Here is a 72,089-nt window from a genome sequence, read left to right on the forward strand (position 1 = left end):
AACACAGTACCCTGGGCCATTTCCATCTGTCACTCAAGTTTGTCTCTTCAAATATCTTTTCTATCAACCCAGGAAAACAATTTATTTTGAGGATGTAATAATCATAATTCAAAAGCCACTTTCAAAGAAGCAATGTCCTTTGCGAGAGAGCGCGGTGTCGGCCCACGTAAGCACCATTTGAAGTGAAATTCTAAGCCTTGGCAGCCGCCGAGTCCTCGTCGTGTTACAACTTGTCTTACTATTGATAACTTGTACTTGCTGCCAACAAAAAACTCCCCGCCCGAGAGGCCCAGCGTTGGGCCAGCCTTTGTATTTTCGACTGGAGCATATTTCACTTCTGAATCTTGTGGTTTTGCCTTCAATGAAGGAAAAACTGATCTTCACAGTTTTAAACTTGTTAATTCAAGCCATATGTCAGAAACCCAGTCTCCATATGGTGCTATCCCACCTTATATTTACAGGGGGCTGCTTTCAAAACATTATTCTCAAAGCTGTATTTGCCCCAAAGTTAATATGTGGCATCCTGTGCTCTGAGTCCTGTTTTTAAATATCGCAGGCTCGGAGATTGCAGGCTGATAGAGCAAAATAGACTGATTATTAAAGACTAATTATGGCCTGTTTTATTGGCAAAAATGTGCTAATCAAGGCCTTGACTAGGGAAAGTGCACCGAAAAGGAGAACACGTGGTCAATCTCCTCTCGCCAGACATGGTGAAAAGAAAAGAGGAAACAGAGAAAGAAAAGCCATAACCTCTTTGATTATAAATGAGCCTCAGTGCAAAGTGTCCATAACCAATGTAGAATTACAACTAACACACAAAGTCATTTTTGGATCTCAGCTTTGAGGGAGAGGTAGAAATGAAGCAAAGATTCAAAGGCCCTCAAAATCTCAGAGACTAGCAAGTACCTTAACTCACTGCCCAGTGCTTTGAAACTGGGATGTCCACCCAGCAATCCTAGTGACCTTTAGCATTAGGGGAGAAGCTCTTATTGAACAGTGAGTTCACTTTCCCGAACACCTACCAGGAGGCTGCAGATGGATTGAAGCATAATTATCTTCCAACAGCTTTGTTTGATCTGCAGAGTCCAAGCAAGCATGGTTTTGATTTGAGAGATGAGCTTTTGAACGCAGTTGGCACCATATAGACGGTCGGTGCGTGTTAAATATATCATTTCTTTCTTTTTCTGGATAAAAAAAAAAAGTGTGTTTCCTTGTGTCTGGTTTCTGGTGGGCATTTATATCTCCTTTCCTCCTTTGGAGACTCTTGCAAAGTTCGCTGACAAGATTCTTCCATGTGGAGGGCTGCCTGTGAGGCTGCAGGCTCTCACTGCAACTTCAATTCATCCTTCACTGAATCGATTCTGATCTTTTTTGTTTGTATCTCACCCATTTCTCTCCTGTCCACCCTATCCTTTCTCCTCTATAACTCCTTGCATTCTCTTTCTTCTCCTTATCCTTTATTTTTGCTAGACAAATAAAAAAATGGCACGAAGTTTTCTTTGCAATTTACGAAATGATTCCAAAGGGATTTTCCAAAACATAAGCAAAATATCGGTTGTAAGTACTGCCATGCATTTCAAACTATTTTTTTCCCCACAGTGATAAAAATGTTGCTATGTGCATAGTTTTCAAGTGAGGAGCAACCGAATCAAGAGAGACATAACGTGAATTCACATTTTTTCTTAAGCCTGAACAAATATGCAGACCTGTGTCTCTACTTTAAAAGCAGGACAGGTTGATGGTGGGAGGAGAAATGATGGAGGCATGGGAGAGAAAGACAAGTTTCGTGACTTAGTAACTATTCATAGTCTCTGTGACACCCTCGATTCTAAGAACAAAACGTAGCAGTTTTCTGAAATTAAAAACACGCACATGTGAATGAGCTGGCTCAAGGATTAAGTTGGAGTGGGGGCGGAAATCCATTCAGGATTTTCCCAGTGAGTTTACGCTTCCAACCAATCAAGCCACGAGAGTGCACAATCCCCTTTGCTACTGCAGTGTGGGGGAGACGGGCATGAAAAGGATGCTCCATGGCTCATCCTGCAGACCTGCCAGAGAGAAGGGGCTCAGCCCAGCCTTGCCTTTGGGGACTGGAGGGAAAGATGAATGCTTTCTTCAGACTCTTAGGTAAAACCCAGCCCAGATAACCTGCTGCATGATGTCCTGCTCTGTTATTTGCAACTTACATTGAGTTAAGGCTGAAGAATAATAACAAACTGTGATTTCTGACGGCTGATTAGCCTGATCTTATCTGAGTCTAGCCACGATGTCCTTTCTGCTCACGGCTTTCTCAGACTTCTGGTGCTATCGAATGAAAGTAATGTGTTTCTAAATTAGACCAGCTTCCTTAGTAGTAACACCGCTTAATGGCTAACTCATTACCAAGGTCGAAAACTAATTATCTTACCAGTGTGCTTTTTTTTTTTTTAAGGATCTCAAACTCTAAATTGTTTATTTTGGCTTTGGTTTTAGTTTTTCCCTCCTCTTTAAGTCTCTCCCTGATAGCCATCATGACTCAGAGGCTACTGGCAAAATGTGGAGACTACTCCCCCCTGCCTTTTAATTGAGGATTATGATAAAATTCTGGTTCTGATAGACATGCAGTTTCTAAATCGAAAGAGACACTTTCTGATTGATGCCCTCAATAAATACCACATGAAATTCTATGAAGCTGAGGGCTCTCAAGTTATAAAAACAAGTTGGCTTTGGTCTTGGGAGAATGAGATGTTTTTGCATAGTTTAAGAATAAAAGCATGTTACTCTGACAGGCCCTGTAATTGTGCCTTCTCGATATGCTGCTGTCAGAAAACATCTGGTCCTGCCACTGGACATGTATGAAAAGCTACCTGGGTACCATCTAGTGCTTAATCTGAGCCCCACTTCTTCTAGCACGACCGTCTGGGAACTTTAAGTGGACAATGGCAGATGATGGAATTTCTAGAGGAGCCGACTGCTGGACGGTTACTAAATTATCTTCTAACAAGCTGAGTCATTCAGGACATATTAGGTTAACTGACCATCAGCAGTGATTCCATAAGATAAATTATACCTATTGAGCTGCCGCACAGGCTCAATGTCTGATAAATTATTAATGTCACAGAATTGGAATGATTAAGTTGTAAATAGCAGAATTTTTTTTTAACTCAGGCTATTTGAAATATTCCTGTTCCTCTTTCTTAAAATGTATCCTCTGATGTTACCATGTGTGTTGTTTATAACAAGGATAATAAAACATTCATCAAATCTTTGAAGCATTAAATGAGTCATGGCGTCTTACTGAAGTATACAACAAATAAATGTGATCTAACAGTGCTGTTTCTATTTATAGTTGTCTTTTAGGAACTTAATGTTTCACTATATATACTAAGTACGTTTACACATTGGGATTGCTGTCTAAGGCTCTGTTTTCAAAAATGTATTGTGATAGTTCACGGTCTTTTGAAATAATGGTGCAACCATGATGACATTGAAGAAAACTGATGTATTACTAGAAATAGGAAGCTAGCAACATGTGTAGCAGTATATTAGACATTCCCTTTTCTTTGTATAAGGGGCACTTTGCATACTTTCAAGCTGCAGAGTAAAATATGTTGGTCTGAAACAGGCATCATTTCATTCTAAAGGAGCTAGAATCACAAGACTGTGGGATCTTAGATCCCTGAGCAGGGATTGACGTGCACCCTGAAGAAGAAACGCAGCATCTTAACCACCAGACCACCAAGGAAGTTCCTAAATTACATTTTTATCTCAATTACCTTCAATATGTGTGGTTCCAGCCTGCGTTTTATTTGTAAAGGTAAATATGGGTGTTTTAATATGAATTTTTATTGGATTTGCTTTGGAAAAAGACAGTTGCACTAATTTCAATCAAACTAGCGTGTGCCTGCCTGTGTGCTAAATTGCTTCAGTTGTGTCTGACTTTTTGAAACCCACCAGGCTCCTCTGTCCCTGGGATTCTCCAGGCAAAAATACCGGAGTGGGTTGCTATATCCGTACCCTCCTTCAGAGGATCTTCCCAACCCAGGGATTGAACCCATGCCTCTTACATCTCTTCCATTGGCAGGCAAGTTCTTTACTACTAGCGCCGCCTGGGAAGCGCTATCAAACATCTACACCTTGTGAAATGAAAATTCTGCAGTCGATATACTGAAGCTGAGTGACTTTTTGGGGGCTTCCTTGGTAGCTCAGCTGGTGAAGAATCCACCTGTAATGCAAGAGATCCTGGTTCAATTCCTGGGTTGGGATGATCCCCTGGAGAAAGGATAGGCTACACACTCCAGTATTCATGGGGTTCGCTGGTGGCTCAGCTGGTAAAGAATCCACCTGCAGTGCAGAAGGCCTGGGTTCAATCCCTAGGTTGGGAGTATCCTCTGGAGGAGGGCATGGCAACTCACTCCAGTATTCTTGCCTGGAGAATTCCATGCACAGAGGAGTCTGGTGGGTGGTGGGCTACAGTCCATGAGGTCACAAAGAGTAGACATGACTGAGCGACTAAGCGCAGCACAGTGACTCTTCAGCAGACATCTGCCTCATTCTGACCGCAGGCTTTCCTGCTTGCGGAGCTCTGCACTGCCAGGCTTCTGGCTGAGGGCACCTGAAGTTAGGATGAACAGACCTTCCAGACTGGTGCAGAGATGAACACCGATGAGTGCCAATCAGTTCCCCAGTCCACCTCCCACTGGCCAACCACTGATCAGAGAGGGAGCATGTGTGCATGTGTGCTCTGCACGGTCAGTGAGACCTGGAGGGGAAGTCTACTGGGAGATGGGGAGCTGAGAGGGTGAGACAGGAGCCACCTAGGAGGAGACGAAGAATGAAAAGACAAAATCGCCCAAGGCAAAATCCTCTCAACTCACTGCAGGCCTCCTCCTTTGACCTTGAACTTCCGTGTGATGCTGCAGATGCAGCGCCCCCTCCCCTCTGCTTTTGGCCCCCAAATGGCATCATGAAGTAAAGAAGCCTGTGCCTTTTCTTCCCTCCACTGACCTCTTGTCCTGGAGAGAAATAAGCTCCTGTATGTTTAGCTCTTTCTACTGGGGTTTCTTGTCACTTGCAGCCAAATACAGTCTCACTGATACAACTAGTGGGGGGCGGGGGGTCATGATGCACAGAAAGGAAACCAAATGGTGCCCCGATGTTCACAGTTAACTCATGCAGTGACATCATCATTGTTTTCCAGTAAAATGATTACTTTCAGAGATGCTATTTTTTTTTACATTTTCTCTGCTATATGAAAAAAAAAAGCATTATCCTTAAATTGGCCTGATACTTCTTGAATTAATACTCAGTTAAACTTATTAGTGGAGCTTCCCTAGTGGCTCAGTGGTAAAGAATCTGCTAGCCAATGCAGGAGACGTGGGTTAGATTCCTGGGTCAGGAAATTCCCCTGGAGAAGGAAATGGCAATCTACTCCAGTATTCTGGCCTGGGAAATCCCATGGACAGAGAAGCCTGGCAGGCTACATACAGCCCATGAGGTTGAAAAAGAGTCAGACATGACTTAGCGACTAAACAACAACAACAAAGCTTATTAGTAGGCGATGCATTATATGTCAGAGAAAACAGAACCACGATTATTACAATGCCTTTGAGGGACAGAGGTTCCTGTGTCAAACTTTCATCAGCTTTTTAAAAATCTTTTTAAAACCCAGATGTTTCCTGAGTCTTCATGCCTGCTGGGGTGATCTTTCCCTTTAAGTATTAGGTGCGAATGTTCTCACACGTGTCCCATGTTTGGTAGGAATGATGTTCTCCTGTGGGTGGTGATAGTGTTATGTTTATCCTGGTGACCTTGGCTCTGACCTTTGGCTTCTGCTTTTGTTGCTGTTTCCCTCTGTCCTCCCAGCATTGAAGGCAGTCACTTTTCATGCCTATATTTATTCTTTCAACATATACTTAACTTCCACCCACGTGGAGAAAGATTAATGTGGAGATTAAATGAGAGACGATATGTAAAGTGTTAGCACAAGTGCTCCCAGGAACATCTTTCTTTCTTTGTGGAATCAAGATTCAGTGCATAAACTCCGGCTTAATGGACCTGGATTTCAGTTCCTGGTCCATCCAGTTGACCCCATTTCTATAAACCTGAAAAAAGGGGGTGCATCATAATACCTAACACTTGAGATAGTTGGAAGGACCAAGTGTAATGTTGTAAATCACCTAGAAAACACATCCTGTATTATTTTTTGGTTTTGACTTTTTATCTCCAGGTTCCCTTTTGCAGATGGGTACCGGGCCATCCTTTCTTCTTCTCCATTAGCGTATGGATATCAAAATTGCAGTTAAATGCAAATTTTAAATGCACTTACCCCAGAATTTGTGTAATTCACAATGGTGTATATGATCTACTTCATTAAAACAGAAACTCACTGGGTATGGACGATTTTATTTGATTTTTGTTTTGTTTTGATGTGTCGACCAGACGTTGCTTTTGATGTTCTTAGTGCAGTTAGGGCTGATTTGATGGGGGCTTTGTATTTGATCTGGGGCTTTTACTTTCCTGAATCTCAAATGTATTTGCACAGAGAGAGGCATTTATGCTCTTTATGAATCCTGTCTCATAACAACAGAATTCAGTGGGATGCACCAAAATGGTCTCTGTTTTGAGTTCAAAATTAGCTTATTTTCTCTGTCCCTTTAGAAATGGGAAGATTCAGTGGCCTTCAATAAACTCCAGCTTTTGTCCCTTAGCTAAAAAGGGAGATTTCTAAATATAATGAGGTCCTTCTAGGAGGGTTTTATTCATGCTGCCAGACTCAAGTCAAAAACAACCACCCCAAATGTTTTGAGGGTCCAGCATATTCCTGCTCATTTGGGTAAGGCCAATGAGCCCACTTGAAGATCAATTAGTTTCTAGCCATGTGTAACAGAGATTCCTAGGCATCTTCACAGAGAATATTTTAATACAAATGCTTTATTTTTGTTTCTTTTTTTTTTTAGAAAACAAAATGCCATTCTCTACATAGGAAAGGTGACATTTTTGAAAATCATTGACATTTTTCTATATCCTGGGATATTTCAAGCAGTGACATTATTAAATTAATTCAACAGAAATAGAAAAATTGCCAACAGAGTAGGTGGCCAAATAGGAAGTCCAAATGTGCAAATATGATCAACTGCTAGAGAATTCACATATTCAGAATTACCCTTAATTATGTGAACTTGAGTGTCCTCTATCAAGTTGACAAGACTAAGCAATGAAAACTGGATTTGAATTTATACATCAGGTTTTAGTTCCCTTATTTCTGTTTATATGAACAAAAGTTTTGCACATTAAGAGTATCTGTAGATACTCTTAGAACAGTTATATTTCTAAAAAATTGTAAAATGGAATTTTATATGTGAAACACTATAAATGTAGTTTTGGATTCAAAGAGTCTCCTTTGTGGATTATAAAATCACAGAAAAATGTCCTTTTTTGTAGTTTCAAAGAAGCCTTAGAAAGTACTAAGTCCAGAGATCTTAAAGTGGGCTTCGGGCAGAGAACATGATCATTAATTCCTGTCTATTTATTTTGCTTGAACAAATAAAAAAGAAATAGAGCTTAAGTAATATTTCAGATATAAACTGTCTTTCCCACTGTCACCCAGCTGGAATGTCAGAGGTCCAGGGATGTATCCCCCAAAAGTGCGTTGGCCAGTCAGATCAATCTGGATGCACGCTAGCCACAGAGTGGCAGATTTTAATCCTTTAGTTGCTGTATCTTGGGGAGATATGATGGCCTAGGGAGGGTACTTTTAGAGGCTCAGGACAGTGGCTCTTAACATCCAAATGAAAGTGAATCAGTTCTGTTGTTCATTGTTCAGTTGCTAAGTTGCGTCTGACTCTTCCCAACCCCATGGACTGCACCACGCCAGGCTTCCCTTTCCTTTACTGGAGTTTGCTCAAAATCATGACCAATGAGTCAGTAATGCCATCCAACCGTCTCATCCTCTATCATCCCCTTCTAGATCCTAACAAACCAGTATGGCGGCACCATGAGTCCCAGATGGCACCCAAGGTGAGCTGAGGGGGAGAAAGGAGCTCCCCGTTGCGGAGTTTTGGACAGGGTGGTTCCATTTGCCCAGCTGGCTACACTACGTACTGCCAGAATCTAGACTCAAGGCAGAAGCTTTGCTTTCTCTTTTAGAGTCTGGACATTGTGGTAAATACGTGGTAGATATGTTTATCTGCTCCTGCGAGATATTGATAATGCCCCAAATTGCAAAATCTTACCTAGTAACTTCCTCTCAAAGAGAGAAAAGGAAACTGTAAGTAGCTTCAAGGGAAAAGGTTGTCCAGGGGCTATCGAGATAGCCTCTGGCATGTCTTCATTACAGAGTCAGTCTCCCAGCCATAGGAGAAGGCTGAACAGCTGCTGGCCCTTCAGAGATGCCGTGAGAGGTGATGGAAACACTCAGGGGACAGAGGGTTGCTAAGTAACGAACGGGTCTTGACACCAAGCTTTTGGAAGCTCAGACCTGCAGACTAGTCACCTATATGCTCCAAGACAATTTTGTCAACCAAGCAAGATTTTCTGGTTTCACTCAATCACATTGAACACTTACCATGTGCCATTGACTCTGCTAACTGCTGAGGATAAAATGATAAATAAAACAGACATGGTTCCTGTTCTTACATTTCATTATTTTGAAGTGTGGACTATGTCCTATGGTACACACACACACACACACACACGCACTGAAACTATTGAGCTTAATCTCTACTGTCACCTTGCCCAAAGGTCAGCCACACAGTTGGGGCTGATACACCCACACTAGAAAAATAAATCAGCAAACAAATAATATATGGAACGATTGCGTTATTTTTTGCTCATTTGTCTTTCCAACCAGAACATTAATGTCTGGCACAGGGTATGAATATACATCAAATAAATGACTGGAATAAGAGAGGAGAGTGTAAATTCCATGCAAGCATTTTTAGACATGTTTTGTTGTTGTTGTTCAGTTGCTAAGTTGTGTTCCCACTCTGTGACCCCATGGACTGCAGCATGCCAGGCTCCTCTGTCTTCCTCTGTCTCCCAGAGTTTGATCATGTTCATGTCCACTGAGTCAGGGATACTTCTAACCATCTCATCCTCTGCTGTTTCCTTCTCCTTTTGCCTTCACTTTTTCCCAGCATCAGAGTCTTTTCCAATGAGTAAGCTCTTTGCATCAGGTGGCCAAAGTATTAGAAATTCAGTTTTAGCATCAGTCCTTGCAGTGAATATTCAGGGTTGATTTCCTTTAGGATTGACTGCTTTTATCTCATCGCTGTCCAAGGTACTCTCAAGAGTCTTCTCCAACACCACAATTTGAAAGCATCAATTCTTTGACTCACAGCCCTCTTTATGGTTCAACTCTCACATCCATACACGACTACTGGAAAATCCACAGCTTTGACTATATCGACCTTTGTCAGCCCAGGATTGTCTCTGCTTTTTAATATGCTGTCTAGATTTGTCATATAAAAATTGAAATTATTCTTGAGGTACAATACATGCCCAGTAACGAGGCTGCCTCCTCAGCATGAAGGTAATTTTTGATGTTTTGAACAAGGAGTTAGCTGACTTCCAGGGATGCCTTCAGAATGTTCTCTGATGACTCTCAGGCCCAATCTGGGAACATAATTCTCTAAACTCAGTAAGTCTGTGTAAAATTTCACTGACTTTTATCAATATGGAAATTCCTATTCAGAAAAATCAGCCGTGGCTTTTGGCATCACCACGACCATTCCTGAATTTAATTTTTCTTCGCCATCCAGTGGAGTAATTTTTGCAGAGTAAACAAGCATGAAACGACTCTTCCATAGTAATTTAGTCATGTAGAGAAGACTCAAGGTCTGGGTGCACTTTAAGTGGTTCCAAGTCCTTTATTTCCTCTTCTCCAATGGTGATACTATTTTTAGTTGGATAAAAGTACTAATTTGTCACTGAAAACAAATATAATGGGGTTCTTCCTTGGTGACACTAGATGATAGATTTTCTCAGCTCACTGAAGGATGCTGGCTCATCTTCCAAGCCAGACATGGCTTCATTAGTAGCCTTGGCCCAATGTTTTTCTAATATAGAAAATTAGAACTTGGAAATGATACAAGAATTATTTATACCAAATCATTTGTGAAAAACTGGAGGATGAGACATATTAACCAAGGCTGAAATTCAGATGCTATCTAAAAGCAGCAATCTTCGATTATTTGTATCTGGCACTAATCTGACCCCAGGAATTTCCTAGAATTAACATCTGGGCCATTGGCTTCCCAGGTGGTGCTAGTGGTAAAGAACCCACCTGAAAATGCAGGAGACATAAGAGACGCATGTTCAATTCCTGGGTCGGGAAGATCCCCTGGAGGAGGGCATGGCAACCCACTCCAGTATTCTTGCCTGGAAAATCCCATGGACAAAGGTTCTTCACAAAGAGTCGGACACAACTGAAGCGACTCAGCATGCACACAACATCTGGGCCATGCTTCTTTTATGTTTTCATCATGAAACAGTGACATATAGTGCTACTCCTTTCCTCAAGTCCCTTAAATGTATTGCCATGCTATTTTCATAGCAAAATAGAATAATGGTCCAGCATTCACTGTCTTCAAGTGCTTTAACTCTACGAGAAAGTTAAAAGATGAGAGAGATTCTGATGAACAGAAAACATTTCCTTTAAAAAAAGAAAGAAGTAGACAAGTCAAAACGTGAATAGTATTAATAAATTATTTGAAAATGTATGTATCAGAAGAGAGATAATTAATTATATAAATATATAAAGGGACAAGTGTAGCCAGCAGGTTAGTAATGAATATTTCAGAAGCTGAGGCTTAAAAAATATGCTTCTTAATTATGTTCATTTACAGATTTCTAAAAGAAAGGGTGTTAATGGGATAAAAGAATTTCAATACATAAAATGAAGATGAATCAAAATGAATTGTGAACAAAAAAATTAGAGTAGATGACATATAAATAAATTGTAAATATTAAAGTATCTTTTTGTCCTACATGTTATTAACAAGAAGTATTTTCTCTGTTGCTTAGATTTTAAAGGTAGGAGTTTAATTTAGTCTTAGACTAAGAAAGCTGAAATATAGTGGCTTCCAATTTTTTGTATATTCATCTCTGAAACCTAGATTTCAGAAAAATAAGGTCTTTTTTTTTTAAGCCAAAAATAAGGTTGGACTTTAAAAAAAAAAGGTGGGGAGGGAGGATTTTCCTGGTGGTCAAATGGTTAAGATTATGCCTTCCAATGCAGGGGCCTGAGGGGAGTTTGATCCTGGTCAGGGAACTAAGATCCCACATGCCTCACAACTAAAAATACCCAAAACATAAAAAGGAAACAATATTATAATAAATTCAGTAAAAACTTTAAAAGTGGTCCATACGAAAAAAAAATTTTTTTTCAAAAAAGGTCAGACTTGGTTTACCTGGTGGCTCAGCTGTTAAAGAATCCGCCTGCAAGGCAAGAGACCTGGGTTCAATCCCTGGGTTGGGAAGATCCCCTGGAGAAGGGAAAGGCTACCCACTCCAGTATTCTGGCCTGGAGAATTTCATGGACTGTATAGTCCATGGGGTCTCAAAGAGTGGACATGACTGAGTAACTTTCACTTTCACTTAGTATATAACAAACTTTTTTTTTTTTAACATTGGAGACAAGTAGAGTCTGAGAAATCCATTTCTGATTGGAATCTGTTCATTGTGAAGTGTAGTTTTCAGAAACTTTGACTTCTGTTCCCATATTTGCACAGAAGCTATAGTCAAAAGTATTACTTAATGATTACCTATGGCTTTGAACTTTGGCTGGCCACCGTGATTTGCTTCCATTTGTTATTTGGGAACATTTAATTTTAACTCAAATGAGAATTATGGAACCACAGACCTGAATTTGAGTTGGAAAATAACCGAGTAGGGTTCTCACCCACTGCTGTCTTGGAAATAAGGGCTCTGAGCCCTGCTTAGTGTAGGTTATTGAAGTTTACACAGTGAGTCAGAGAATGAACTTGTACAGATCAGGGATTCCAAAGCCTGGGCCCATCACTTGTCTCAGTGAGACAGGCCAGTTCAAACTTTCTGCAAATGTTATAAAAAAAAAAAATAGTTCAGAATTCTACCTGAGGAGTCACCTTGTGGGCTCAGTAATCCAGTGGCCGAGGAGTTAGTGTCCTAAGCACCAGGGGAGGTCTGGGGCCTGACCTGAGCGCCTGACGGATGCTTTCATCTCATTTTACCATCTCCAGTGTTTCACAGAAGACATTCAAAAAGCATCACATTGTATAAATAGAAAAAGAATTGCAGATTAGAGATCAGTGATTTGAGAGCACCCTCAAAGCCATCTAGCAAATAAGAAGAAAATGGATTCTACATACCTTTTTGTTTTCATTAAAATATTCTTTAAGAAATAGATATTGTAACCCTGGAAATGTCAATTTCAACAAACTCCCATGGATGAACTGCCTCAGGTTTCAATGAACTGTTTTCTTGATGATCTGTGGGGCTGATTCCATTCATTTACCCCGTGTGAAAGAACGTACCCAGCAGATTTTTGTGGAGGTGGTCTGACCAAGTTAATTTTCTTAAGCTAAAGAAATACAGTGAAGTGAAGTGATAGTCACTCAGTTGTGTCCAATTCTTTGCAACCCCCATGGACTGCAGCCCACCAGGCTCCTCTGTCCATGGAATTCTCCAGGCAAGAATACTGGAATGGGTTGCCATTCCCTTCTCCAGGGGATCTTCCCAACAAGGGATCGAACCCTTGTCCCTTGCACTGGCAGGCAGGTTCTTTATCACTGAGCCACCTGGTAAGTGCTCAGCCAGCTGGAGAATGCAGCTGTAATGCTAGGAAGATCCAGTGCAAAGACAAGAAGAGCACTGGTTCCTGGTGACATCACTGAGCCTCAGGCTAACCAACCCTTTCCCTGTGATGCCAGGGACTTCTTGTGTAAGGTGATTCCACCCTACTCATTGTTTAAAACAGCTAATTGAGGATATTCTGTTGTTTTCTGCAGGGAGTCCTAAGGGACACACAAAGAACATAGAAGTAGCCCGTTGTCTGATATTTTTTTAAACGCAGTGACCCCCATCAAGGACTTCTCCTTCATCCAGCCACTTCCATCACTAAAGATGCTGCTAAGAATATATAGTTGGCTAGATTACTATCGCCAGTGATGGAATATTCAAAATCTAATCAGTTTTCAGTTCAAGGAAATAACCGCTAATAAAAAAAATGCTTTTGGATCATTTCATGAGGCAGAGTACTTTATTCCATATGGCATCCTGCAAGTCCATATGGCTTCAGGAATTAGAGAGGTATATTTGTCAAAATATTCAATCAATTGCAGCCCTTAAAGTTGATAATGTTATGTGTTTGGAGCATACACCATCTCGTGAAAATGGGGGAAAGTCAAAGGAGCAAAATGCCAGCCAAAGGAAAATCACAGTGATTTTATATTCAGGAGAGAGAAAAGAAAGAAAAGAGACCCATGCGCTGCTGTAATTTAATCTAAATCATATGAATGATATCGACTCTGCTGCAGTAACCTAGTCACGGGTAAAAAACAGTGTGTAATAAGGTTTATTCAAATAAGAATGGGGCAGGAAGTTCTGATTATTTTACATTTCAATTGGCATCATTTCAGAATTTCAACCCTATGTAAAGCAGTTACCTTGAAGAAAAAGACATGTAATAAGCAAACTTAAACACCTTGAAAATATTTCTTTTTTTTTTTTTAAGTATTTTTCTGTATCCAACCCTACTTCAAAGATTGTTCTTAACCCCTCCTGGCTTTGGCTGCCTGTAAACTGTTTAAGTGGTAACTGATCTGAGAATTCTTCTGCAAATTAGGCTTTCCAGATAAAGGACTTAAGTGGGCTAGCTGCCTGTGTGCAATAGCCCACACCATGGGCACTTTCCATCTTTACACATCCTGGAGTTGGTCTGGCAGCTCTCAGAGTGAGTGGGGAAGACGGCTCAGGGCGGTTGCGCACAATTTCTCAGGCAACAAGTTTTTTTGCAGGAAAAGAAAGAAAAGGAAAATGGGGATAAGCAAAGCTGTATTTCACTGAACTTCTCCCAAGGGAGTGAAGGCAGAAGAAGCAGAGTTTCTATGCTCTGTAAAAATGAGAGTCAACAACCAGATAAACAAAGGCAATTCCCCTGGATTTATATATAGCCATGAATACATCAGCCAAGAGGTAGGCATCAAAGTTTGCAAGGGCCATGAAGCACGATGAGACTCGTTTTCTGAAATGCATTTCACTGTAAAGGGACTAGTCTCAGATCAGAAGGCAGAATACACCCAGCACAAGTTAGGTGAGTAAAATGCAGTGTTCATGTGTCTGGATGTTTATACAAAGGAGCTTATAAGTGAATACATTCAAAGTGTATTTCACTTCATCAAAAAGTGATCCTCCAGAAATTATAGTGAAACTGGAATGGCATAAATGCTAACTAAGGCAGCTTTAATAGAGTAGAATCAGCTAGAATTAGAAACAAAAAATCTGGGTTTGAAGCTTGACTCTGTTATTTACTAGCTTGTAACACTGGACATGAGTACATCATGAGAAATGCTGGGCTGGAAGAAGCACAAGCTGGAATCAATATTGCCAGGAGAAATATCAATAACCTCAGATATGCAGATGACACCACCCTTATGGCAGAAAGTGAAGAGGACTTAAAAAGCCTCTTGATGAAGGTGAAAGAGGAGAGTGAAAAAGTTGGCTTAAAACTCAACATTCAGAAAACAAAGATCATGGCATCTGGTCCCATCACTTTATGGGAAATAGATGGGGAAACAGTAGAAACTTTTTTGGGGGGGGGCTCCAAACTCACTGCAGATGGTGACTGCAGCCATGAAATTAAAAGACGCTTACTCCTTGGAAGAAAAGTTATGACCAACCTAGAAAGCATATTGAAAAGCATAGACATTACTTTGCCAACAAAGGTCTGTCTAGACAAAGCTATGGTTCTTCCAGTGGTCATGTATGGATGTGAGAGTTGGACTGTGAAGAAGGCTGAGCGCCGAAGAATTGATGCTTTTGAACTGTGGTGTTGGAGAAGACTCTTGAGAGTCCCTTGGACTGCAAGGAGATCCAACCAGTCCATTCTAAAGGAGATCAGCCCTGGGATTTCTTTGGAAGGAATGATGCTAAAGCTGAAACTCCAGTACTTTGGCCACCTCATGGGAAGAGTTGACTCATTGGAAAAGATTCTGATGCTGGGAGGAATTGGGGGCAGGAGGAGAAGGGGATGACAGAGGATGAGATGGCTGGATGGTATCACTGACTCGATGGACGTGAGTCTGAGTGAACTCCGGGAGTTGGTGTTGGACAGAGAGGGCTGGCGTGCTGTGATTCATGGGGTTGCAAAGAGTTGGACACGACTGAGCGACTGAACTGAACTGAACATTGGACAAATAATGTCTCTGTTTCTTTATTAATAAAATTGGAATTATGTAACTTCTTTGAATAGTTTCAGGAATGTTAAATGAGATCATTCACTGGATAAGACCTAGTAGGAGGGGCAGATTCCTTTTCTGTGCTAGTCACCATTTTGACTGCTAGACCAAGCCTTATTTTTGGATTTTTGAAGTCCAGTTATCTGTTATTTGGGGAGGGTCACCAATAGTTTTGGTGTCATGTCTAAGAATCTATGGTCATTGAAATTTTGGGTGTTATTGTTTGGTCACTCAGTTGTGTTGACTCTTTGTGACCCCATGGACTGTAACCCACCAGGGTCCTCTGTCCATGAGATTCCCCAGGCAAGAATACTGGAGGAGACATAAAGTGTTAGTTGTTCAGCTTGTCTGACTCTTTGCAATTAAATGGATTATAGTCCACCAAGGTCCTCTGTCCGTGGAATTCTCCAGGCAGGAATACTGGGGTGGGTTGCTATTTTTTTCCTCCAGGGGATCCTCCCAATCCAGGGATCAAACCTGCATTACCTGCATTACAGGTGGATTCTACACCACTGAGTCCCTGGGGAAGCACATTAAATTTTAGTAGAAATTGCATCTAATCTGTAGATATCTTACTATCTTGACTATTAAAATTTCCAATCCATGAATGCAAGGTGTTTTCTCTTTATTTAGATCTTTCTTAGTTTCTTTCAGCATTTTTTTTTTAAGTTTTCTGTATATAAGTCTTCTACCTCCTTGGCTAAGTTTATCTTTTAGCATTTTAGTCTTCTGGATACTAATGTAAACGGAATTTAATTTTTTTATGATCTCCTTTTTAGATTGTTTATTGCAAGTATATATGAACAAGATAGAATTTTTAAAAATTTTGTCAACTGCAATTTTGCTGACTTTGTTAGCTCTAGCTAGTTCTTTTTTTTTGTTTAATTCTTTGGTACTTTTAATATATAGAATCATGTCATCTGAAAATAGAAATAGTTAAATTCTTTTTTCAGATTTGGATGCCTATAATTTCTTTTCATTTTCTAATTTCTCTGGGTAGAACTTCCAGTACAGTGTTGACTCTGTGGTGTGAGAGTGGGCATCCTTATCTTGTTCCTGATATTAGGAAGGAACTTTCAGCCCTTTACCTTTGAATAGGGTATTATCTAAGGCCTTTCTGTTGTTGTCCAGTCACTAAATTGTGTCCAGCTCTTTGCTACCCCATGGACTGTAGCACACCAGGCTCCTCTGTCCTCCACTATGACCTGGAGTTTGCTCAAATTCATGGCCATTGAGTCAGTGATGCTATCTAACTATCTCATTGTCCGTAGCCTCCTTTCCCTCCTGCCCTCAATCTTTCCCAGCATCAAGGTCTTTTCCAGTGAGTTCACTCTTCATATCGGATGGTCAGAGTATTGGAGCTTCAGCTTCAGCATCGGTCCTTCCAATGAATATTCAGGGTTGATTTCCTTTAGGATTCCTAAAGAGCTTTGTATAAGTATATTTTATCATATACAGTATCCCTCTATCCCTAGTTTACTGATGGGTTATTTTTTTAATCATGAAAATGTGGTGAATTCTGTCAAATGCTCTTTCCACATCAATTTAGATAATCATTTGTTTTTTTCCCTTTGTATTACTGTGGCACATTAATTGATTTTCTTATGTTGAACAACTCTTGCATTAGGATAAATCCCACTTGGTCATGGTGTGTAACCCTTTTTACATGTTGATGTATTCAGTTTACTAGTGTTCCGTTGAGGAAATTTCCATCTAAAAAGTGAACAAAAGAGATGTTCACTTTTCTTCTCTTGTGGTGTCTTTGCTGGGCTCTTAGAATGAAAGGAAATATTTAGTTTTGGAAGATTTTGAGAATGAGTGGTGATAATCTTTATTTAAATATTTGGTAGATGTCATCACTAAAGCCATTTTTATTTGAAGCTTTTTGATTACTAATTCAATTTCTTTATTTTTTGTAAGTATATTCAGCTTTTCTACTTCTTCTCGAGTCAGTTTTGGCAACCTTTGCAAATTTTTCCATTTTGTGTAGGTTATCTATTTTTAGTGTATTTATTTTTATTTCTGTAAGATAATAGTAATGTCATGTTTTTAACTGCTAATTTTAGTCATTTGCATCTTCTCTACTTTTTTCCTCCAGTCAATCTAGCAAGAAACTTGCCAATATTTATAAATCTTTTAGAAAGCTAACTTTTAGTTTTAGTGGTTCTCTATATTTTTTCTATACTCTAATTTATATCTTCTGTAATCTTTGGTATTTCTTTCTTTCCTCTGCTGCTGCTGCTAAGTCGCTTCAGTCGTGTCCGGCTCTGTGGGACCCCATAGACAGCAGCCCACCAGGCTCCCTCATCCCTGGGATTCTCCAGGCAAGAACATGGAGTGGGTTGCCATTTCCTTCTCCAATGCGTGAAAGTGAAAAGTGAAAGTGAAGTCGCTCAGTCATGTCCAACTCTTAGCGACCCCATGGACTATAGCCTACCAGGCTCCTCCATCCATGGGATTCTCCAGGCAAAAGTACTGGAAGGGGTTGCCATTGGTTTCTTTCCTCTAGCTTTGGTTTAAATTTGCTTTCATATTTCTGTTTGTAAGATAGGTTACTGATTTGAAATTTTTCTTCTTCTTCTTCTTCTTTTTTTTTTTAAATGTAGGCCTTGACATTAAATTCCAGTTTCCCTTGGAACACTGCTATTGTTACATCCCATTAATTTTCATTTGTCTCAAAATATTTTCCAATTTCCTTTGTAATTACTCTTTTGACCTGTTGGTTGTTTGAATTAGCCATCTAACTGTCATGTTTGTGAATTTACCAGTTTTCTTTGTGTTATTGATTTCTAACTTACTTTATTGTAGTCAAAGAAGATACTTCCTATGATTTCATTTTCTTCAATTTACTGAGGTTTCTTTTATAGCTTAACATATGGAGAAAGTTCCATTTGCACATAAGAAATACATGTATTCTGCTGTTTCTATATGGACTGTGTATGTAGGTCTCATGGGGCTTCCCTCATGGCTCAGTGAGTAAAGAATCAACCTGCAAGGCAGGAGACATAGGAGAGTAGGATATTCTGAGTTGTTCAAGTCCTCTGTGTCCTAATTTTTTTTTTTTTGGTCTGGATCTTCTATTGATTATTAGAGTGGGGTATTGAAGTTCCCCACCAGTATTGTGAAACTAATTCAATTCTGAATTTATTTCTCATAGTTCTAGGAATTGGAAGTCCAAGATCAGGTGTCAGCCTGGTTGGGCTATGAAAACCCTCTTCTGGGATGTAGACTTCCCACTTCTTGCTGTGCCCTAACCTGGTAAGAGGGGCTAGGGAGCCCTGGGGGATCTCTTCTGTGAGATCACTAATCTCACTCACGAAGGTCCCACCCTCATGACACATGCATGTCCGAAAGGCCCTGAGTCTTAATACCACCATCTTTGGGGGTTAGGATTGGTTGGGCTCTAACAATACTATGTAGTTCCCTTTGTGAGAAATTCTAGAAAAGGCAAAACTGTGGGGACACAAGGGCTTCCCAGGTGGCTCAGTGGTAAAAATTTTGCCTGCCAATGCAGGGGACACAAGTTTGATCCCTGGGTCAGAAAGACGCCTTAGAGAAGGAAATGGCAACGCACTCCAGTATTCTCGCCTGGGAAATCCCGAGGACCGAGGAGCCTGGTGGGCTACAGTCCACGGGGTTACAAAGGGTCAGACATGAGTGAGCAACTAAACCACAACAACACGTGACAGAAAGCAGATCGGTGGTGGTCTGAGGTCTGTGGTCAGGGGAGAGGATTGATTAAAAAATTAAAAACAAACAAAAAACATGCGGAACTCTTCAGTGGCCATAGAGTGACTTTATGTCCTGATTGCAGTGGTGGTTATCTGACTGTAAGCAACTGGCAAAATTCACCAAATGTGGATGGGCTTATTATGTGCAGTTAGTTTATATCTCAATCGAGCTGAAACTAAAAAGTGATCTCATTTATAGAATGAAGTGAATATAAATGCATTTAACGAATATCTTTATAAATAAACACTTGTTAAAAACAATAATTTGTCATAATACTGATATTTTCGCTCTGCAATCTCATTTTGGCCTAATTTAGCCTTTTAGTAGAATATGTCTGGGCTTCCCAGGTGGCACTAGTGGTAAAGAATCCACCTGCCAATGCAGGAAACCTAAGAGACATCAGTTTGGTCTCTGGGTCAGGAAGCTCCCCTGAAGGAGGAAATGACAACCCACTCCAGTATTCTTGCCTGGAGAATCCATGGACAGAGGAGCCTGGCAGGCTATTTACCAATAAAAGTTGTACTGTCCTAAAAATGTGAAGCAACCCCACAAAAACCTTATTTTTATTTAATTTTTGTGAGATAGTATTCTCAGGAGCGCTCATTTGCACTCATTCAGTGATGGCTGTGGGTCACAGAAACCCTCCGTGGCATGGTGTTATTTTGTTCACGCCACTTTAAAATAGCAGGCCGGACAGCACTAATGTCCCTTTCTAACACCCACAGATAGTTAGTGCCACATCCTGAAAAGAACTGTCCCATTTTGGGCTTTAATTGTAACTGTAGCTTTTTTCTACAGTGGCTCAAACACCTCATTTGAAATGTGGTGGAGCTAAGGGGTTATGCTGTGGCTACTTTACCCCTGTGATGCATTCAAAGGTGTTATCCAACTGAAATGGAAATCACCATTCTTGAAAACAAATTACAAATGGAGATCACAGGGCTCCACAGTAGCTTTAAGCTTCAGAGGGTCCATCCGAGACCTATTTCTTTCAGGTCCAAATTGCAGCCACACTGTTATCAAGGATAATAGGAGGTTGCTGAGGCCTGCTGATTACAAGGTGATGGTAAACAATGCTTTTAAACGCAGTGCCCAGAGAGAAGAATACACAACATTAATCGCTCAGATTCAAAAAGACTCACAAGAGGAAAGAGTGGTTTGCCTATGTGCTGTAGCTTTGGGATCGCTTGTAAGAACACTGTTTCTTTCTCTTTTTTAATTGAAACTTTTTATTTTGCATTGGTGTATAACCAATTAACAATGTTGTGATAGTTTCAGGTGGACAGCAAAGGGACTTTGCCATACATATACATGTATCCATTCTCCTCCAAAACCCCCACCCAGGCTGCCACATAATATTGAGCAGAGTTCCCTATGCTATACAGTAGGCCCTTGTTGGTTATCCATTTTAAATATAGCAGTGTGAACATGTTCATCCCAAACTCTGTAATGATCTCTTCCCCCATCCTTCCCCTCAGCCACCATAAGTTAGCTCTCTGAGTCACTTTCTGTTTTATAAATATGATCATTCACATCATTACTTTTTAGATTGCACATATAAGGGATGTCATATAATATTTCTTCTCTGTCTGACTTTCTTCACTCAATCTTCACTTCACTCAAAGACAATCTCTGGGTTCATCATTCGTTTTCATGGCTGAGTAATATTCCACTGTGCTTATGTATGACATTTTCTTTATCCAGTCCTCTGTCAATGAGTGTTTAGGTTGCTTCCATGTCTTGGCTATTATAAACAGTGCTGCAATGAACATTGGGATGAGAACACTATTTCTTATTCCTTAATAGTAACTGTCAACTTATGGCAAATCCTAATTGCTAGTCTGTTGGGAAAATAATGAATTTTGTTTTGTTCATGACCATGATGAGTTATAATTATTACTATGATTATCTTTGACTTTGACTTCTCCTTTTACTTCGTGGAAGATAATGAGGACTGACTGGTGCCTAAGATCAAAGGTCCATTCCCTGGGATGAAAAGGTGCTTGAAAGTCTTCCAAATTTGGACTGCCATGCTTATGAACTGCATGAATAGGCCTAAAGTGGTGAAGTTTGAAACTCTGAATTCAGGCCTGAGCTTACCACAGCTGGTGTTTAGGTCTGATGGGCATGCAGATGACTGATTGAGACAAGAATCTTCCGGTTGGTTGGCCTGAGACAAGAATATTCTGGTTGGTTGGTCTGAATTCACTTCTCATGTAGTAGTTTATTTACCGTTTACACCTCTAGAGAATATCATTTATAGTTTACTTCTCCCATATTTAAATAAACCTGGAGACAGAGACGACTATTCTATACCACTTTACAGGATCAACTACCTCAGAAATATGTAAATAAAGTCTCTTCCCTCCCCTTATTAAGAATTTTAAATAGGTTGCTCTGTTTCATTAAAAATATTTCCTTAGTTCTGTATCCAAAGTCCTCAGTGATATGTCCTTCTCAACATCACTTGCCCTACAAAAGCTCACCCCAACTGATGCAAGTTTTCAGTAATCCTTTGAGTTTTTCCATCTTCCTTTAAGTATATTTTCCCTAAAACACTCTTCATCAAATTGCCTATCTTAGTTCCATTGAATGTTCTGCCCATCCATCCATCCAACCATCAATCCAGCCTTCCATCCACTAATCACTTATTAAAAGTTGACTACCTGGTACTGCAGATGAGAAGTGACATGAAAGAAAAAAATGTTGATCCAGTTCTCAACGTGCTCAAGGTCTAGTTGGAGAGGACAGGGTGGGGAATAAACACAATCTTAGCCCATTGCAGCAACTGTGGTGGTTAAAATTTGTATTCAGAACAAGGATGGCACATGGAATCATCCAAGCCTAGTATCTGATATTTAATTGCAGTTACTTAACTAGGTCACTGCTCACTCTACTGAGCAGTTGTCCTCAGAGTACCCTGTGAATGATTCCTGAGGGCTCATGCAATGTGGCTGTTAGGAATGTGGATGAATCATGATGTAATGTCAAGACCTCCACCTCCAGCAGACACTTAATCAACTATGAAGGTATCTTGAAGCTTCTAAATTCACCAAACACAGAGTGAGGAACCTTGATGTGAACTAGATCAGGTCGCATGGGCAAATGGCCTCTCTGTTCATGAACATGAGGCACATCTGTGCCCTTGAATTCTCTGAGGGCAGAAGCAAGAGCTATGGTGCCAGGCCACCTAAGAAAGATACTAAAAATAAGGAAGGGAAGGAGGGAGGGAAGGAGGGAGGGAAGGAAGAGAGACCAGAACTGCTTTAAGACTCTCTTCCTCCATATCCTTGAGTAAATTAATCTATCATCCTGAGTCTAAGTTTCTAAGATTTATTGGAAGAGACTGAGCTAGATTATTTCTCAAATTCTATCTGTTCCAACACACTAATAGCTAAGAAGTTTCTGGAAGCTTTAAGCAATTTCAGCAATAATAATTCTCTTTTATGAGAAGAATTAAAATGTATCTCTATCTTACATGTAGATATATGTCTGTATCTTATCCATCTATCTATCTAGATATAGATACAATAAGATTGGAAATCTGCTACTGCCCCCAGATGACCACCACTTTCTCCAGGTTCATGACCATCTTCTCAATGGCTTATGTTTCTAAAAATGTAAATGTATGAGCATTTTCTTTCTTTGCGATATAAACTTTGTTGATTCCACGCTTCATGCTAGAATGATTAGAGTAGCTTTGATTCTGTAGTTTGTCTCCTACTGTTGACAACCTGTAGGCGAGACACGGTATGAGAGATAAGGTATAATTAGATTTCCTCCCAGTGTATTTTAGTCTTTGTTGCTGAGTAAGATACGGCGTGGTGCTGTATGTGGGGGTTGATGATAATTAAATGGCAATTCTATGTGACTATTTTTAAAGGACTAAACCAGTTGAACATTAACACATAAGAATCATATCACAATTGGCATCTCTGAAGCCACAGTCTACACAGCTGAGGATGCTCTGGCTGTCTTATAGAAAAAGGAAATCACTTCTACCTAAAAGCAACTTATTTGAATGAGTGCCTTAAATTAAGATTTTATAAACCTTGATGTTATTTTTCCTAAGAGGTAATTAACTTTAACAGTTCTGTCTTGTTAGACTTACAGTTTGGGTATCTGTATGATTAGTTGTTCAAACCTTCTTGTGAGGATAAAGGGGTGTATTTAAAAATATTTATGAGCAATAAGCATTAACTGTGGACCATCCCAGGCAAAGTGGCATGTGTGACCATCTGACTTATGTGTGCTTAGTCGCTGGACTGTAGCCCGCCAGGCTCCTCTGTCTGGATTCTCCAGGCAAGAACATTGGAATGGGTTGCTATTCCCTGCTCCAGGGGATCTCCCCAACCAAGGATCCAACCCAGGTCTCCCATACTGCAGGCGGATTCTTTACCATCTGAGCCACCGGGGAAGCTTAAATATTTGTGGTAAAGAATTGCAAATGATTTAGTAGGCAAAAATCTCTCGTCTCTGATGTATTCTATTTTTGAGATTTAGGACACATAGGAATAGAGATAAAAATGTTTATTTATTCCTTTGGCTGTGCTGGGTCTTAGTTGCAGCACTTGAGATCTTTTGGTTTTAGCATGTACGGTCTAGTTCCCTGACCAGGGATCAAACCTCAGCCCACAGCATTGGGAGAGCAGATTCTTAGCCACTGGATCACCAGGGAAGTCCCCTCTGGCAAGCTATTGTGAATTCTATTAAGCTGTAGTTTTAGATATTCTAGAATATCTATTTATTTCATAAATACAATTTGTGACTTCAGACATATATCATAGAAGAGAAATATTCACCTTTCATTATGCAGTCTAGCTCATGCTGTCCCAAAATTAGAACAAAAGGGAAAGGCATGTTTAAAAAGTTCAACTCAACACTTTAATTACGTTCAGACTTAATAAGAAAACTATACCTGCACCTTCATCATTTCTACATACTGCTGCTGCTGCTGCTAAGTTGCTTCAGTCATGTCCGACTCTGTGTGACCCCATAGACGGTAGCCCACCAAGCTCCCCCGTCCTTGAGATTCTCCAAGCAAGGATACTGGAATGGGTTGCCATTTCCTTCTCCAATTTTGTACATACTTCATACTACTTAATACTGCTACTTACTACATAATATACATGATCATAAAGCAACTTAATATGATGCTTTATGATCATAAGATCTGCCCAAGTATCCATGACTTATCAATTTTTTCCACAGAGTTTTAGTAGAACATATGCTGGGAGGGATTGGGGGCAGGAGGAAAAGGGGACGATAGAGGATGAGATGGCTGGATGGCATCACCGACTCAATGGACATGAGTTTGAGTGAATTCCGGGAGATGATGATGGACAGGGAGGCCTGGCGTGCTGCGATTCATGGGGTTGCGAAGAGTCGGACATGACTGAGCAACTGAGCTGAACTGAACTGATGTGAAAATGTTCTGGCATGTTTTATCTGTTTGTTACTTTTATCCAGAAGTAACCATTTTTCCTCCTTCTCCATGACCTAAGAACTTTGAAGAGTATCAGATTTGTCTTGTCATGATCAAAGTACTCAATAATGTACACAAATGAAAGGCAGCTTCAGTTTCATGACAAATTCAATTCCATCACAAAGGTAGCTGACACTACAAATTTGTAACAAATTGGGCAATTCAAGAAGCTATATTAATGAATGCTATGAAGCACAGGGATCGTTTGTGTAAATGGAGTTGAAAAATACACCTGTTGTTTCCCGTGAGAGATAATAATCATATAGCCAGGTCATAGGATAAGACCTGCTTTCTCGATTCATGTGCATTAGAAAACAGCCCTTCATTGTTACCTTGCATGTGGAGAGGGCTTGCAGATGGTACGGCTACAGGAAACGGAGCTGTGGGAATCATTTCGTGCAACCCTATACTCAGACAGGTGCCACTTTGAGACATTTTAATTGATCTCATTTGTTAGTTATACCTGTAAATTACACTGTTATCAGTCAAGGAATGGAAACCAGCAATTGTTGCAGACCAAAGATAGTAGACCAAATCCGCAAATGGACCAGCCATATAGATTTCCTGGCTTTAGTTTCACAACAGTGCATTAGATGGAAATAGGATACCTGGAAAAATCCAAATTACATGAGGCCTCTTGTTTCTTTATATCACATTGACTAAAAACATGGTTTTATATTCTACAGCAGCCAAGGCTGCATAGCATATATTAAGATGAGTAAGTGTGTCATAAGTGTGTGTGTAAGAGAAAGGAACTTTAGAAGTCGTAAAGGGTCTTCTGTTTTAGTGCGTGGTGAACAGCACTGTGGTACAGTAAATATACTGCTTACCCAAGTTCTTGTTAGAAAGTGCCACTTTGCATCCAATTACAGTATGCTCCAATATCTGTGATGACGGGAAGATACAGGCCAAGAATAAAGAGGCATTCAAAAGTTGTAGATTTCAAGAGTATCCCAGCCGGGGTGGTGGTGGGGTGGTGAAGGTCTGCTCTTCTCTGTTTCTTTAAGGTCTTTCTCATAAGGTGTGTGGATGAGGATACTGTTTAGGGATTACGTATAATTTCAGCAGAAAACCCATTACAAAAACAAACAAAACCCCCAAATCTCACCTTCACTCAGCATAAAAGACATCTAGGCTATCTTATCAAGCCCAGAGACTTTTCTAGGTCCTTATCAGAGACAGTGTTGCCTGGACTCTAGAGCAGTCAGTGGACTTGTACTTCCTTAACATGACCCCAAAGCATTTGGTGTCAGCAACTCTGTGGGCTGGGACTCTGATCACAGGTGCCTGCTCCGTCACTCGCTGGTCGTGTCCAACTCTTTGTGACCCCATAGCCTGTGGCCTGTCAGGCACCTCTGTCCATGGGATTTCCCAGGCAAGAATACTGGAGTGGGTTGGCATTCCCTTCTCCAGTGGATCTTCCCAACCCAGGAATTGAACCTGCATTTCCTGCATTGGCAAGTGAATTCTTTACCACTGTGCCATCTAGGAAGCCCTTGGTTAGTGGAAGACCAAACCAAATCCCAGTTCAGTCAATAACTATATGAAACATAGTTCATTTTCATCTGCATTCATTAAGAATTACAGTGAACATCATGAAATCAATGTTATTAAATGTTCTAAACCATTCTGTTGTGATCACATTTAACAATGACTTTTACCTAGAAAAATATCATGTAACTGGCATATTAGACATGGCTAAATGTGTCCTCAGAAAAAAACAAAATATGTTCTTTTGATCAAAACTGAACTTGCAGTTATCACTTCATCATGTTATCATTTGTCTCTCTAATCCCTAATTTAAGTAGTTAAAGTGCTCTATTTGACTTTTGAGGTTTTCCCTTTTAAAAAACAAGTTCATGGTATTTATAAGTGATGGCTTCCCTGGTGGCTTGGTTGGTTAAGAATCCGACTTCAGTGCTGGAGACCTGGGTTCGATCCCTTGGTTGGGAAGATCCCCTGGAGGAGGGCATGGCAACCCACTCCAGTACTGATGCCTGGAGAATCCACATGGACAGAGGAGCCTGGTGGGCTACAGTCCATGGGGTCACAAAGACTCAGACACAACTGAGTGACTAAGCACATAAGTGAGATAAGAACACCATATAAACATTTGGAGAATATAATTAAAAATAATCATAAACTGAGGTGAGAAGCTGTGGCAGATGCTGTTGCTTAAAACATGTGAAAAATCTACTAACAAATATTCTTCAGGTCAATGATTTTTAACCTTTGGGGTTATGGGGTTCTTGAACAATCTTAGTAAACACTCTTTCCCAAAGTGAAATCACACACGTTATCATACAAGATTTTATGTCTGGAAATTGATTCCCTATACATTCAGAATCTTAGAATAATCTTTATTCTTGTCTTTCCTGAGAAGTTTGTTGGTCTTTTCTGAAAGAATCTGAAATTAGCCCACAGTAGGCAAATGAGCCAACATTAACTTTTTATTCTGTTCAAATGTACATTTCAATAGGAGGCTGCTATAATTTAGTGGGAAGCCATATTTGAAAATTGGGGAGTGGTGTCTGATATGGAAGTGATCTTTAGCATGATGTCAATTCAAATATTTTGTTCTGACAGCAACAAGTACTGAAAACTTCATGTGGGAAGGTTTTGTAGTAGCAAACTGAATGAAATCTCCCCTAGCTTAAGTTATCAGATAAGAATAGGTCTGAACTGTTCGAAAAAGGTGTTACTTGTGAAGTTGTGACCCAATGGACTGTAGCCAGCCAGGCTCCTCTGTCCCTGGAATTCTCCAGGCAAGAATACTGGAGTGGGTAGCCATTCCCTTCTCCAAGGGATCTTCCCAACTCAGGAATAGAGCCTGGGTCTCCTGCACTGTAGGCAGACTCTTTATTGTCTGAGCCACCAGGGAAGCACCTGAACTTACTAAGCCTTTTCGGGCTGAATGTACGCGATGTAGTTTCTTCTGTCTGCAAATTCACCAGATTATAAAGTGTGCGTCTGGATGCTGAGTGGAGACTTTGCTAAGTCATGATGGTAGAGTCACAGTGAACATCCCCAGGTGCTGAGTTATTGGACATGACTTAGCAACTGAGCATACCTATATAAAACCTGGGTGTGTTGGCAGAAGTTACATTATTACATTTTGTCCAAATACTACAGAATTCCAAGATGTGATTCCAACTCAGTAAGATGAAGGCTGTGTGTTTAGAGTTAGATATGATAACTGGTTACATTCTGTCCCCCCACTTCTAAAAGGGACAGTTGTACACTGTTGAGTGAGTACCCTTTTATTTGTGAGTCTTATTAAGGGAAGAAGAAGGTGGGTATGAGGCCATAAAAGAAGTATTTTATGCACGTATTTTTGTCATTGTAGCCACTCGGCACACAAATCCCAATTATAGGCAGTTATGATGGGATCCAGTGCCTTTTTCACTGCAGGATAAACCAGAGAGAGGCTCACGCTTGCAGCCCCTGAAGCCCAGGCAGGGCACAGGCATGTGACCCGAGGTTACCCATACCTCCTTTCGCACGTGTGAAAGCGCAAATACTGACTCGAGAATATGGACACAGTTTAAAATCTATTCATAGTACTGCTGTGTTTTTTTAGCCATGACTGTCAGGCCCCTGACAGCATTCTAACCAGATTGCTACTGTGGCTGTGGTTTCTGCAGTCTAGCCTAACTTTTGTCTACTTTATTTTTTAAAAATCTATTTCACAGTGTTTATAGGGATCTTCCCACCCTACCTATAGAGAAATGACTAGGTTTAGTCACCTTCATGCAGGAAAAGGCACTTCCATGATGATTACATCACTTTTATACTCTTTCAATCTCTCTCTTTCTCTCCTCCCTCACTCCCCTTTTCCCTCCCTCTCCCCTCCTCTTTCTCTATTATATTGGGTTGGCCATAAAATTAATTTAGGTTTGTCTATAAGATGTTTTGAATCTAAAGCATATCTTGGCTAGCATATGATTGAATCATGACTTTTATTCTTAAATCCATTCTGCCAATATCTGCTTTTTTAATTGGAATATTTAATTCATTTACATTTACTATAGTATTATGATTTATTATAGTACTATGTTAATTATAATTAATATATTAGTAGGATTTGTGCCTGCTATTTTGCTGTTTTTTTGTTTGTTTCTTATGGATTGCTGCAAGTTCTAAAAAAGTTGGAACTGACAATTTTGGCCAGTGTTTTTATGGCTTTTATGGAAGACAGGAAAGGTTCTCCCTCTGCTATTTTTGTTGATGTCAGTATTACATTTCTTTGTGCTTCTTTTTTGCAGCTTTATTGTTGTTGTTCAGTCACTCAGTCATGAACAACTCTTTGTGACTCCCATGGGCTGCAGCATGGCAGTCTCCCCTCTCCTTCAACGTCTCCTGGAGTTTACCCAAACTCATGTCCATTGAGTCAGTGGTCCTGAGGCAATAGAACTCTAGTGTTAGACTGTATCTTAAACCAGCTATAAAATGGGTATGTTTAATGTTTAATGTAACTATAGATACAGTGTGTTCAAATCCTTCTAGTGGATGTGCTTTATCTTCCCTTCCTGGCTGTGTGGTTTGCCTTTATACTACTTCTCAGAGAGAATCTCAGTCTCACAGTTCTTTCAGCTGTAATCTACTGCTGTTACTAGATGTGTGCCAGTGTGGCTGGGGTGTGCAGGGAGGGAGAAATTCTCTGATAGTCTAATTAAGTCTCAGTTTCTTAGTGTACTAGAGTTTTGGGTGGTTGACTTTCAAAACTATTCCTATCCCTACTCCAGTATTAGGGATAAAGTCTCCTAGGCAGTTCCTCTCTCTTATATTTTAATGATTCAGTATTTTTCATTTTAACAACTGTGGTGGATCTCTAGTGTGTCTTATTATGTTTTAATTTGCATATTCTGACTTCTAATATCTGACTTCTAATATCAACGCTTTCTCCTTGGAAGAAAAGTTATGACCAACCTAGAAAGCATATTAAAAAGCAGAGACCTTACTTTACCAACAAAGGTCCATCTAGTCAAAGCTATGGTTTTTCCAGTAGTCATGTATGGATGTGGGAGTTGGACTATAAAGAAAGCTGAGTGCCGAAGAATTGATGCTTTTGAACTGTGGTGTTGGCGAAGACTCTTGACAGTCCCTTGAATTGCATGGAGATTCAACCAGTCAATCCTAAAGGAAATCAGTCCTGAATATTCATTGGAAGGACTGATGCTGAAGCTGAAACTCCAATACTTTTGCCACCTGATGGGAAGAACTGACCCATTGGAAAAGACCTTGATGCTGGGAAAGATTGAAGGCAGGAAGAGAAGGGGACTACAGAGGATGAAATTGTTGGATGGCATCACCAACTCAATAGACATGAGTTTGAGCAAACTTAGGGAGTTGCTGCTGGACAAGGAAACCTGGCGTGCTGCAGTCCATGGGGTCACAAAGAGTCGGACATGACTGAGCGACTGAACTGAACCGAATATTGACTGGCTACTGAAAAGTCATTATTCTGTGGATATTTTCTTCCTCTTATAGTCTCTTACCTATTTTCTACTGGATCCTCATTTGTTTTGTATTATAGAAGGTCTTCAAAAGACACTTTCTTTGGAAGGAAAGCTATGACAAATTAGACAGCATATTAAGAAGCAAAGACATCACTTTACCAACAAAAGTCTGTATAGCCAAAGCTATGGCTTTTCTAGTAGTCATGTAGAAATGTGAGAACTGGACCATAAAGAAGCCTGAGTGCTGTAGAATTGATGCTTTCGAATTGTGGTACTGCAGAAGACTCTTGAGAGTCCCTTGGACAGCAAGGAGATCAAACCATTCAATCCTAAAATAAGTCAATCCAGAATATTCATTGAAAGGACTGATGCTGAAGCTGACACTCCAATACTTTGGCCACCTAATGTGAAGAACCAGCTCATTGGAAAAGACCCTGATGCTGGTAAAGATTGAAGGCAGGAGTAGAAGGGAGGGTGGGACATAGGATGAAATGGTTGGATGGCATTACTGACTCAATGGACATGAGTCTGAGCAAACTCCAGGAGATGGTGAAGGACAAGGAAGCCCGACATGCTGCAGTTCATGGGGTCACAAAGAGTCAGACATGACTTAGTGACTGAACAAAAATAGTCATAATAATAGTCAAAACACAGATAGATCTATACCAGATTTTTTCATATTAGTGTAACTTTATTAATACAATAGTACTATTGACATCTCCGTCTCTTAGTTCTTTCCTCTGTCATCACCCAAACTTCACTGTTCCAGGCACTCCCTTTCCCAGTTCCAGTGGAAAGGTGCTTTTCAAGACTTCATGTTTTCTGATGGCCCATTGTTACGTGCTCAATCCCAGATTTAAGTGATGGAGAAATAGACTCCACTATTTTACAGGACAAATGGGGAGATCCAGTTGCAAAAGGAGTTTGGAGCCATTTGGAGAGTGACTTATATTCAATTTACAGGCACAGCACTTTTATTGTTTACAGCATTTGATCCATGGAAGACACTAAAATATTTGCCGCCTGACCGACTCACTAATGAATTCTGTGAAGGTAGGTTTTCATATTTCAAACTGAAGAATAACTTTATATGCAATTACTTTTCTTCTTCTCTTAAGACCAGCTGCTTTGAAATGGTTGCCTGCTTAACTGTTACTTTAAGTTATGGCCACTCATTCTTATTTTAGTTTAAGAAATTCAATAAAATGTATCCACATTTCATCATGGCAATGTGTTAAAAATAGACTACTTGACTGACTTTTGCAGGTTAGAGGCTTTAAACAGGTTAAAGGCTTTAAACATCCAAATGATGAAGAAGAAACAGCTTTAACATTTTGTTAGTTGAGCTAAGAATGGAATATGTCGTATTGACTGGGAGATTTCTCTCCTCTGCAAAGACAAACAGATAGGATGGCATATGCTATTCTAAATGTGCTGCTGCTCAGGGCCGAGCACAACCAGCACAGTAGTGCGATTCCATGACTCAGCTTCAAAAGTGCTCCTGACTACACTGTGCAGTTAAGTGATCTAGAATGAAATACATTGAAAGCTGTAGTTAGTATATTAGATATATTTGAGACTTTTCCCCCCTGTGTTTCAAGGCTAGTTTGATTTACTACAGTTTTTTGCTTGAAAAGTCATGATAAAAAAATTTTTTTTTTCACCTCTTCTTGATGCGGTCTGAAAGTTAACAAGGACTGGACATTCTCATCTCTGATGGATGCAACAGTTGGTTTAACAAACAATTCTCAAAGTTGATCCACCAAAAAGTGTTTTTTTTTTTTTTTTTTAATTAAGGTACGAATTCACATTTTCTTTCTGGAACTAGTCTTGTCAGAGTTGTGCAGCTGTAATCCTCACATGTAACAGATTAATGTCTTTAGACATACTTATGAAAGCTGCCATGAGCATCATATTTCTTGGTTCTATGATTAGGTTTCACAGGTTTGGGTACAATTAGCTAGTTTCCTACTGCATCCTACTGTTTTAACTGCTCCACTCTTTTCTGCCACTCATCAGCTCATCTGCCTGGAGGTCAAATGGGACCCGTTCCTAATCAAGGCCAATGGCAACCATGACTGCTTTGGGCCACCATGTTTCATCTGTCAAGGGGCATCTATCACTTCTCTCCTTGTCAAAAAGAAAATTAAATTAGACTAACACAAATCTCTATTTTTTCCCTGATTAAAGGCCCATGTCCTCCCTAGGCATGGCCTGACACGATTTTGACTTGTGAGAGACTCAACGTTCTTACGACATTATTTGGTGAAAGTGTGCCTGTCTCCCTGGGTCATTATTCTTCAGATTCACTTGCTTTTCATGGACTATAGGCTAGATAATCTAGATCTCCTTTGGGGTGTTAATTATAAAGAGTATCCAAAATTAATCAACGGGCTCACCAGGGCGAAGGGGAGCTGTCTGAAGACCTTGGAATATAACACGCTTCTGGTACAGAGAAATGAGCCCTTGGCTATTGACAAAAAGCAAATAAGTGTACAGACTGCAATGTGACATAAAAATTCATATATATATACCAGTACACACTCATTTTTCTTGTCAGCTTGTCAACTTTAATTATAAAGGTTGATTTGCTATTTGGCAGATCTCAACATTGTAGATGTTGGCCATTTGAAAAGCATCGTGCGGTCAAGATCTTAGAACAATGGCACAGGAAGGCAATGGATGAATGATGTATTTAAAGTCCACACTGAGTGCAAAAATACCCGAATCGTTGCTGAATTATAAAAATTTTGTCATTTCTTTAAGAAAGAATGTATTTTATCTACAGCAGGAAAGTGATAATAGATAAAAATCTTGAATTAGGAGGTGTAATTTTCATATTTTGCATTATTCTTTATAAAGTTTCTTTAGTCTAGTATATTTCTATCGGCCATTGAGGATTTTCTTAGAATTTTAGGCTAAAAGTAAACTTTTTTGTTTTTAATCAAAACCTGGGTTTTGAACACACTGGAAATCAAGTAATTTTCAGTGCTTTAACTTCAACAAGTATTGTTTCTTCACTTCTAACTTATAGAATCAAAAACAATTTTTTTTGGTTATTCTTATTTAGTTAATTAAATACTAGCGTCTCTCCACCTGTCCGTTGGTAGCTCCCACTTGAACAGTAACATTCACTTAGCTTTCACCAAAGCAAAGGTGATGAGTTCTCATCCTACAGTGCAGAATTTCAACATTTTTTTCAAAGTTGAGACAGCAGGGGAACCTACTTTTACTTTTTAAAACATTTTATTTATTTTTTAATTGGGGGATAATTGCTTTACAATACATTGTGTTGATTTCTGCCATACAGAAACAGAAATTAGCCATAGGGATATTCATGTCCCCTCCTTCTTGAACCTCCCATGCACTCCCACCCCATCCCACTCCTTTAGGTTGTCACAGAGCACTGGATTTGAGCCTCCTGTGTCATACTGCAAATTCCCACTGGCTGTCTATTTCACATATGGTAAAGTATATGTCTCAATGCCACTCTCCCAATTCATCCCACTCTCTCTTTCCCCGACTGTACTCACAAGTCTGTTCTCTACACCTGCATCTCTATTGCTGCCCTGCAGATAGGTTCATCAGTATCATCCTTCTAGATTCCGTATATATGCATTAATATATGGTATTTGTTTTTCTCTTTCTGACTTACCTTACTTCAGTCTGTATAATAGGCTCTAGGTTCAAAATGCTGTTTGTCACATGGTGGACTCAGAGAGCTTATAATCTCTAAGGACAGGTGCCCCTTCAAAGCCTAGTCTTTGCTACAGTGGACAGAAGTAAAAAGGCTGTACATGGGTTCCAGAAGTAATGTTTGGATCCTGAGTTTTCCTGGGGTTTGGACTGAACGTGGTATTGTTGGAACTTGCAAGGCAGTATTAGTCTAACTTGCAAATTAGTGACATTACTTTATTGCAAAAAGTGAGTAGTTTCTTACCCCAAACCAACACTCTGATTTAGGTCTGTCAAAAAAGAAAAAGAAAGAAAGAAAGAAAGAAAAGAAAAGTAAGTAAGGCAAGTCATTCTTTGTTCTTTCTCAGGGCAATTGGATATGTATTCCAAGAACTGAATTGCATATCTTAATAATCTAATTTCTCAAAAGATTTTTCTTTTGATGTGGGCCATTTTTAAAGTCTTTATTGAATTTGTTACAATATTGTTTCCTTTTTATGTTTTGGTTTTCTGAATGTGTGGTGTGTGGGATCTTAGCTCTCTGACCAGGGATTGAACACACACGCCTGCATCGGAAGACAAAGTCCCAATTATTGGACCACCAGGGAAATCCCCTAATAATCTCATTAATATTACCTGCTTACCAGCATGATTACATGTGGTTTATTTGTAGTGGACAATATCTACTTGAAGGCCATAAAATACTTCTACTTGACTGTGTATATCAAAGACATTTTACAAAATTATATTTCTTGACTCATTTTTAATATTATTCATATTCAGGAAAACAGTTTTATGTGTCATTGGTTTAGTGTCAGTAAACTGGATTATTGGCAAGAGAGAAATGTAGGCACAAGACAAAAACACATTTCCACAATCAGTTTGAAGGACACAGTACAATTTTATTTGTTTGGCTTTGATTTTTTTTTTCATAGGCGTATAGATAAAACTTAAAATGCATAAGTAGTGTCCAAACATTTATAAAACATTCTTTTCTTAAATTCTATATTCTGAATGTTGGCAACAAGGATAATTTATTAATGTTATTCATACTTGCTTCAACTATTTTGGTATAATTGATAGTTCAATGGTCTCTTAAGTATTTTCCCCAAAGATGGTGCTCAAATTTCTGGTTCTTTTTACCTTCAATATGAAAAAGAGTTTAGTCTGACTAAATACATTATCTCCTGGAATAGTAGCTCCTACCTGTCATTTCAAAGCATAATATTACAACCAGGCCAAATTTTCCCAGAATTCTTTTATCTCACATTTGCTCTCATTCAACAAAGATTTACTGACTTCTAATGTACATGCTATCAGAGAAATTATGTTCTGACAGGGGCATAATTTTCCCGTAACAATACACATTATTATTTCTTAAATATTGCTTAATAACAAATGGATAGTCATAAGGGAAATGGGCATGTTTTTAAGCCATTCAGTGAGCGGATACTGGAATCCAAGTAAATAACCAAAACCGTTGTTCCTCAGGTCATTCTTGTCATTCCTGCAGTGTCTTGTTCTTTCCGTCTCCATCTGAGGCCATTCTTCAGGTAGTAGAAGAGAGCAGAGAATGACATCTGTGTTCAAAGGTAATATCCACCACTTTGAATATCCATTTAATAACCTCTGGGTTGAGAAAGTTAACTCTTTTTGAAACCATAAAACTGTGACCAGGAAAAAGAAAGTACCAGGACCTACTGAGTGGATAAAGAACATGTAGATTGGAGTCCAAAACATAAGAAACAATGAAAATGTAGCACCACAGAAGATATAATAGGACAGAGAAAATCATGTTTACAAGAAATTCTCTTACGTATATAGTACTCATGGGATTGCCAGGGTTGGAAAGAATAAATCTCTTGGGGTGGAAAATGGTGAGAGGTCACAGAACCTATGATCTGGTCCAATAAATGGCCACCAACTGTCATCGAAGGAGAGCTGATTCTGTTCACAGTACAACTTTCCTTTGCTAAGTGGCATGCTATGCTGCGATGAGAAGTCTCCTGGGCTTTCTCCATACAGTCTCAAGTACCTCCTCTAAATAAATACTCAAGAATTATTCAGAGTCACTGTTAGATTTCCATACTACCCATGTGTCTCTGGACTGCTATCTCATTCAAGACTACAAGTTTTCAAATCTGTGCCAACCCAATATTTCTAAACCATGACTATTGAATAATGAATAAGTTTTCAGTTCTATAAAATAAGTTGTCAAATTGTCAATAAACTAATAAAATAGTTCAGCATAGAAGTAGTTAATAATCAGTATGTAAAATTAATATTAATATAAGTTTATCAATATAAGCACATTTGTCTTCACTATCATTTTATTTTCTTAGATGACATCTTTATAAAACAATATTCTGTAAGCTATCTTTAAAGTAATACTCTTTATGTACAAAGGCTGTGTAAAATTGTACAAATCAGGGAGCAGATTCACTAGAATATGACAGAAACTAGTAAATTTGTGTAAAATTTAAGAAATATGTAATCCATGCTTAATTAAAACTAAATTATAAACATTTACATTCAGTTCAGTTCAGTTCAGTCGCTCAGTCGTGTCTGACTCTTTGCGATCCCGTGAATCGCAGAAAGCCAGGCCTCCCTGTCCATCACCAAGTCCCAAAGTTCACTCAAACTGACGTCCATTGAGTTGGTGATGCCATCCAGCCATCTCATCCTCTGTCGTCTCCTTCTCCTCCTGCCCCCAATCCCTCCCAGCGTCAGAGTCTTTTCCAATGAGTCATCTCTAACCATGAGGTGGCCAAAGTACTGGAGTTTCAGCTTTAGCATCATTCCTTCCAAAGAAATCCCAGGGCTGATCTCCTTCAGAATGGACTGGTTGGATCTCCTTGCAGTCCAAGGGACTCTCGAGTCTTCTCCAACACCACAGTTCAAAAGCATCAATTCTTTGGTGCTCAGCCTTCTTCACAGTCCAACTCTCACATCCATACATGACCACTGGAAAAACCATAGCCTTGACTAGATGGACCTTTGTTGGCAAAGTAATGTCTCTGCTTTTGAATATGCTATCTAGGTTGGTCATAACTTTCCTCCCAAGGAGTAAGCGTCTTTTAATTTCATGGCTGCAATCACCATCTGCAGTGATTTTGGAGCCCCCAAAAATAAAGTCTGACACTGTTTCCACTGTTTCCCCATCTATTTCCCATGAAGTGATGGGACCAGATGCCATGATTTTCATTTTCTGAATGTTGAGTTTTAAGCCAACTTTTTCACTCTCCTCTTTCACCTTCATCAAGAGGCTTTTTAGGTCCTCTTCACTTTCTGCCATAAGGGTGGTGTCATCTGCATATCTGAGGTTATTGATATTTCTCCCGGCAAACTTGATTCCAGCTTGTGCTTCTTCCAGCCCAGAGTTTCTCATGATGTACTCTGCATAGAAGTTAAATAAGCAGGGTGACAATATACAGCCTTGACATACTCCTTTTCCTATTTGGAACCAGTCTGTTGTTCCATGTCCAGTTCTAACTGTTGTTTCCTGACCCGCATACAAATTTCTCAAGAGGCAGGTCAGGTGGTCTGGTATTCCCATCTCTTTCAGAATTTTCCACAGTTTATATTAGCTAGTGAAAAATAACCGTGGTGTTCTAGAATTAAGATTTTACATTTTATGTATTTTTAAAATTGATAAAATTAGATGCTGCTGCTGCTGCTACTGCTGCTAAGTCACTTCAGTTGTGTCCAACTCTGTGCGACCCCATAGACAGCAGCCCACCAGGCTCCCCCGTCCCTGGGATTCTCCAGGCAAGAACACTAGAGTGGGTTGCCATTTCCTTCTCCAAAGCATGAAAGTGAAAAGTGAAAGGGAAGTCGCTCAGTCGTGTCTGACTCTTAGCGACCCCATGGACTATAGCCCATCAGGCTCCTCCATCCATGGGATTTTCCAGGCAAGAGTACTGGAGTGGGGTGCCATTGCCTTCTCCAAAATTAGATGCTATAGATACTTAAATCTGTTCTTTCAAATTATGTGTCCTATATTATTCTTCAGCTAAGCTTCTATGGAGCTTATAATATACATTTTTACCTGGCTAGACTTGAATATTCTCCTTTTATTTTGGAGCACAAGTGCTTTTATATAATTGAATAAGTATAAAATATATATTTATTATGGACAACACTTATATTATCTATAAAAGTAACATGCTGTCATTGCTATTCAGTTGCAAAGTCATGCCTCATTCTTTGTGACCCCATGGGCTCCAGCACACCAGGCTCCTCTGTCCTTCACCATCTCCTGGAGTTTGCTCAGATTCATGTCCATTGAGTCCATGATGCTATCTTACCATCTCATCCTCTGCCGCCTTCTTCTCCTTTAGCCTTCAAGCTTTCCCAGCATCAGCATCTTTTTCCAGTGAGTTGACTCTTGGCGTTGGGTGCTTTTTATGATATATAGCATACAATGTGATCTTTTGTTATTCTATGGAATAACAAAAATTGTGGTAGCAAATATCCCCAAATATAAACTCATAAACCAAAGATATTGGTAAAACTTGATAAAAATAAAAAGAGGAAAATAAACTCATCAAAACGTCTTAAGAGAACTTCTAAACTATCTTTCAGTTACTTATTTTAAATAAACTAAATGTATAAGGAAGTCCTTCTAGCATGAACCAAATTATCAATCCTTCAGTAATCTAACTGGGTTTAAATTCTCCACATAAAATCTGTGAACATGTGGCTTGACAGGGGTCTGACATAGAAACAGAATTTTGAAATCCAAATAGTTGTGAAGATAGTCCAGATTGCCATGTGTGAAGCATTGGGGTTGATGAAGATGGAGCAGAAACTTCTGAGAGAGTTAATGTTTTGATAATGGCAAAGTAGAATTAAACTACTTTTTAAAAATGACTCAGAGAATTCCCTAGTGGTCTAGGAGTTAAGACTTCCCCTTCCAATACAGGAAGCACGGTTTCAATTCCTGGTTGGGGAACTAAGATCCCACATACTTTCAGGCCAAAATACCAATACATAAAACAAGCAAAATTGCAACAAATTCAGTAAAAACATTAAAAATGGTCCACATCAAAAAAATCTTTAAAAATAAAAATGACTCAGAAGTTCTTTAACTGCCTTTCTTATTAATTTGATTAATAAAAAAGAATAGCATAAAATGAAGTAAGAAATGCATGACCATAATTGCCAGATTATTTAGAAAACACATCAGGTGGGCATTAAGATTGGGTTATGTGATTCAGCACATGGAGAATTCTTCCACAAATGTACTTATGGACATATATTTAAAAATTATGTTCTCGTGCCAGCTTGCAACCTTAATCATAAATGGTTTAAATTCTTTTTACTAAATGAGAAATGTGCCTTAAAGATCTATAGAGCTTGAATATAGACTATTTGTAATTTCTCTTCAGAATATACATTTATTTTTTAAAACAATTACTTAAAATAAGTAATTTATGCATGCCATGATTTAGATTCATGAATTCATATATCTGTGCATTAAATCATGTGAGTGCTTGATATTGAAACCACATTTTTAAAAATTCAACGAAGTTCAATGCTCAAATGCATTTGTGGAAATTTGCCACATCTTTAGATTTTCAATGGAAGCCAAGCCATTGTGATTCTAATTTTTAAATTTTAAATACAAGCAAATATGGGACCTTGCCAGATTCTGCATCAACAAACTGGAACTTAGAAATAACTTAACTAGGAAAACAACTGACTTGAATCTTACCTCATAATTATTCCTTCTCTATTTGTTTTTCTTGGAGATAAAACTAACACAGGATTTTACCCCTCAGCAAACAACAGTCTACTTTGTCCTGTCTAGCTAGACATAGATCAACACAGCAAGCTGTATTTCCTGTTCACTTAATCCTGGCCCAATCATTTCAAACGAAGATTCTCTCCTTACTTCAGAATACATCTGTAATGAAAAAAGTGTATTATTTTAGAAGAGATAGGTATGTGAAAAGAGGATTTGACTCTGTTTTTTGAATGAAAATTAGAGATAACTATCAGGAAAATCATTTTTGTGTTTCTATTAACCTTTTGGAGACTGGGCTTCCCTTGTGGCTCAGCTGGTAAAGAATTCACCTACAACACGAAAGACCTGGGTTCGATCCCAGAATTGGGACGATCCCCTGGAGAAGGGAAAGGCTACCCACTCCAGTATTCTGGCCTGGAGAATTCCATGGAACATGGAGAATGTTCTTGGAGAACATTCCATGGGGTCGCAAAGAGTTGAATATGACTGCGGGACTTTCACTTTCACTTTTACCTTTTATCCTGAAGGAAATGGCAACCCACTCCAGTATTCTTGCCTGGAGAATCCCATGGATGGAGGAGTTTGGTGGGCTACAGTCCACGGGTCGCAAAAGAGTGGGACACGACTGAGCAACTTCACTTCATTTTCACTTATTCAATCATGACAAACTTAAAAAAAGTACTGAAGTTTTATGTAATGAATTTGACTTATCAATTTTTCTTCTGTTTCCTCCTGGTGAGAACTAGCATTTTACTTTAGCCAGAGTAATTCCGGTGAAAATCAGTCTGAATGACATATCATAACTAGACTACATGTATGGTTTATTTCCACAAAGTCAGGTGAGAAAATGACAGCAAATTTAAAATTAGTGTGATTTTATACAAGAAATCAAAAATTATCTAATTTCTTCCAAAAGGATTGTTGCAGGCATTAAAACGCTGTCATCTTTCACCCAGAGAATATTTTTATTTTTTGAAATGGGGATTAAAAATAAAAATCTTTGAATTACCTTTATTAAATACAACTTATAAGAGTTCAAAAAACAAAATTCATAAATGTCAAGACTTATTTTAATGGTAATCTTTCACCTATAATACGTGAGGATAACAAGTTTGTATTCATACAGAGGTGTTAATTAATGATTGGCAAACCTTTGCCAATTATTGACACATTTTTCTCGAAACCTGTTATGTGAAACATTCTGATGAAGACATCATTTATTAGTAATAATATACTTTTGATTTTTCTTAAATGTGAAAAAAGAATTTAAACAATTTACTTGGTTTCAGCCACTTTTAAAATCACAACAGGTAAGAAAATCACACTTTGCCTGGCACCTTATAAGCTCCAGGAAAAGTTATAATTTTGAAGGCAAATTCTGGACCTCGCCCTTTACATCTTGGAGAACTCAGCTTCGAAGCTGTGCACCAGCCCATTATCGCTGGCCACAAAGCTGCGGGCTCATCATCTGTGAATGAAAATTGTATTGGACCTTACCTTCCAACAGTAGGGTCTGATAGTTTGTGAAAAAGAACAAAAGAACAACCCTTTGTCTTCCCCATACCATCTCTACCTACAGTCAGAAGTTGGCATAACTCATTTTGCTCAGTCCTTCAGTCGTGTCTGGCCCCCACACAACCGAAGACCGCCAGGTTCTTCTGTCAGTGGGTTTTCCAGGAAAGATTGCTAGAGTGGGTTGCCATTTCCTTCTCCAGGGGAATCTTCCCAATCCAGGGAGTCTCTTGTGTCTCCTGCATAGGCAGGCAGATTCTTTACCACCAGCACCACCTGGGAAGCCTCGTAACTCATTACATGTGTACAATGAATGGAAACATTATCAGGCATTTTTGTCCCCATTCCTGGTGATAACGATCTCCTTCATCGGGAGGACTCGACTGAGATTGCACACTGCCTGCCTTTGATCCCTTGGCTCCACAAGCATAGGAGGGAAAAGTTTTCACAAAAGTCTGAGAATGTTTGCAGTAGTTAGTTTCACAATAGCTCTAGTAAGTCCTCTTTAGAAAGCTTGTGTATAATGGTGGGACTTCCCTCATGACTCAGCAGTAAAGAATCTGCCGGCAGTGCAGGAGATGCAGGAGATGCTGATTTAATCCCTGGGTGGGGAAGATCCCCTGGAGGAGGAAATGGTAATCCACTCCAGTGTTCTTACATGGAGAATCCCATGGACAGAGGAGCCTGATGGGCTATATATAGTCCATGGGGTCACAAGAGTTAGACACAACTTGTGGACTAAACCATCACCACCACTGTAAGTGGCAGGAATTATTGCTGAAGATGCTGACAATCACCCTTCCCTGCCCTCTTCCTCTGACCCTATTTTATGCACATTTTGGGGGAAAAGCAGTACACGTAGGACCATCCAGTTTCAGAGGGGAGGCTGGAGGCTAAATGCAGAAGATACACTTAGCCATTGCCTTGAGTGAACGTGCCGCAGAGTGAGCATCACAAGAGAGACGGAGCAAATCTAGAAGTGAAAACTGTTCCTTAAGGAGCCCTTGCTGTTTAGTCACTCAGTCATATCAGACTCTTTGTGACCCCAAGGACTGTAGGCTGCCAGGTTCCTCTGTCTATGGGATTTCCCAGGCAAGAATACTGGAATGGGTTGCCATTTTCTTCTCCAGGGGATCTTCCTGACCCAGGGATCGAATCCATGTCTACTGCATTGACAGGTGTATTCTTTACCACTGAGCCAGGTGAACTTGCCTGAAGAATCCCAAGGGACCCTTAGGAACCCAAGGAATACCAAGGAACCCTTAGTGAAGTGGAAATACCACTGGTTTTTCCAGTGTAGACTCCACTCTGTAGGAAAAGGACTTCTCTGAATGCTATGTTGTTCCAGAAGGATGGTGAAGGAAGGAGCCTACTCTTCTTCTCTAGGCTGGAGGCGTATTTTAAGTATGTCCCTGCAATGAGGACTGAAGAGGCAAATGAACGGTATGGAGCAGCTCGTTCACTCCCATTACAAACATCAAGATGCTCCCCTGCCATTGCATCTGGGAGGCACTTTCCCATGGTCCCATGCCCCAGGTGGTGTCCAGCACCTTGAGTGTGATCCACACTCATGGCTCAAGTTCCCACCTGGTGCACAGGACATGCCCCATGCAGCAGCAACATTTGTGTAGCCAGCCACGGCATGAGACACACATTCTCTTGTAGCATCTTCACAACTGGCCCAGGAGCTGAGCACCACCAGGTTGCCTGTTTCATCAGTGAGAGGATGGAAGTTTGGCAAAGTTCTAGAGATCACCCTGGCAACAGAAGCAGAGCTGGGGAGGGAGGCCAGGTCTATGAAACACTACTCTAGTCTTGAGTTCCACAGCTCCCCATAATGGTTGATTGAAAGAATTCTTACCTTAAGTTGAACTTGATTGTTTGATAAGTGGCTCACACATATTGGCTCGAGCAATCCTCCAAATCTAATCTGAAGTAGGTCAGTAATTTGCTTTACTTTATAGTTGATCAAACTAAGATTTGTAGCCGTGGCTTATTCTGGATGGAGCCCCAACTCAAGGAGGGACCTGCTTCCAATCAGTCCCATGCCTTGCTCACACCTCACCCCTCTGAGACACTGTACATGGACCAGGAAACTCCCAAGGGCATTGTCCTGCTGGAGATGGCTGCTCCTCTCCACAGATGGTGTTTGGTGCCATCTGTGTTAGTGCCAAGGGCCCTTTCTTCCATGCAGCACTCCCGGTTACTAACCAAACTTCATTACTCAGAACTGCCTCTTCTGCTGCTCCTCCAGCCCTGGTCCAATTCTCTAAGCACCTAACATGCTGACCCTTAACTGTGCTATTTTCAAAGGTAGGGTGGCATTTTCAGTGCCTGTGTTGGTGCAGAAACATAATTCACGCAACCTGTGGCTTTAGTTCCAGGCAGGTGCTTCATTCATTCATTCATTTACCAGCATATCTTTATGAACTCCCTACTGTGTACTCTTCACCAGACAGTGGCTTCCAAGGGCGAGGAATACCAACCAGTAAGCACAAGGGACTTTTGCTTATTCTCCTTCCTCTGATGCCAAAATAGGACAGCAGACAAAATCTTTTTGAAGACTTTATTCCCACCTTTACCATTGCATTGCCAAGCAAATATTCATGCTCTAAATATCACTCCTGGGCACCACCTCCTTTACTTGTTTTCTCTGTAGAAAAGATCCTACTGTGAAGGTCTGGGTAGCTGAGTGGAGGTGTGTGTGTGTGTGTGTGTGTGAAGTCACTCAGTCATGTCCGACTCCTTGCGACCCCGTGGACTGTAGCCCGCCAGGCTCCTCTGTCCATGGGATTCTCCAGGCAAGAATACTGGAGTGGGTTGCCATTTCCTTCTCCAGGGGATCTTCCCAACCCAGGGATCGATCCCGGGTCTCCTGCATTGCAGGTAGACGCTTTATCCTCTGAGCCACCAGGGAAGCCAACTGGTGAGTGGAGGTAACTACAATCAAAGGTAGTCATGAGACCATTTTCAGAAGAGGCAGTTGAGCTTAAGACTCAAAGCTAGTTTGCTAGGTGGCGTCTGCAGCATGCTGCCTGCGTTCTTGTCATATCATGTGACATGTTTTCAGCTGTGTTTGACTCATTGTGAACCCATGGACTTCAGCCTTCCCAGCTTCTCTGTCTACGGAATTTTCCAGGCAAGAATATTGGAATGGGTTGCCATTTCCTCCTACCAGGTATCTTCCCCACACAGAGATCAAACTTGCATCTCCTTATCGCCTATACTGCAGGTGGATTCTTCATCCATTGAGCCATCAGGAAAGCCCTTGTGTTCTTGCAAGTATCTCCAAAGCAAGAGCACATGACTTTGAAAAGATTTGCACAGAATTTAGGCACCAGTAAATGCTTAAGAAATGCTACTGTTGTTCTTGCCAATGATTTGAGAATAAAATGTGATAACACATGTCAAAAAAAATCAATACAATGTGTATGTTATTGTCAAGTTATAGACCAAATAAACTTTTAAGATACAAAAATGTTAAAATCTCTTTAAAAAAACATCAGGATGCAGTAATCAAAATTCTTGTTGCACTCACTTTGCTAAAAATCTAATACCCAAGAGGGTTTCATAGCATAGGTGATTATGTTTAAAGGATGCTTTTTGCATGCCGCTGGTGTCTTATTTACGTATGGACAGATTAAGTAAGCATTACAGCTAAGCAGCAAGCAACTCTATTACTTTCATAAGAATCATCTTTAAAACCTCATGTAGGCTTTTGTCTCTGGGATCAAAGCAAAGAAGATCTTCTCAGAAACCTAAAAATGATGTATCATCGTGAAAGAGAACAGTTGCTTCTTTTAGATTTACACAGCTAGATGACAGGGAGAAAGAAAAAGTGCTAATTTTTCTTAATTTCTCTCTGCCTGAACAAATTTTTGACATGAAAGCATCATCTAATGATTTCAAGTGAAATGTAAAGGTTTCTATCATTTTCTTTCCTCAGTGGCCTCTCTACTTCTAAAATTGTAAAAGCAATCTGATCTTAAGAAGACACTTGAGCATAAAAGTTAATCTACCTCCCCAAGTTCACTCTGAGACTTTCTGGGAGAGTGAGAAACAGGAGACCCCAGGTGGCAGCGTGAAGCCTCTGGGCAGGGAGTGGACACTGGGGAATACAGCCCCCACCCTAATTATTTCCATGGTGCTGTGTGGAGACACACATCTGAATTTTTTTCTAAGAGGGGGCATATTTTTATGCATATCTCATCAGTTATATTCATGAATGACATGAAAGGATGGAAATTCATAAGATGAAAGAAAATATTAAAAGCATAAAAAAAAAGAAATCCCATAGCATTGTAGACATGTATTTTAGATATTCTTTACATCCATGTCCAAGAATATATCTTTCCTGAGATGCTCTGTATTTGACTTCATGTGTTGAAGTCAGGGGTATTGTGAGACAAAAAAAAACCTACTTGAAATAATATCCTTTACTATCTTAATGGTAAGAGAGCAAAATAGTTTTTTGAGATATTTTGTAATCAAGAGTCATAAATAACATCCATTTCTACTTTTAAAAATAAGTTTTTATTTTTTAGACTTTGTCTATGCCAATACCAGAAAATAGTTTATTGGTGAAATAAAACCCTCAGTACTTTTTACAGATTATTTCAATAAGTTTGTTTGACTTTTTGTTTGTTAATATTTTAATTTGACTCTGACTCCCTGAACTAATTAATTTTGGCATCTCTGAAACACAACCATGGATTGTTGTGAATGAGATATTTAAGCAAGAGTGTTAACATTCTAATTACTTTGTTCTTATACGTGCCTCAAACTGTGGCATGCATTTTTCGGAAAAGAAAATTTTTTAGAAATCAAATGTTGGGGATTAAATTTCATCCTTAATTTAATAGATTTCCAGAACGCTTCTTTAGAAACCAACAGTATTAGTTTAAAGAAGTTTTCTCTATGTTGTCTTTCCATTGTTTTGTTTTTTTTTTTGATTATTTAAATGTTAACTTCTAATATTTAATCACTTAAAATGTGACTAAGTGACTATTAGTGGAAATATTTCACGATGTGCACCAATTTATGAATTCCTCCAGCAAATATCAATGGCTTGCTTACACTGAAGATTTCTCTCTGCCTCTAAGAGAAAGTGTGTTCAGTGGCTGCACGATGTGAAATACTATAATTGGAACCTATTCTACATTCAAATAGATAAATTATTAATACTCTCTGCTGCTGTTAAACAAGCATCACATTTGTGGTGTTGAAATTCTGATTTGTCAGGTATTGGGGTTGTAACTATATTAAACAATGCATCTATGTGAAGGGGAAAGTATTCTTTAGGAGGGGGACCTTAATCAGTTTCATGCTGAGCAAAAGAAAATTGTAAACTATGCATTAAAAGAAGATTTACTGAAAGTTATTTTTGTGAGATCCACTGCATTCTAATTCACTGCTTCCCCTTTGCTTTCAGTGATAATATAGGTAATCTTGCAGCCACATTCATGAGCCAAGATTGCTGTGGATTTACACTTGTGGAGCTACATTACAATGGGTAGATTTGAGGTATTATAAAATGAGTTTTGGGATTTGTTACAGAGGTATGGAGCCTCTCCGATATAGGCAGATCGGTTTTCCAACATATGGCAACCACCTTATTATAAAACAAAACAGTGTTAAATCAAAGTACCTGATTACGATTCGCAAGTGCCATGCAGCTCCGATAGCCAGGCTTATATTTAATACCCTAGAAACAATATCATTTATTTTTCTGTCTTCTCTTATCCCTAAGTTATTGGGTTTGTAAGGCTTTGAAACCTTAAGCAAAAGGATAAAATACAAATTATAGAAAACATTGGAGTATGGAGAAATCAAATTACATTCTCCACAATCCTGAAGAAGATGGTTCACATTCCTCTGGTGTAGTCTGGCTGAATTCCCTCACCAGAGAGCCTTCTGGGGATAATTAGTAAACTTTGGGGTACCAGGGAACATTCCTATCACATTAGGAATAGGTGGCTATAAGAAAGGGTTAATTTCCAGGTTTGAAATAATAATGATCCATGTTATTTTTTCTTCTTCAACAAAATGTATTATTGAGAGGATTCAAATAATAATAATAATAAAAAGCCATTGAATGAGTATTAGTAGACATAAGAGGAGGTATATTTTATTGTGGATAGCGGGCTCTTTTTGTTTTCTGCTCTCTAAATTTAAAGATTCTTTACAAATGGTGAAATTTTGGAAGTTGTTCAGGACCCGAACATAAAGAGAAACAGAGACACCATCAACACTAGAAAACAAATTCCTTTGCAACATCAGTTTCTGATAAAGAAGATCTTTGTGAAAAATGCAGTGAATGACACCAAAACTGTTGGTGGGTAAATATTCAATACACTCACTTGGGTGTAATAACTGGGTAATTTATAACCAATCAGAGTTATAAAGTTCCATAGGCTTGTCTCGGGCTCTCATCCCCATCTAGTGCTCTCTTATTAACAAGGTTTTAATTCCAGTACTGACAGACAAAAGCTCTGGACTCTAATGAACTGTCTGCTCCATGCAGAAAGCTGGTGGTAACGAAGAATGTTAGTTACAATAATGATAATCTTTAGTATTTTTAGCTTGTCAGAACTTGCACAGCTAACAACAACCAGTCTTTTACTAAAACTCTACCTCATCAAACTAACTTAATTAGCAATTCAACTCCTTATTTTTGTTTTGGATTCCCCTCTGGCTACTAATTAAAGCTTAATCGAAACCGCTGAACTGAGGTTGTAAAGAATTCATTAATATTAAAATTAGCCCCAACAATTTTTTTGGGGGCTGGTGCAATTTGTATTTGTTACTGTCAGGGGCTTGAAACTCAGTTGAATTCTTAAGAAAGCAGTATGAGAAATTCTCAGTCTGCCATACACATGAGCTGATCACACATGACGAATGCCAATGGTGGTACGAACATTATTCTGGCCATGCAAACTCAGTCCGCTTGAGCTATTCTCAACTTTATTTAGCCAAAATGTAACTGAGGTTATTTTTCTGAAATCATTCATGTTATGTTGCTTTATCCTCCTAAGTGGTTTCATATTTTGGATGAAAGAGAGGAGAAGGGCTCTGGAAAAAATTTCAAGGATTGATTTTTATGTATTATCTTGACAAGATTAATATGTTTAAAAAACGAACAGATTCAGTTCTTCACTTTGATTTTTCTACTTTTTTTAACATCAAAGATTACTCTAACACTGGTACTGGGCATTCTGAAAAGTGAAATCAAATGAGCTCCAAACGCAACTGTTCTGTATAGGGCGTACTTTTTTTTTTTTAACTGAAATCTGATCTTTTATCAGGAATGGTTGAAAAGGAAATGTAATACATTTTCTTCTCTAATAAAATGATCATGTCAATGCGTGCCTTCAGTTCTCTTCCAGATTTCTTTTGATAGTTTAAGTAGTAAATTTAAAACTATTAAATATTTTTTAAGCTCACATTAAAAAATCATTTATTCAATGTTTGGATATTTGCAAAATATTCTCAATTTCAATGAGACCACATTTCGTTTTCCAGGATGTGACATGTAAATGCAAATTGGGAATGTTTTTCATCTTGGTGAACAGGAAATAATTTTCATAAATCAAATCCCCTTTTCATTTTAATTTTTGATATTTTAATAATTTTGTGAAAACATGTATATTTATTTTACCCCTTAGGAAAATTCCAAGTGTGTAGGAAACAAATTTGTTGGCACTAAAATATACAGCAACTGATACTACTTAGCATATTTTATTAAACCTGTAAATTAAAATACATTTATAAAATGCAAAACTTTATCAAAATATACATGAAAATTGCACTTTCATCTAGGTTTCATTTAGATAACATTGGTGACACAGTAATCATGCACACATTTAAAAATAAATATATGGCCATTTTTCAGCCCCTGGATTAAATCAACAATGGCATGTAAGACACACAAGTTTAAATCTTGGTGACAATTTTCATGAAGTTATTCAAATACACTTTGACTTCTGACAAAAGGATGTAATTTATAAAACAGAACGTGCCTATCAGTGAAACTTAAATTTGCATAATGAGGATACTTGTATTTCTGCAAGCAGTTTTTGACATCCCAGTGTGGCGCACTTGGAAGAAACCAGTTGTTTTCTTTAAAAAAAGGTCAATATACATAAGTGGAAAATTATGAATAAAATGCTTTGAACTTTTATCTGATTTGAGTACACAAAATAAATTTTATGTACAGAAACATAATTCTCCCTCCAACTGATAAAAATGTTTCTTCAATGCAGAAAAGTCGAGCGCAGCCTTCAGCAGCAGCAGGCACCCTTACAAGCTGAGGGAGGTGTTCGAGGTTATCGTTGCATGACAAGAAACATTGTTTGACATTAATGTTATGCGATTTTTTATCAGTGTTTTGAGTTAATTTCCTCTTGTGTTTCATATAAATGCACTGCAATCATAAGTATAACCTTTTAAAATCATTTTACAAATTTCTGTTTTGAGTGAAATGAGGCTCGTTGTTAGCTGATTTGGGATGCTGGAGAAACATACACCGAATTTTTAGGGGGTAAAAGAATTTCTTTTGTGGCTGAAGCAATATCAAACTGTATTAACCAGAGAAAATGCTACTTACACCATTAAATTCAAACCTGACCTGAGAAATAGCAAAAGAAGTTACAAGTTGTACAATATTCAACAACAGCAGCAAAAGAATAATGAAGCAACTGAGTAAAATCAGCAACTGAATTTGAGGCTTACGTTATACACATTATTTGTTTAAAATTTTGGACAAGAAAAATGGTGCTATTTTCCAAATATACTTCTAAAATATTACTAATATTTTTTGCATGCATTTGAATTTGCTGTCCTTGTAAGCTAAGAAATCATTGACATCTCTATGGTCACACAAAATTTTTCATCATTTTATACCAAACCAGACTGGCAAATGTGGCTTCACAACTGAAATATCTACAAACGGAAATTCCCTGGAACTGTTTTCTAAAAGGATATGGAGGAATGTGTATTTACCCAAGGAAGAAACATATTATATTTCAGAGGATATGGTAATATCACGTTGTCAGGGATTGACAGTTTGATATGAATGTGGTATAAAAATGATATGATTCTGTATGAACCATCACATGTAAAATGGACAGTGGGAAGCTGCTGTGTGGGCACAGGGAGCTGGGCTTGGTGCTCTGCGACAACCTCCAGGCGTGGGGGTAGCGGGGAGGTTCAGGAGGGAGGGGACATAGGTGTACTTGGGGCTGATTCACATTGTTGTATGGCTGAAGCCAACGCTATATTATAGGGCAATTTTCCTCCAATTCAAAATATAAAAGATGGATCTGTAAAAAAACTATGATTCTTGAGTAAAACACAAAGGCTAAGAGATTATGATATTTTAACTTTCTCGTTTTAGCTATACATTTATCTGTAGCTTTTCTAATGAGTATATTCCTTTTATCATTTATGATCTTAAGTTGCCTCCTGCACAGCTACACACATCACAATAGGTCTTATATAAAACCTGTATGTTACACACAGGTTCCAAGTAAATATTTTGAATTTTTCAACATATCAGCCTTGTTTTGTCAGTACTTCATACTGTTTATTTTTTCCCCTGGTCTACAGGTCAGAATCACTATTACTTTGTTGATTCTAAACAGAGACCATATAAAAATATATCATTTTAGTTTTAAAGGCAGCACTGAACTTTACTAGCATTAAGAGTTTTGTTACAACACTGTAGGCTATCATAAATTAATAGTGGGCAAAGGTACATATTCTTAACATTGATACGAAGATTTTTTTCTACTGTTCCTCCCCTCATCTCTATATGCTTAATCCAAAAGTGATATTATTCCTCAAATAATAGTTAAAAAAGGGCCATATTTAATTCATATATATGCCAAAAACCATTTAATATTTATTTCCATGAGTGGAATTCATGATAAAAGGGATCATGTAATTGTGAAAAATCCAATAAGCTTTCTAAACACTTCCCTATGATTTGGGGTGGCAGGGTGGGCTGGGGTGGGGGAAGCAGACAGTGTGACATGCTGGGAGCACAGAGGACCTCAGCGTCTGCCACCAAGTGCTGCGTGGTGCCTCACAGCTGGCTCTGGACTGAGTTCATGATAGCTCATGCTTACTGTTGTCTGTGAGGTCAGACATCCTCCTTTGACTATGTCTACATATTACAGTGTTGGAAAGTCAGCGTTACCACAGCGGGCAGGGTAGATCACTTGTTATCAAGGGCCAGGAGGATGGGAGTGGGAGGGTTACTTTGTAATGAGTAGAATCTCAATTTTGCAAAATGAAGAGTTGAGTGGACAAACGGTGGTGATGGTAGCACAGCCTGTGAATGTACCTAATTGTCCCTGAGCTATATGCTTAAAATGGTTATAGTGGTACATTATAAGTTATATGTATTTTGCACAATTAAAGAAATAAATATTAAAAAGGAGAAACTTCATTTGAAGGAAATCTTAATTATATACTGTGAGGTAGGAAATGAGTAAGTAATAAAATCACGAACAGCATCAGCCAGGGCAGGATCCTCTGTGCATGTTTTAGGAACAGTTCAGTTCAGTCGCTCAGTCTTGTCTGACTCTTTGCGACCCCATGGACTGCAGCACACCAGGCCTGCCTGTCCATCACCAACTCCCAAAGTTTCCTCAAACTCATGTCCATTGAGTTGGTGATGCCATCCAACCATCTCATCCTCTGTCGTCCCCTTCTCCTCCTGCCTGCAATCTTTCCCAGCATCAGGGTCTTTTCAAATGAGTCAGTTCTTCGCATCAGGTGGCCAAAGGATTGGAGTTTCAGCTTCAGCATCAGTCCTTCCAATGAATATTCAGGACTGATTTTTTAGATTACTTAGACTCCTAAGGGATTCTAAAATCAGTCCTTTAGGATTGACTGGTTGGATCTCCTTGCAGTCCAAAGGACTCTCAAGAGTCTTCTTCAATACCACAGTTCAAAAGCATCAATTCTTAGGTGCTCGGCTTTCTTTATAGTCCAACTCTCATATCCATACATGACTACTGGAAAAACCATAGCTTTGACTAGATGGACCTTTGTTGGTAAAGTAAGGCCTCTGCTTTTTAATATGCTCTCTAGGTTGGTCATAACTTTTCTTCTAACGAGTAAGTGTCTTTTAATCTCATGGCTGCAATCACCATCTGCAGTGATTTTGGAGCCCTCAGAAATAAAGTCTGTCACTGTTTCCATTGCTTCCCCATCTATTTGCCATGCAGTGATGGGACTAGATGCCATGATCTTCATTTTCTGCATGTTGAGTTTTAAGCCAACTTTTTCACTCTCCTCTTTCACTTTCATCAAGAGGCTCTTTAGTTCTTCTTCGCTTTCTGCCTTAAGGGTGGTGTCATCTGGATATCTGAGGTTACTGATATTTCTCCCGGCAATCTTGATTCCAGCTTGTGCTTCATCCAGCCCAGCGTTTCTCATGATGTACTCTGCATATAACTTTAGGAACAGTAAAGTTTACAATAAGGTCTATGACCTTGGAGGGCAGGGTTGGCTCCTTAAGCTGGATGTTGACTCTGCAATCTTCTTACTGAGAAAAGGGGCCTGTTGTGGACCAGGAGAGAGAGTTGGGTGAGTGAACAGGCCATCCCCTACCTCACGGACAGTAGGCAATTCACAGATCCAGTTTGGAAGGAATATCCAGGATTGCTCAGATCTGAAAAATAGTTCATGGCTATCAAGATCATTAGATGTAATGGTGGAGAGTTCACGAAGAAACTGCAAGCTTAGAAATTTGAGTAAATGCTGTCAGGGAGAATGGAACGCAGAGAATACTATGGTGGGGCAGTGAGCTTTGCCCAGGGACAGAAACAGACACCAGCTGAGAAGAGGGCAGGGCAGTGAGGCCTCTCTATGCTCACCCAATCCCTTTATGCGGTTGCATCACAATTCTGACAGCAGTAGAACTGTCCCGGATGCAATCTGTGGTTTGGAGGATAAACTGCAGCTCAGGTGGACTGGTTAGTAAATTGCATATCATTCTCATTTTATTCTCATATTGTATGTTTCAATCATTTAAAATTGGACCATGGATTTTCTACAAAACATGAATTAAAGATCCTTCTCAAATTCATTAAAAATAAGTTTCTAAGCATTGTCAGGGGCTGCCTTAGTGGCTCAGACAGTAAAGAATCTGCCTGCAATGAGGAAAACCTGGATTTGATCCCTGGGTCAGGAAGATCCCCTGGAGAAGGGAATGGCAACCCACTCCAGTATTCTTGCCTGGGAATTCCATGGACAGAGGAGCCTGGAGTTTGCAACAGTCCATGGGGTTGCAAAGAGTCGGACACGACTGAGCGACTAATACACACACAAAAACATTATTAGACCACAAGAACTCACCCTGGGTGAATAAAACACACTGCTTTCTGATGGATTTAAGCCTTGTCTTCGTGTTATACACATTACAGGAGCATGCAAGAGAATCCAGTGATTTGTTGTCAAAGATTAGAAGTAAATGAATTATAACCAGAATGCCTAACAATTAAGAGTTAACTGTATAATTAAGATGATCAATTCTACAATTTTCAAATGATTTGGGAATGGATTTTTAAATGAACACTGTAACTTATATGCATTTTTGCTCTTGTAATTATAAAACATGAACAAAATGCTAAAAAAGCTTAGCCTAACACCCCCGCACACTCTTTCTCCATAATATATAACTCTGCTCAGAGCATTTATTGCTCTATCAGCTGGAGAATTACAAATGACACTCCTTGAAAGTTGAATACACACAGAATTACATTTTATGTTTAAAATCCATTCTTCAAGTAAATGTTTAAAATCTTGTTTTATAATAGCCTATCATTACTTCAATTTTCTTTTATTTATGCATTTAATTATATGCATAAATAAAATTTTACTTCTAAAACAAAAAATAACATTTTGAGTGATTTTTGACACACATTGCATTCTGATGTGTATCAGAAATCTAGATTTCCTTTTGGAAATTTGTGGAATATTCCAAAAGAATTTTAGTAATCCTTTCCTCAAAACACAAGAAATTATATGAACATTTAAAAAGTAATAATATTTTGCTTCTTTGACTTCAAGAATATGCAGATTTCAAATCTTCAATAGTAAATGTATAATATGCACAAGATATATTAAATTAAAATTATTTTAATGATTTTGATATTTTTTCAATCCTTAAATTGATGAGGAATGAGTATGTCCTCTTTCTCTGGATCACATATAATTATGGCTAAAGATACTGAGTAGTTTAAAGAATTTTATAAAAAGCTTAAAGTGTATTTCTAAATATTTAGAGAAATATACCAGTTAGTCACATCATTTTCCCATTAAACTTAATTTGCAATCTATAAAGCAAATCAACCACATTTCAGTAAAGATTAATGATTTAAAACGTTGATTGTAATTATGACCATTGCAAGACGTCTTTGTTTCTGTCAGAATTCATAAATGAAGTTTATTGAAGGAGTCTTGTATTAATTCTACTGCTTGGTTTATGGCTGATTCTTCAACGACAGCGAATTACTCTCCGTGCATTATTAGTTTATGATATACTTGTAAGCCAGCATCTCTTAATCTTTTTACTTTTGTTTCGCTTATAGGGCAAATGCTGGTGATTGCTCACATTGTATCAGATGATTTAAGCCTTTGTTTTAAAATCCGCTTTGTTATACTGTTTCAGGTATAATCATAATGTCCTATTACAGTAATCACAGACATGAGAAAAACAATATTCACACAGCCCAAAGCAAAGTATTATTTAGCTGTCCTTTCTCCTAAAAAATTCAAGAATAATATGCATAGAACTCAAGAAACTGTGGATCCAAACTATATTTTTAAATCCGATTATTTGAGGAAACCAGCTGAAAGCAGAAGGACTTGTTCTCAACCCGGCACCGTGTTGTGGCTGAACAACTACGCCACGGTTTGCTAACACCTCTTATGCTTGAAAACTTCACTTGAAAAGTTCTCCACAACTTTTATTAGGAATAGTTAGGTAGACAATTTTAGCCCAAATCCCACTTTATCTGAATCATGCAGGAATTGAAAGTATTTATGTGAGGGGGCAAGCTCAATGATAGATTTTTTTCTTTGCTAATGGGGCTTTTAAATATCATAATGGCAACAAACATGTAAAAAGAAGAGGGGGGAAATAGATGGACTATAGATAAATAGACAGATACACAGGTAGGTAGACAGACAGACAGATATAGCAAGAGAGAAGAAGGGTTTTCTTCTAAGAAAAGAAAGTGAAAGTGTTAGTTGCTCAGTCGTGTCCACATCTTTGCAACCCATGGACTGTAGCCCGCCAGGCTCCCTGTCCACGGAATTCTCCAGGCAAGAATACTGGAGTGGGTTGCTGTGCCCTCCAGGGGATCTTCCAGACCCAGGAATGGAACTTGTGTCTCCTGCATTGGCAGGCGGATTCTTTACCACCGAGCCACCAGAGCCACTGACTCCCACACAGCCTGCAGGACTGTGGTGCCCTTCTCCTCCCACTAGTCTCTTGCAAGCTGTGTGGGAATCAGTGTCTGAAGATACAGTGAGAGTCTGGTTGGTAAGGGCAGGGGTACCCAGATTAGGAAACCACCTGCCTGATCATTCATCTTGGCAGAGGCTCAGAAGTCCTACTGCTCCATTTTGAGGTCTTATTTCTCATCAGAGTGCATCATTTTCTTTAATTTTGTTTAATTTTTTTAAAATAAAAATTATTTGCTTTGTTTAATTGTTTTCTTTTATTTTTTAAAATAGAGAGTTACAGACATCTTTAAGGTCTTAGCTCAGGAGGTCAACATCCCCGAGACTGGTGAAAAAATGGAAAGCGGACCTTGCTTGACAAACTTTTACACTACAATTAATTCCATGTTGGTAATTTCAACATCCATTGGATCATCTATATGTTTCTTGGTGGCTCAAGTTGTACAATCAGAAAAGCGTGTGAAAGAGAGTGTGGAATGAGAGTTAAATGATATGCTTTGGAGAGAGGGTGAGAAAAGAAGGGAACGGTTAACTTTTTCAACACTTGCTCATCTTCATATCCCAGATGGGTGCAGCATGTGTACATGGGCACACCTGGGCTGGAGAGCCGGCCATCTGGACTGTGTGGGGACCCTAATTATAAACAAACAAGTGGAGAGATGCCACAGGTCAGCCAGCAGGGCAAAGGGGGAAAAGGAAAGTGCCAAATTCTCAAAGTTTCCCAGAGAATAATAATATCCACCACTTTCCTTACATCTTTCATCTGAAAAAGAACCAGAAACAGACCTGTTGTCAGGGAAAGAAGGCGCTAGCCAGATTCCAAATGCTCATTGCTCTGATTTACATCTACTGCCGTCCTTCATCTTCTCTTAGGAAGAAAAGAGTGGTCTCTTATTCCTCAGAAGTCTCTGCCATTTCAAGTTGAGTCAGTCATGCAGGAGGGTAGGGGGTAAGTAGAATAGAATCAAATCACTGGACGTTGGATTTCCCTAAGACTGGTATGTTACCATGACTCCCTGTTTTATTTCTAGTTCACTCGCTTGCGGAGATTCTCCTAAGTCATGCCAGATGCAGTCCTCAACTCACAATGTGTGCATCAAGGTCCCAGCCCTGAAGCCCCGTTGAGCTCAGCATTTCTGCATCCATTTGTATACAATCTCACGTCGCACTTCTTCTGCCCAGATCATCATGATGCTGTCCTTTGAACATATAGAACCAGGAGGCTAGTTTCTATAGTGGTATTTTGTGTTGCTAGTATCTCAGTTGTGTCCCTCCTTTCTGTCTCCATGATTTCCAGCTTTCTGGATCCCATCATGTTCTCTTCTGCATGTGCATTGCCTTAGCATATGATCTTGCCTCTAAGGCTTCCAACTTTCACAGGTCCATACTTTTTATATGGAACTCAGCTCCATCTGGAAGACGAAAAGATGAATGTTTTACATTAGACTTTGGAGACAGATACAAAGGAATTGTGCTCACTCTAGTTTACCCAGAACTAAATGCAAACTTGTTTTTTTCAAACAAACAGAGAGAGATATGAGATTGATGGATAGATGACATTCTAGTTGGTTTTCAAGCTCTGAGTTTTAAGGATTTCCCAGGTGGAGCTAGTGGTAAAGAATCCACAGGAGAAGCAGGAGATTCAAGTTTGATCCCAGGAGGTCATTGTATTAGATTGTTTTTGGCTATGAGTTTTAGATAACTCAATGAGAAGAAGTTCACTTATGATTTCCTTAGTAAGAATCTTGGAGCTTCCCAGGTGGCTCAGTGGTCAAGAGTCTGCCTGACAATGCAGGAGACACAAGAGACCCAGGTTTGATCCCTGGATTGGAAGATTCCCTGGGGGAGGAAATGGTAACCCGCTCCAGTATTCTTGCCTGGAGAATCCCATGGGGAGGAACCTGGTGGGGTCACAAAGAGTCAGACATGACTGAGCACACACATACTAGTAAAATTCTTCACTGTGAGAAGGTGGAGGCCACAGGGCAAGCATCACATCCTTGTCTTAATAGAGACTGGGGGCAGGGTGCTGACCCTTGGCTGAGAGATGCTTCTTGTTACGCCTCTTTAACTTTTATCAAAGAGGGAATGTTTTTCTCGTAACTTTCCTCCTCTTACCTTATTGGCCAGGGCTGAGTCTATGGCCCCTACCAAACTGCTGTGGATTTTCTGGACTTGAGTCTCTCTGATGGGACCTAGGAAGGAAGAAAGACCTGAGGGTGGCTACAGAGAGGCTAGCCTGCTGGATCCAGCTTTGCTTGCATGCAGGGTTATGCTGAGATTCATGGCTGTGTTGGAAATGTGGTCATGATTTTATTAGGGGTACAGTGAGTCCTCTGCCTAGGAACCTGCAAGTCGTGACCTCTCGAAGATGTGAACGTGTGTTCCGTCAATGTTGCACATGAGTGAAGCTGCAGCTTGCCCTCCATCTCCTGTTGTTGACGATCCTTCAGCTAAACCATCTCCCACCTCCTCTCCCTCCTACAGTCAGTAACTCTTCTTGCCTGTTCACTCAATGCCAGCCCAGTATGCCAGCTGTTGTACTGTTACTACTGTAATTTTCAAGGTACTGTACTTTAGAAATATTTTATTTTTTTGTTTTTTTTTATGTTTTATTTGTGTGAAAGTATTATAAACCTATGACAGTACAGTACAGTATAGCTAATTGTGTTAGTTGGATACCTAGGCTAACTTTGTTGGACTTGCAAACAAATTAGACTTATGAACTTACGTCAGTTACTCAGTTGGCACAGCCTAGTTCACACAAAGGTAATCTGAGTCTGAAGCCCCTGTTCTGCACTTGATCTCTATGGCTCCAAGGCAGCCATCAGCGCTGCCAAGGCAACCCTTATTCACCAGGACATGGTTCCCCCTCTGCTGCCTCCTTCCTTCCAGAGCATCTTCTCTCCTCCTCCAGGGGCTCTCTGAGCGGTGCCTCCTCCACCTCCCTTCTGCCTATCTTTGTCCTTGGGAAAACCCTGGCCCCAAACCCAGCCCTATCTGCTCCTCTAATCCCTTGGAGAAGGCTCTTCCATCCCAGACCCCCTTGACTCCTCTCTGTCTATGGGATTCTCCCTGCAAGAATACTGGAGTGGGTAGTCCTTCCCTTCTCCAGGGGATCTTCCCAACCCAGGGATCAAACCCAGGTCTCCCGCATTGCTGGCAGATTCTTTACCGTCTGAACCACCAGGGAAGCCCTTATTCTTCTCTACCTGAAAAGTTAAAACCCAAGTAGCCATAGCACCCTTCACATGCCTCTCCCTACCCAGGCAGGTTGAAACAGACCCTTCTTGTGGGAAGCAAGCAGGAATCAAATGGAGTTTTTCTCCTTCTCGATTTCCTTGGGTTTTAATTTGAAGCAAAAGAGAGAGAACGGCAGGGGACCAAGCCATCTTTCCAGGGCTCCATTGGCAGCCCTGCCCCCTGCAGCTGTTCTGATTAATGGCCATGCCTCCCGCCGGCTCCCTGTAATAGGTGTCAGGAAGGTGTTTACTCAAAGTTTTACACCCAGTTGTCGGAAGGTCGACACAATAGGGCGTCTCCCATGCAGGTTAAACATCTTTTTATGGGTACTACTGATGAGAGAGGACTTCTATGCTTTCAGGCTCTAAACACAGTGGTTCTTAGCACTTTCTTCAAGGCTGACTCAGCAGGTCCCAAGAACCAGGCAGGCTCCGCAAGGTCTCCTCCCTGAGCTGGGCTGTGAGCCTCGAGTGGACAACAGTGACATAAAGATGTCCCCATGTCTCCAGCTTTAAGCATGTGCCCTGTCTGCCTATGAAATCCTGAAACATTTTAGAACTCAAGCAAGAAATAATATCAAAATTCCTTTCCCAGGGAAGGGCTGTCTATACAAAATAGGGATGGTGGAATTCTTTACAATTAAAATGTCTACTTTTGTCACAGTAAACAGTGACCTTGACCCCCCCACCCCACCCAGAGTAGTTTTCTCTCCCCTTCATGATCTTTTCCCAATTTCTCCCTACCCTCAGCCTCTCCACCACTTAACAAACAAGCCCCAAGAAACAGAGAGCAAAAACGCCACAAATTGGGAATTGTATCTCCCATCTGCTGCCCACAGGTGTGTGTTTTGACCCTATTTCTGAGAAAGAGGAAGCCAAAGGTCAAAGTGAATTTCCTAAATGTCAGATGCTTTCAAAGTGCTGCCTTATGTTGTTTCGCACATTCCTGAAGCCGGCTTCAGCCCTGGGTTTTCCTGTGACAATGAGGCATTTCCTGCAGGGTCTGCAGTAAACCCCTGGGCTGTAGCCAAGACCAGAAGAGCTCAGGGAATTCCACCAAAACCCTTCTGAACAGCAGAGCCCCATGGCTTCCTTGGGTTTGATTGTAATTTAAAAAAAAAAAAAAAAACCTCCTGGACTCACAGACAGAGAACAAACTTATAGTTGCTGGGGGGAAGAATGAGGGAAAGGAATAGTTAGGGAGTTTGGGACGGTCATGTATACACTGCTGTATTTAAAATGGATAACCAAGAATGTGCAGTTAAGCACAGACAGCTCTACTCAATGTTATGTGGCAGCCCGGATGGGAGGCGGAGTTTGGGGGAGAATGTCAAAGTCTGAGAGTGTTAGTCACTCAGTGTGTCTGACTCTTTTGTGACCCCATGGACTGTAGCCCACCAGGTGCCTCTGTCCATGGGATTCTCTAGGCAAGAATACTGGAGTGGGTTGACATTCTCTTCTCCAGGGGATCTTCCTGACCTGGGTATTGAACCTGGGTTTCCTGCATTATAGGAGGATTCTTTATCATCTGAGCCACCAAGGAGAATGGATACATGTAGATGTACACGAATCCCTTTGCTGTCCACCTGAAACTATCACAACATTGTTAATCGGCTATCAGTTCAGTTCAGTTCAGTCGCTCAGTCATGTCTGACTCTTTGAGACCCCATGAATTGCAACATGCCAGGCCTCCCTGTCCATCACCAACTCCCGGAGTTCACTCAGACTCACATCCATCGAGTCAGTGATGCCATCCAGCCATCTCATCCTCTGTCGTCCCCTTCTCCTCCTGCCCCCAATCCCTCCCAGCATCAGAGTCTTTTCCAATGAGTCAACTCTTCCATGAAGTGGAGCTGATATAAAATATAAGGTTTAATAAGCAGGGGGAAAAACCCTCCTGGACAGAAAAGCTTGCTTCTCTATAAATGATGATAAATGCTTAATTATTTTCATGGGGACTCAGGCCACCCTTCCTGTATGTGAATGGACATCTCTACTGTTCCAAATACTGAAGCCAGTTTAATGTTTTTCTCAAACCAATCTGTCTATTGGATTTGACTGGAGATAAACAGAGAAACAAAGTACACATCCAGGGAGAGATTCATCCTACAAATACCGTATTTATTGGAAATTTAGCATTTTCTGAAATTTTGGGGATTCGGGATGGATGATATGCAATGAAAAAGAGAGAAGAGGAGATGGTTCCGAAAGTGGAGATTCAGAGGGTGGTCAGATCCTGACCCGTAGCAGTGACAGCGAGAGAGAATGGCCCTTTGCGTGCTAGGTCATTCAGTGGTGTCCGCTTCTTTGTGATCCCATGGACTGTAGCCCGCCAGGCTCCTCTGCCCATGGGGATTCTCCAGACAAGAATCCTGGAGACAAGAATCCTGGAGCAGATTGCCATGCCCTCCTCCTGGGGATCTTCCCAACCCAGGGAAGGTTCTTTCCCACTAGCTATCCTGTAGGAATCTTTCACCTACTGCTTTATGTTTGTATCAGAAGACCTTGCTCGTCAGTATTTTCTCTTGGCCTTTCCTGGCTTAGAAAACTTGGGTGACCTAGTCAACCTCTCTTGTCACAGATTTTTTTCTTTTTGCTAAAATTGGAACAGAAAGCCTTTCCTGTCTTTCTGTCTGATGATGAAGTTGTGTGGTTCAAATGACATTATGTACAGGAAAGCACTTTTTAAATTGCAAACTGGCCACCTGATGCCAAGAGCCAAAGCACTGGAAAAGACCCTGATTCTGGGAAAGATTAAAAACAAAAGGAGAAGGGGGAGGCAGAGGAGCCTGGTGTGCAGCAGTCCATGGGGTCGCAAAGAGTCAGACGCGACTCTGCGACTCAACAACAACAAAAAAGATGCCTTGCCTTTTAGGGGAATGTTTTCAAGGACCTGTGGTTCATTCGTCCTTCCTGTTAACAGGCAAGGCACGTGTATCATACATGGATACTACAGGGGCCACTTGTTTCCCACATAGATGTGGACCAGTCTCCTGTAGGTACCATAGCATGACCTCAGGCACCTGATGTTTCTGAACATAAGCATCTGTGTACAGTGTCATCTCTGTCTTGTGAGTTTCCCATGAAGGAAACATGGGAAAGTGCTCTGTGAGCTGTGAATGTCCAGTATGATGATGTTTCGCCCACATAAATGCAAAGTATTAGGACATTGTGTTTGAAAAGTGTTATTTAAGTGCCACTTGCTATTATTGTGGTTATTATGATAGTTGAAGAGTGTAATGGATTTCAGCAACTAACAATCTAGATGTGGACTCTTTTACCACCACACAGACTCCCTGAGTGTTCCACTTTAATAAGTATCCTTCCTTTCATTGGGAGTTGGATGCTGATGTAATTAACTCTCACTGTATTATGTCCTTTGCTTTGAATTCCAGATACATAACTCAGAATTATTTCATTGTATTTACCCCTATAAATAGGCCCTACTTTATTTCTAAATTAAATAGCATTAGAGAATAGGTTACTAGACTCACGACACTTCTCATTTTCCACAAATATATTATGTATGACTCAATTTCTTTCTACGTGCCCAGCTTTAGAGACGGCTTAGTGGATATAAAGCTTTTATATTGAAAAAAATTGTCAATAATTAGGATAGGGAAGGAAAATAGTTAAAGCTTAAATATGCCTTTGGTTCACCTATAAAATCAACCGATTCACTTTTAGACAAGAAGAATTTTGTCATGTTTTTCCTATCATCTGGTGTTCATTTTTCATCTCGGGGGATCAGCTTCACCAGATTTCCTTTAAAGATGAAGAATATACATTATTTTTCTCATAGAATTCTGATGATTGAGAGGAATTATTCAAGAAATGTTTACTGAAAGTTTTTTGATGTATAAGGTCTAACGCACGCTTCCAGCTTTTTGATCTGTCATTGTATGCACGTAAGAAGAGGTGAGACATTTACAATGTTGGTAAATAAATTAACAATTATTATGTCTTTACTAGAGATGAAGTGACCATCATCAACTATTTCCTTAATACAGAATCATGATAGTCACTGAACTTATGTAAGGAAAGAACTTGACACAAGACCTCACAAGCAGGCAAGTCCCTGAAACATAAGCTTTGCAAGCTTGTTTTGTGGTTAACAGGGGAGCTCACCATGCTTACCATCGGGGCAACAATCGGCCTGGGGTATCAGTGAAGAGGGTGTTTGGGAAGATAGGACTGGTGCTTCAAGGAAAGAATGCCATCTCGTCTTCTGCTAGAAAGTGAGGTTTCTTTGCCAGAACCCATCCAGACGGCAGACGACACTTAGTGGCCTGGGGAGCAGGAGGCCAGACAGAATTTTTTTTCCTTTTTGGTAAGCTCTTTCCCTTGGATCAGGGAATTTTAATTGTAAGCAGTTGTTCTAAGTGTTTCCTCCGACGCCCCCTCCAGAATCCTGAACCAACTCTTCAGTTCAATTTGAAAGTTAACTTTTGTTGCATTTTCACCCTGCCCTATATCCATAAGGGTGCATCTCCCAGGTCCATCCTGTTCCCGCGCCACCTCCATGGCCGTGGAGGGAAAGGAGGAATGCCTCTGCCCCAGTCCTGAGCTCACACTGTGTCTGCGTGTGATGTTGTGAAAGTGACTTGATCTTTCTCTGGCTTGGCTGTTACATGTACTGCATAGTGATGGTAGCACCTGCCTCATAGGGTACCGTGTGCCCAGCAAGGTGCTAAGCCCTACCATCCAGGAGCCAGCAAAACAGTGCCTTGACTTTGTGGGACTCGTGTCCCGTCAGGGGATTGTGTGATCCCAAGCACAGAAATGTATCCACTGACCACCTTGGAGAGAGTTTCAGGAAGAGAATGCTGGGGGCAGGTGGGGCAGGACAGCACGGGCAAGTGTGGGCAGCAAGGAGTGATCTGAATCTCGGATCTGAAGAACCAGAGAATGGGAGCTGGGAGAACGGGGAAGAATCAACCTTCTGGGCCAAGGGAACAGCATGTGTGAAGGCCTCAGACAGGAGAAGAGCTCAGGAATTGAGAGTCACCTGACCAGGTGCTGGGCAGGTAGACCTTGTCCAGAGCTCAGGCCACTGACCTGGGGATCTTGGGACATCATTGAAAGATTTCCACCAGGGGATGGTGGGATCTGATTTGCATATGGTGGATGATCACATAGGCTCTGGTGTGGAGAGCAGCTTATGGGGACACAGCTTCTCAGAGTGGCCCTTCCTGATGAGCAGACTCACAAGCTGGGTGACTACTGTGGGTTGACCATGAGGAAAGCTGGAAACTTGGACAGGAGCATGTGTATCATAGGTGAAAATCAGGTGAATGCGGTAAGGGCCATCTGGACTGGGCGAAGTATTCGCTAAAATAAAAGCATCAGGATCAGTGATCTATCTACCCAGTCTTTGCTCTGAACAATTATTAAGAAGACAATGAGTGCTCAGTCATGGTCAACTCTTTGAGAATGCGTGGACTGTAACCCTCCAGGCTTCTCTGTTCATGGGACTTCCCAGGCAAGAATACTGGAGTGGGTTTCCATTTCCTACTCCAGGGGATCTTCCCAACCCAGGGAATGAACCCATGCCTCTTCTGTCTCCTGCAGTGGCAGGCGGAGTCTTTACCACTCATTACCACCTGGGAAGCCCTGATCAATTTCTACCTAAGGTCAATTTCTCAACCCATGCAATGGGCCTCCACCTTCCTCACAGGAAGATGAGCCATGACTCCCCAGTCCTCGAGCCACAGCATGACTTCGTTGAGCAGAAAAGCCTGGACAGAACTGATTTGTTGTCTTTGTTTATTCCACTTGCTTTGAAGATTTGCTATAAAATTAGGTCTGTGTTTTATTACCCCAGACCTTGCCAGGGTGATGTGTAATGTGCAGCATACATATCATATTACCCGTGTAAATTCTCTATTCTCCCGAATTCCAAGACACATTTGGTTTCACAGATGTGGAGACCTGTGATCATGAAATTTGCAGAATTCCTTGCCCATGGACTCCCAGCTGCCAAGATATGAAAGGCTTGTCTAATCCCAGCTCTCAGACTACTTGCCCCCTGACCGCTATGTGTTCCCTTTCTCTTTTCTTTAGAAGGGATAGATCTACCGGCCAGGCATCTCTCTCATGATGGAGTCTGGATCACAGAGATGTGCGAGGGCTGTAGAGGCAAAAGGGGTCTCCTTCTTACAGTCACTTTTTCCTCTTCTTCTCAGGACTCACAACAGCCTCCTATTAAAGTGCAGCAAACCCGCTCACCTTCTTTATCACGAACCTCCTTAAAAACCATCTGTTTCGCAAAGTATTTCAGTTACAATAACCACTCACTTCTCAACATCCTTGTGTTGCACTGAGTTTTATTGTCTCGCATGTCCTTGGGTACATTTACACTGCGATCCCCCAAAGGAAAATCCTTGCTTTGTTCTGTCTGCACGGGTCCGCGTATGCCCTGTATAAATAATGGATAAGAATCAAAATGCCACCAATAGGCGCCTTTCATCTTGGAGGGTTAAGGAGCCATACTTGTCACATGCAGAGAACATCACAGAATTCAATTGGGGAAACTTAAAAAAAAAGTTATTATTTAGGTAGGATCTTTCATTAATTTCAACGTAATCAACATGATTGGGAGCACCATTTGGTGTCCATAGATAAACCCGCGTCACTAACAGCCCACCTCTGGTGACAGCTCCATACAGCAGACAACTGGACTGACTGCTGAGACAAAATCACCACGGTCACATTGTTGAATAAAATAACAGTCACTACCTTCCACTTCACAAAGAGGGAGTTTTGTTTTGGGGGCAGAAGCACATAATGGGGACAATTCATTTTTAATGCTGTAAATACAGAGTTGAGGATCTGTGCTAGACCCAAATAACAGACAATATAGTGGCTGGCCAGAAAAATAAAGAAAATGTGGTAAAGTTCCAAGATTCTCTTATTTCAGAGTGAATGGCCCTGAAAGATGGAGAATGCTTCAATATCAGAGAGAATGGTCTCTTTGTGACAATTTACCTTCTTCCCACTACCTCCCCACAATCTATGGTTTATGAAGGTCAAGTTTGAAGGCCGATGAGTTTCATTTACTTCAGGGTCATCTCTTACTTAACCATACCTTTGCTTAAAATCTGATGGGTACAGTGATATGATACCACTGTTGAAATGAGGGGTTACTATTATCATCATTTATGCACTATAAAGGGGACTATGTGGGATTCTGTTATATACAATTTGCTCTTGACTGAATGTTTGTGTTCCCATGAGTCCATATGTTGACAGTCTAAGCCCATGACAATGGTGTTTGGAGCTTCTGGGAGGTCATTCAGGGCAGAGCCCCTATGAATAGTCTTGTGCTCAATCATTCAGTTGTGTCCAATTCTCTGTGACCCTATGGACTGTAGCTTGTCAAAGGCTCCTCTGTCCATGAGAATTCTCCAGGCAAGAATACTGGAGTGGGTTGCCATTTCCTCCTCTAGGGGATCTTCCCAACCCAGGGATCGAACCCATGTCTCTTGCATTGGCAGGTGGATTCTTTACCACTAGCGCCACCTGGGAAGTACTTTAAGTAAATGACTCTCATCAGCCTTCAAACAACAACTTCGTAATAACCATAATAATGGTAATAGATAAGATGTATTACATACTTATTTTGTGCCAGGCACAGTTACGTATAATTTATATGGATTTTCTTCATGAATCCTTAAAACTCTATGAGGTGAGTAATATTATCCCCTTTTCATAGAAGAGTTGGAGAAGGCAATGGCACCCCACTCCAGTACTCTTGCCTGGAAAATCCCATGGACGGAGGAGCCTGGTAGGCAGCAGTCCATGGGGTTGCTGAGAGTCGGACATGACTGAGTGACTTCACTTTCACTTTTCACTTTTGTGCATTGGAGAAGGAAATGGTAACTCCAGTGTTCTTGCTTGGAGGATTCCAGGGACGAGGGAGCCTAGTGGGCTGCCATCTACGGGGTCACACAGAGACGGACACAACTGAAGCGACTTAGCAGCAGCAGCATAGAAGAGTAAAGTAAGGCTTGAAGAAGTCAAATCATGTACCAAGGGACCCATGAACCATCCTGGAGATAGGGTTCACACTTAGGATTTTCCCAAGATCATAAACCACTGTGTTTCACAAAACCTACTGGCATCAGACTCACCTGTGTGTTAGTCTCTTCAGTTCAGTTCAGTCGCTCAGTCGTGTCCGACTCTTTGTGACCCCATGAATCGCAGCACACCAGGCCTCCCTGTCCATCACCAACTCCCAGAGTTCACTCAGACTCACGTCCATCGAGTCGGTGATGCCATCCAGCCATCTTATCCTCTGTCGTCCCCTTCTCCTCCTGCCCCCAATCCCTCCCAACATCAGAGTCTTTTCCAATGAGTCAACTCTTCGCATGAGGTGGCCAAAGTATTGGAGTTTCAGCTTTAGCATCATTCCTTCCAAAGAACACCCAGGACTGATCTCCTTTAGAATGGACTGGCTGGATCTCCTTGTAGTCCAAGGGACTCTCAAGAGTCTTTTCCAACACCACAGTTCAAAAGCATCAATTCTTCGGCACTCAGCTTTCTTCACAGTCCAACTCTCACATCCATATATGACCACTGGAAAAACCATAGCCTTGACTAGATGGACCTTTGTTGGCAAAGTAATGTCCTGTTAGTCTCTTAGTCATGTCCAATTCTTTTATGATCCCATGAACTGTAGCCTGCCAGGCTCCTCTGTCTACGGAATTCTCCAGGCAACAATACTGGAGTGAATTGCCATGCCCTGCTCCAGGGGATCTTCCCAACCCAGGGATCGAACCCTGGTCTCCTGAATTGTGGGCAGCTTCTCTTACGATCTGAGCCACCAGGGAAGATAGGGCTTGTGAAACACAGAACACAGTCCAGCTCCTCACTTAGTCTTCTGACTCAGCAGGTCTGTAGTGGAGCCTGAGGATGTAATCTCCAACAAGTTCCCAGAAGATGCTGACGCTCCTGGCATAAGGACCACGCTTTGAGTACCAGTCACTGCACTAAGCCAACCGACCCCTCCACATTACATGTGCTGCAGTCGCAGCTTGAGATCCTTCCAAATCCAACATCTGTTCTTATGTTTTTATCCTCCTCTTTAGTGGAAAGAGGATGATATTGGAGAAGTTCTTCTGAAACATACTCCTCCTGGAACAATTAGTGATGTTGTTTTGCACCCCCAGCCTGCCACCAAAAGCTTATGCCTCTTGATGGCTGAAATGGGTTCAGCTTGCAAGATATTTTCTTGTTGGAAACCCAAAGAAACACATTCATCTTACCAAGGATATTTCGACTCTGCCTATGATATTAATATTTATGAGAATGAGGTTAGCTATTTGGCATGCAATACATATTTTTTTGTTGAAGCTTTCCCATTAGAGGACAGTTGCTTGGGAGAGCCTTAGAAACTAATATTGCATTTCACTTCATAAAGATTGTGGCAAACCCAACAGCCAGAGAATCCACGTTCCAATTGCCGATGAGAGGTGAGGACATGTTCCCACAGCCTCTGCTGCTAATGAATTACAGTTGTAACACACAGTGTGGCACGGTACCATGTTTTAAGTCATAATTAAGAAAGAATCGGGCTTCCCGTATGGCGCTAGTGGTAAAGAACCCACCTGTCAATGCAGGAAACACAGGTTTGATCCTTGGGTCAGGACGATCTCTTGGAGAAGGGGATAGCAACCCACTCCAGCATTCTTGCCGGGAGAATCCCATGGACAGAGGATCCTGGTGGGCTCCATAGGGTTAGAAAGAGTTGGACACAACTGAAGTGACTTAGCACAGCACAGCACAAGAAAGAATTAGTATATATCTGAGAGAAAATTTATAAAGAAGAACTCCTGCCAGGGCAGCATGGGAGCCAGGGCTGGCTGACCTGAGAAGAGAGACCGTTCAGGGAGGCACCGTGAAAACCAGCCATGTAGGTGGGTCCCGGGACCCTCCTCCAGGTGAGAGGGGTGCCATATAGACCTGCGTCCACCAGGGCTGAGGACATTTGTAATCAGCCATACCTGGCTTTTCCAGTAGGACTTTGTCAATAGTGGATAAGCAGGTTGCTCCACAAAGTAGAAGTCAGGATGTCAGATTCCCATCACATCACTAGTATGTTGGTAAATTTCAACAAAGGCAATTTGAACTCCTTGGGGTGGTGAAAGAGTTGGACATGACTGAACAACAACAACAACCACACCGAGAAGTGCTCTTAACCACTGCCTTCCACTGCTTCTGGCCCTCAGCTGACCTTTCCCCAAATGCCCTCCCCAGGTGCCTCATCCCCCCACCCCATTCCCCACGTTTTGCATTATTTACCACAATTATGAACTGAAGGGAGAAGGCAATGGCACCCCACTCCAGTACTCTTGCCTGGAAAATCCCATGGATGGAGGAGCATGGTAGGCTGCAGTCCATGGGGTCGCTAAGAGTCGGACACGACTGAGCGACTTCACTTTCACTTTTCACTTTCATGCATTGGAGAAGGAAACGGCAACCCACTCCAGTGTTCTTGCCTGGAGAACCCCTGGGACGGGGAAACCTGGTGGGCTGCCGTCTCTGGGGTCGCACAGAGTCGGACACGACTGAAGCAACTTAGCAGCAGCAGCAGCAGCATGAACTGAAGAGAGAAAGGGCGAATGTGTTGTATAGCAGCTCACTCGTCTTCATTTTGATTAGAAAAACCGAGGTTAAAGAGAGTATAAAGACGCTGACTGGGAGGGGAGTGACGCCAAGGCCCAGCACCGCTCTCTGTGACTTATCTTTGTGATTGTCCTGGCAAAGAATATAGGGGATGGGAGAAATGTGGGGCCTGGGAGAGTGAGGGGTGGGAGGTCCTGAAATACTAGAAAAATAGACAAAAAGTAAAAGGGAACTGTAACGCTGCCATCACTTCATTAAGGTTTTCCACTTGGGCAAAGGCAGCAATGTAAACATTTACTTAAGGGTTTTTGTTTTTGTGTTTGACATGGACCATTTTTAAAGTCTATTGAATTTGTTACAGTATTGCTTCGGCTTTTTGTTTTAGTTTTTTGGCCACAAGGCGTATGGGAATCTTAGCTTCCTGACTAGGGCTCAAACCCACACCCCTCTGCATTGGAAGGTGAAGTCTTACTCATCGGACGGCCAGGGAAATCCCTAAGGATCTATTTGAACTCTCAGATAGTTTTCTGGTGATGCTAGCACTTCCTGAGACAGCCTGTTCCCTTGAGGATTTGTGGTTTAAACCTGGGAGCATTTAAAAGGCTTCCTAAGTTCATATGTTCTTCACGTTATTTTAGTGTTGAAGCTGAAACTCCAATACTTTGGCCATCTGATGGGAAAAGCTGACTCATTTGAAAAGACCCTGATGCTGGGAAAGATTGAGGGCAGGAGGAGAAGGGGACGACAGAGGATGAGATGGTTGGATGGCATCACCAACTCAATGGACATGAGTTTGGGTAGACTCCAGGAGTTGGTGATGGACAGAGAGGCCTGGTATGCTGCGGTTCATGGGGTTGCAAAGATTTGGACATGACTGAGCAACTGAACATAACTGACTGAGCCTGAGTTTTAGCATCATCTCAAACAATTAGATTTTCGTGATTCCAGTGCTACTGATCCACGTAACTGTAGACCTGTTGAAGTAACTGTGAGAAGTGACAGACTGATTCTTGGATTCAGACAGTCTATTCACTCTAATCCCTCTTCCATCAGCGCTCTGTTTAGAATACCCCGTTTTATTCCCTGAAGACCCATGAAGAGAGGTTTCAAAGACTCTACCCATTGACACAGAAGTACATATAGGAACAACGCAACACAGTGGCCTATTTCAAGAGTGAATAAGAGCCGCTTAAGGCTGGGGTGGGACAAATTGGAAGAGTAGAGTTAACATATATACGCTACCCTGTGTGAAACATAGCTACTGGGAAGCTGCTGTATAACACAGGGAGCTCAGCTCAACACTCTGTGGTGATCTGGAGAGTGGGTGGGAGGTTCCTGACGGAGAGGATGTATGTATATGCATAACTGATTCCCTTCATCGTGCAGCCGGACCTAACACGACACTGTAAAGCAATTATACTCCAATTAAAAATAAACGAATGAATTAACTGAGTAGAGCAGCAATGAAGCACTAAATGTCCGTCAAAAATGTGCGAGTAAAAACAAAAAAGAAACTCTGCCTTTGAGATCTTATTTTCAGGAAGGACAATTAATTCAACTTCCTGAAGGTCTACCACACATGGCTGTCACTGTGGGGAGATTCCAGGATGAGTAATGGTTTTCACTCTGAACTAAGATTCCAGACGAGGTAGATAAATGATCAGAGTCCCTGTTGATCATCTTTAGAGTCAATCACGTCATTAGCAAGGTTGGTCGAGAGGGCTGCCACTGCCCCATCCCTCACGTCTGCTCTACACCTGGGAGCAGAGACCCACAGAACTGAGCTGAGTGTGCAGGTGTATACTGAGTCGCCTCCCACGACCCTCTCCTCGACTCTGAGATTCAACCTGGGGCTGGTGACAGTGTTTCTCGAGGCCTACTATCATCTATCGTTTAGGCTCTGGGATTGCAAGGCGATTCCTGGAGAACTGCTTGTGAAGTCTTCTTGGCACCTGTGAGAAAGGCTGGGAGCATTTTCATGATGGAGCTGGAGAGAGTGGCTCAGAAAGCCGGCCAAGTGTTTGCTTACACAGATTGCCTTCAATGGGAGTCACGCCGTGTGGACTTCTGTCTCCTTCTTGCCATCCAGTAATCCCAAACACATTACAGTTTTAAACTCTGTAGGGGCTGAAGGACTACTCAAGGGAAGGAGAGAAGGAAATGACCATCTTATTTAATTTCTCTAAACACTCCACTGAGCCCTAGGTGCCATATGTGGAGTGCAAGGAAAATGGACTCTGGTTAAGGCCCATCCCCACAGAAAGACACTCGGCTTCAGAAACACGAGGCCTCCCCGACCATGAATGTACTTGAATCAACATGGGACTTTGGAGTAAATCCGCGATTCTGTGAAGTGGATCGTTTTATGTACTTTTGACCATAAGTATTTTTTGGTGTGGTATCTTTCTTGCTTATGAGCATGCCTTCGTCCTGGCAATAAATTCAGTCTCTTCCCTTTTATTTCCACGCAGTCAATGTTCTTCTGTTTTTTGGTTTTTTTTTTTTTTTTTTTTGGTGAATCTTCCAGTAGGGATGCCCTGCTGTCACCTGGACACACTGTAGCATTTGCTGCAGAATTGCGTTTTTCTTTTAAAAGAGACCAGCTCATTACTCAGCTGATATTTTTGGTTTCCATTGCATGCATGCTAGGGGCTTCCCAGGTGGTGCTAATGGTAAAGAACCCGCTTGCCAGTGCAGGAGATGCCAGAGAGATAT

The sequence above is a fragment of the Bos taurus genome, chromosome 11 (assembly GCF_002263795.3).
Source record: "Bos taurus isolate L1 Dominette 01449 registration number 42190680 breed Hereford chromosome 11, ARS-UCD2.0, whole genome shotgun sequence".
NCBI classification, from domain to species: domain Eukaryota; kingdom Metazoa; phylum Chordata; class Mammalia; order Artiodactyla; family Bovidae; genus Bos; species Bos taurus.